Raw genomic sequence first — 72089 nt, 5'->3', positions numbered from 1 at the left:
TGCTTTACCTGACACTATCGGTTAGGTTTAGGTTGAAGGTTTAGGGTAGGGTAGGGCGGGTCGGTTTTGTTATAGAGCAACCCTTAAAAACTTCAACTATTTGGGAGACAATGTAAGTCACTTTTAGCGCCACATTGCGGAAATTTCCCCTCGGAACTGCTGTGATACGTGTCATGAACCACATAATATCATTTTTAATATCAACTATAAGCTATTGAGATTATTTCATTTCACATGAATTTGCTTCTCAGTGTAAATTTGAAACGTTATGCCAGCGACTGTCTCAATAAAAGCGTGAGTCAAACGACTTACCAAATGACTGGTTCCTTATGAATATGTAAATGATGGCTGATTTGAAACTTAAACCCCATAGATGCAAAACATCTGACTGTGTACACTTTAATCTCATTAATGCAGGCCAGATGCCTTAAAATTGCCTTTCACCACCTAAAGAAACTGAATCGGTTGCAAACATTTGCAGCGAACACAAAATAAGTCTGTTGGTACAGTCCTACATGCTAAAGGCCATGTTTTTATATACAGTTTTAGGAATAAAGAAATATATTATATAAATGTCAGTCAAATGCAGATTTGTCAGCATGTTCATATGCTTCATGCACGAATGGTCTTTTCAAAATAACCATCTGACCATTTATAGAAGGAAAGCCATTTCTCCTTACAATGAGAGAAAATGGTTGTGGCATTTAGTAGTATGTGCTCAGCATTACAACAGGTTCAGTCTGAATGATGTCATTACAGTGAATCCTCCAGGGAGCTCCAGTAGATGGCAACAGAAACAGACGAGAAACATGAAGTCTTTTGTTTGGAGATGTGAGAGGAAATGAGAGTGTTAAAGGACACGTGTGGCTTCTTGCTTTGTTTACATGTGCAATAGATATTTATGTTATACTGTTTTTACTGTCAGTAGTATCTTGGGGATTATGCAATAACATGTACATTATGTAAATATATATGTATATTGTTATAATACACTATAGCCAATTTGCAGACACCTGTACATGGGTTTCGTTTTCACTCTTTGTTTTACTATGTCTAAATGAATATTCTTGTAATATTTCGGTAATACTATAAATAGCATATTTAGTGTATATAGGGTATTATTTTACAGCATTTATTGATCTTTGTAAATGCTTGTTAATAAAAAATATTATTAGTTCATAGTGCATTGTCTTTCTTTTCTGTCTGTCTATCTTGTCTGTCTGTCTGTCTGTCTGTCTTTCTATATCTGTCTGTCTGTTTATCTATATCTGTCTGTCTGACTGTCTTTTTCTGTCTGTCTGTCTGTCTATCTATATCTGTCTGTCTTTCTATATCTGTCTGTCTGTTTGTCTGACTATCTATATCTGTCTGTCTGTCTGTCTATCTATATCTGTCTGTCTGTCTGTCTATCTATCTATATCTGTCTGTCTGTCTATCTATATCTGTCTGTCTGTCTATCAATATCTATCTGTCTGTCTATCTATATCTGTCTGTCTGTCTATCTATATCTATCTGTCTGTCTGTCTATCTATCTATATCTGTCTGTCTGTCTATCTATCTATATCTGTCTGTCTGTCTGTCTGTCTATCTATCTATATCTGTCTGTCTGTTTGTCTATCTATATCTGTCTGTCTGTCTATCTATCTATATCTGTCTGTCTGTCTGTCTGTCTATCTATATCTGTCTGTCTGTCTATCTATCTATATCTGTCTGTCTCTCTGTCTATCTATATCTGTCTGCCTGTCTTTCTATCTATATCTATCTGTCTGTCTGTCTATCTATATCTGTCTGTCTGTCTATCTATATCTATCTGTCTGTCTGTCTGTCTATCTATCTATATCTGTCTGTCTGTCTATCTATCTATATCTGTCTGTCTGTCTGTCTGTCTATCTATATCTGTCTGTCTGTCTATCTATATCTGTCTGTCTGTCTATCTATCTATATCTGTCTGTCTCTCTGTCTATCTATATCTATCTGTCTGTCTGTCTGTCTATCTATATCTGTCTGTGTGTCTATATATCTATATCTGTCTGTCTGTCTGTCTATCTATATCTATCTGTCTGTCTGTCTATCTATCTATATCTGTCTGTGTGTCTATATATCTATATCTGTCTGTCTGTCTGTTTATCTATATCTGTCTGTTTTTCTGTCTGTCTGTCTATCTATCTATATCTGTCTGTGTGTCTATATATCTATATCTGTCTGTCTGTCTAGCTATCTATATCTTTCTGTGTGTCTATATATCTATATCTGTCTGTCTGTCTGTTTATCTATATCTGTCTGTCTGTCTGTCTATCTATATCTATCTCTCTGTCTGTCTGTCTATCTATGTATATCTGTCTGTGTGTCTATATATCTACATCTATCTGTCTGTCTGTCTATCTATATCTGTCTGTGTGTCTATATATCTATATCTGTCTGTCTATCTATATCTATCTGTCTGTCTGTCTGTCTGTCTATCTATCTATATCTGTCTGTCTATCTATATATCTGTCTGTCTGTCTATCTATATATATCTGTCTGTCTGTCTATCTATGTATATCTGTCTGTCTGTCTATATCTATCTGTCTGTCTGTCTATCTATCTATATCTGTCTGTGTGTCTATATATCTATATCTGTCTGTCTATCTATATCTATCTGTCTGTCTGTCTGTCTGTCTGTCTATCTATCTATATCTGTCTGTCTATCTATATATATCTGTCTGTCTGTCTATCTCTATATATCTGTCTGTCTGTCTATCTATGTATATCTGTCTGTCTGTCTATATCTATCTGTCTGTCTGTCTGTCTGTCTATCTATCTATATCTGTCTGTCTATCTATATATATCTGTCTGTCTGTCTATCTATATATCTGTCTGTCTGTCTATCTATATATATCTGTCTGTCTGTCTATCTATGTATATCTGTCTGTGCGTCTACCTGTCTGTATATCTATCTATGTCTGTGTGTCTACCTGTCTGTCCGTCCGTCCGTCTGTCTATTTGTCTGTCTGTTCATTTATCCATATATTTATTTTTTGTCTGTCTGTCTTTATAACTGTCTGTCTGTCTGTCTGTCTGTCTCTCTATCTAATTGTTTATATATCTGGCTGCCAATCTGTCTGTCTTTCCCAGCTATTTGTTTTGTTGCACTTTAACTCACTTTTTCACATGCATGACTCCTTGAATGTCAAATTATTAACATTGTATGATCTAGCCAGTTACACACAATCAAGAAATCTATATCTTTATTCAGATTTCTCATGTCCAAATGCATCTCTGAAGAAGTCGGTCTTCATATACGGTGTATCTGTGGCTCAAATGAGGTCAGAGCTAGAAATGCAAGGTCACAGTTTCGATACCCAGAGACTGGTGAATGATTAAATGTGTAGCTTGAATGCACTATAAGTCCTTGAGAGAAAACGCCTGCCAAATGTATTAAAATGTCTCCTACTTTGAGCGCAGACCATATAAATATGATGGTTTACAGTTGAGAGGATCAGTCCATAACTGAAGTCAGCGCTGGCATTGAAAAGATTTGCATGTGAAATTAATTGTAACAGACTGAATGCTCTTACATGCCCCTTTGTGTCTTCCCTCATCTTGGCCCATTTCTGCTGTGATTTGATTTGGAAATTACAGAGATATTTCCACACATCATGTCACAACTCTCATGACATGATGGGACTGTTTTGGTGGAAGGCATTGGAGTAGCAAGAGAGAAGTGTCAAGGCAAATGTTTCATTTCCACATCAGATTGTGAACAACAGTTGGAATAAAGATACATCCCCCCTCCATAATCAGAGGCATCATGACAGCGTTGCACCCCAGAGCGCTCGCCCAGCTGTCGCCCACATTTCTCCATGGGAATGAAGCACATAACTCATCATCAAAGAGATTTTATTTATCCTGCTTGGCTCTTTAGAGAGAAATAAGGCTGAACTCTCTCAATGCTCTGAAGAAAGTGTTAGATGAAACCGGGCTTTACACAAACTTCCGTTCAAAATCCTCCCGTGGTGTTAGACCTGAAGGATGCGTACTTCCACGTCTCCATCTTGCCTCAACACTGACCCTTCCACAAAGTCCTCCCCCTCGTCCTGTCCCTGTCCCCTCGCGTCTTCACGAAGGTCGCAGAGGCAGCTCTTGCCCCGTTATGGGAAGTGGGCATCCGCATACTCAACTACCTCGACGACTGGCTCACTCTTAAGAGTTACTATGCGTATACTATTACTATTACTATGCGGATGTGGTCTCCGCAGGGTCTTTTCCCCCTGAAAGAATAGGATCGGGAAAGATCGCCTTCCCCAACACATTCATTTCTTTGCACTCTATGCGAGAAACATAGAGAGAGAAAAGGCCACGGCTGGCTGGCTTGCTCTCATGATGGTTTTGTAGCGCCTGTTCCCAGTGCTGGGAACCTATAGTCTGTATATGACACCCTTTTCTGGGAGCACTGAGGAAGGGTTACGTGTGGCCGATACAGTTGCTTCTAGCATGCAGCAGCCTGCTTGCACCTGTGTCAGCAGTTCACGTAACACGGTCTAGTGCATGACGCTTTAAAATGGGAACCCTTGTGTCTCTACATTCGACACAACGTCGAGTGAGTGACAGAAGGGGAACGTCATGGTCACTGTCGTAGACTGGAAATGTTGTGTCCCCTTTGCCTTTACCTTATTCTCGGCTCCTCAATGAAAAAACCTGACTGACAGACACACGCCCACTTCCCTTTATACCCGTATGTCCGGGGGCGGAACATGCAAATTCTGTCTGCCAATTTCTCAATGGCCTTTTCTCTAGTTCAGAGGTACACGAGGCTCTCAAGAAAGAACCCTTGTGTCACTACATTCGACTCAATGTCTGATTCCCTCCGTCAGGGAATGGAGGTTACAACAGTAACCATGACGTTTTCAGTGTACCTCTCTTTGCGTTTCTGTGACAGCTGAAGGGTTAACAACAATGAACAAGGTGAAAATATAGACATTTCTTTGAATTAATTGAGCATATAAACAAAATCCCTTCTGTGTAGTGTTCTAGAAAATAACTTAAAATCTAAGTAATTAGTAATGGGATTACTATTTCATGAAGTAATCAGTAAAGATAATAAGTAACTATTTGTAGTGGATTACTAGTTTTGAGTAACTTGTGCAACACTGTCTATAAACAGTTCAGACGTTTACATCCAGTAAGAATTCAGTCACAATATGACCAGTTATCACCAGTATAGTTTCAATCGAATCCAAAGCAGGATCAACAGTTTTGGTTCCATTTCAGTTGGGATGCTGCATTATTAGGGAGCTGTCTATGAAGGCAGTACACAGCGGTGCATTTCAAAAGGTTTTGGAACAGAGTCTGTATGTTTCTAATGTGAGTTTGTCTCTATAATTCAGCTTCTTTCCATCATAACTTTGACCTGTGCAGTCAGAAAGGTGAAGTTGTCAACAGGCGAGAACGGAAGATGTTGCTTGGTCAAGCCTCATCAGTTGCCTTGTCACTTTCTGTCTCTAGTTTCCTCTTTATTTTTTATCTCTTTCATTCATATTTCACTATGTAACACAATTTTGGTTCCTGGGTAGTAAGTGTTATTTCCTAATTGCTGATGCCTCAAAAGTATAGAAAATGGCTATTATTCCCCACAAACATTGCTCTTGTGACCAGGACAGTGATATTTTGAAACGTACCTATTCCCATTGAGAAAACGGGTGAATTTGTGTCTTTTCGTTCACATAAAGTAAAAACAAAGCAAGGTATGAATCCAAATTAACATATATTTATACCAAAGTAATACAAAAGATTTAGGAGTAGTTTTTTGAGATTTACGGTTATACTGTAAATCACTTTCACGAATCAGCCCCCAAATGTACTCATCGTACTTCAAGGCATCCAGGAAGGTCTTTATGCTGTTGTAATCCTCTTTGAGGTGCACCGAGTGAGCCAGGGGAAGAGACGGGTACTTGTTACCAATATGGAGCAGCACGGCTTTGAGGCACCTGGATGAGCTGTCAATGAAGAGGCGCCACTCATTCTGGTTACAGGCGATTCCGATTGCCTCAAACGGACTGGTCACATTGTGGCAGAAGCAGAGCCCACCTTGACAGGGTAAGAAGCTGGAAAAAGGATGGTGACGTGTCCTCTGATCTGCAACTTGCACACTTTCATCCAACAAGTTCAACTTACTTGAGCCTAGACATCAAAAGCTCGGCATTGGACTTGGTAAGACCAAGATCTCTAATCAAGTCGTTGAGGTCTTTTTGGTTGGGGTAGTGTGGGTTTCTATCCTCAGCTCCACCTCTGAAATTGTCATCTGAATCTACAACGTCTCCCTCGCTATATGACTTGCTGCTCTCTTCAGTGGATATGAGTGGGAACGGGGAGTTCATGGCAGTGTGGCACCGGGGCGATGGATGAAGGAAGGTCCGGATACGTGATAGCAGGTGCATTCTTGCCAGTTCGACGTTTGGAAGGGTCCACCATGCAGAAGTAGCAGTTGCTTGAGTAGTCAGTGGGTTCCCGCCAAATTCTTGGGATAGCGAACTTCATGGCTCTCTTTACCCCTCTGTACCATCCTACAAAAAGACATATATTTCACCCATGACTGATGTGTAAGAGAGTATATTTTTTCAATAACATGGAATTTTTTTTACTTTTACGGTGAAATGAGGTGCCCAGGGTTTGTCTTGATCCCTGACAGGCATTCCGAAATATGCTTGTATGCCTCACACATTTACATTTATATTTACATTTATGCATTTGGCAGACGCTTTTATCCAAAGCGACTTACAGAGCCCTTATTACAGGGACAATCCCCCCGGAGCAACCTGGAGTTAAGTGCCTTGCTCAAGGACACAATGGTGGTGGCTGTGGGGATTGAACCAGTGACCTTCTGATTACCAGTTATGTGCTTTAGTCCACTACGCCACCACCACTCGTCTTAGCAAATGCTTCCACGCAGGGACAGATTACCCACCTGGCCAATGGGGCCAGTGCCCAGGGGCCCTTGACTACCAGGGGGTCTTTGACTCCCCGGGGGTGCCCTAGTTTGGTGATCCCCCGCTTGATATCCCTTTTGGGCATGAACAATGAACACCCTACTCCTCACCCTACTGCTATTGGGCAGTAAAACGAAACCCCCAAAACAAAAATTGGAGGGGGACCCTTGGAGATACTTGGCCCCAGTGCCTTTGCAATTCATAATCCGTCCCTGCTTCCACGGAGTACTTTTTTCGCTCTTGTCTTGATGAATTGGCCGCAGACATAGCAAAATGCGTCTACTGGATGCTTGCAGCCTCTTGATGCCGTCTCAGAAAAATGCAGATATGTATCCACTGAGACAGCTGGAACTAATCTGATCTGGTGGGCTTGAGGCCCCTGTATTTATACTACTATTTATATTACTGGAAAGTTCTAGAAGTCACTCCAAGTTTACTCAGCACTGAATCTATCTGGAATGTTCTGGAAAATAGGTCCATTTCAAAATATCACTGTCCTGGTCACAAAAGCAAAGTTTGTGGGAAATTATAACCATTTTCTATATGTTTTGAGGCATTAGCCATTAAGAAATAACACTTACTACCCAGGAACCAAAAAAATACATAAATAATTGTTACACAATGTTTTCAATCTAGCTGAACTCTGAGCGTGAGCGCTGTGGTCATCTTCAGGGTGAGAGCTGAACAAAAGCCTTTTGTCTGATATTCATGCCTCCAATTTATAATCTCAGCAGCTCTCTCTATACAGTAAAGTCGCAGGTTAGTAGAGACATTTTAAAATCATTCAAGCTGTACAAATGCACAGTTACACATGCACATAGAAATCCATAATTCTGCAATCATTTGCATTTAAGGATTGCCTTGCAGATCTGTACTATAATTTGATATGTTGTCAGGGGGTATTTACACATGGTGACTTCATGCATTTTTACTGACAAGATGCTAGTGGATCAAGTGGACCTTCTAAGTAGCATTCAAGGGGAAAGCAATCCATTACCATATGTGACAGATGTGTAAATGCATCTGTTTGTTCAGGCCACATACATTAACTCTGAATCCCCTGCAATCTACACGTGAACGCACAATCATGGATGAGACACATGCAGAACAAAGAATAACGAGTTGTCTGCGGTGGGTTGTTCAAGAGTGAATGCCCTTGCGTGCTGTTCCTCGTAATTTTATCATTTTATAAATGAAAACGTAACATCATATTTTACATTCAATGCATATTTTGCAACCTGGTGTCATAGAATCACATTACTATACCTACATTTTAGCTAAATGTTTTTTTTACATGGCTCGTTGGATGTTTCGCGGCAGTTTCCTGGGGAAATGAACACTAGAGGCGCTACAACAACCATGACTTTTATTCATTTTCCCACAAGTCACGAGTAAAATGGCAGATTATCAGTTCATAAACACTTACTTTTCACCCTGTTCCTCACACAATGCTGCCTTATGACTAGGGATGGGATGATATGTCGAATTTCGATATATCATGAACCAAATAAATAAAAAACCATATTGAGGCAAAACTCGATATTTCGAAATTTGCAACTTTGCTTTTATATCCATGTGCTCATACAAATGAAATGACACGTCATACATCATAATCTCTGTGTTTTATTTTTTTACGCTGTTTACAGGGTTCACACAAGGTCCTTGACGTGCTCATAGTGCTTGAATTTAGCTTTTAGAAACGTACGAACAGAAAAAGTGGAAAATCGTCTTGTTTTGTTGAAAAGTGCTTGAGATTAAAGAGAACATTCATTCGTGAAAGGTCGAAATCCATGCACTCTACTTACATGCTATAAATAATGTGTCTTTAATATCCTTTCTGTTCTTTACAATCAGATAAAGAAGTAAAAAGAAACATTATTTTTATCAAACATAGCACAAATGTGCAAACTGAGAGACTTCTCTCTTGTTTTTCTCCCCAATTTGGAATGGCCGATTTCCAAAGTCCTCATGGTGGCGTTGTGACTCGTCTCAATCCAGGTGGCGGACAGGGCTGTATTGGTAATCTGGTATACCGGGCATTTTCCCGGTGGGTCGACACACTTTGGGGCCGATCAGGAGTGGACAGGGAGAACTGGGACTAGGCTGAAATGAGTTGTTGCGTTATGCAGAACGGGCCACAAAACCGTGCTGCGATATGCCGAAGGGGGCAGCGATATACAGAAAAGGACAGCGACAAAATCCCGGGGCGATTTCTCTTCCCAGTCTTCCCCTGGTGGCGGAGGACGAATCTGAGTACACGTCTGAGATCGTCAATCCACGCATCTTATCACGTGGCTTGTTGAGCGCGTTACCATGGAGATGTAGCGCATGTGGAGGCTTCACGCTATTCTCCGCGGCATCCACGCACAATTCACCACACGCCCCACCGAGAGCGAAAACCACATTATAGCGATCACGAGGAGGTTACCCCATGTGACTCTACCCTCCCTAGCAACCGGACCAATTTGGTTGCTTAGGAGACCTGACTGGAGTCACTCAGCACGCCCTGGATTCAAACTCGCGACTCCAGGTGTGAGAGACTTCTCTCTTGTTAATAACTGGAACACTGAGATGCTTGTTGAACTATTAAAGTGACAGTACCATTTTAGTGCTTGTCACACAAAGAAATATAAACTAAATGTTTTTAATTGTAAATTATACACATTATTTCAAACCCTGATAGCTCATATCATTTATATACAATTTAATATTCATTGAAAGAATAATAGATAGAGTTTTTATAGTTTTGAAAAGTTAAAATGTGATTATAATAATAATAATATTAATATATATATTTTTTTAATAAATAATAAAATATACACATTCACGTAATTTTTGTAGTCCAGGTTCTGTTCAGTTCTGTATGTGATCAGCCTGAATGTAGCCCAGACACATTTTGTTCAAATATTTTTCATACTTTGTCATTTAAATTGTATTATATCGAATTGAGATTACAGCAATGCCTCGTATGCCTATTGATGACATCTAAACACTTTCACTGTAGCACTCGACTGAACGAGCGATGCACTTGTGAATGTAAAGGAGCGGGTTACGAGTCCTGAAGAGCACACGAGTCCATACGTGAACCCAAAGTGTCATAGAAGCAGCACAAATGCCATTAATTGAGCATTTCATCTCACATTTGCTTTTTATGACACTATCGGTTAGGTTTAGGTTTAAGGTTTAGGGTAGGGAGGTCAGTTTTGTTGATTTAAAACTCGATAAATAATTTACATAACTCGCTTTAAGTGCCAAACAGTGGACATTTCACCTTGTAATGAACACCGTGATGTCATTTGGCAAAAATGTGGCCACAGCCACGTCATATTCATGAGATCACACTGATATTTTTTACATTCAATAACTTTGAAAGCTATACATATCAATTAGTAGTCTCTTAACAGAGGTAGAGACATGTCCTTACTGTCCATACCCAAATCTACACCCCTGCAGTGAAGTCCTAACATGAGAGAGCTTCTTCTGATGTGTTTCTCAGGCTTGAAATGGTCTGCAAAATATCCTGACTCTCAGCATCGCAGAAGCTGGTCTGTTTAGCTTTTTCCTGCACACACACACATTTGCAATAAAGGCTCAAATTATAGATCTTCATAGCCATTTCCTGGCCAATTTTCTTCGCTGGCACCTCTTTTCAAGCTTCAGAAGTCATTTTAAGCCCAGCGCATTGAAATCCTGCCTCTGCCTCTGTAATATACTCTGTTCGGCAAGCTTCTCTGCTCCTGGAGAGATTTCAAATAAATTCTTCATTGGACTGTCATTTTCCTTCTGAGCTGCCATCAGGACTGAGAAAGGGGCCTTAGTGATCCTCCATAAAATTGCTACGCCGCACGGAGCTGCCCCACGTTTCCGCTGCTTCCCCACCCACCCCCCACAGGTGCCGTGAACTGTGAATTCTTTATATGGACAGGCAAAGCCCAGAAGCAACCGGACGCCAAATTTACTGAAGAGCTGCGCTTCTTTGTACGTCTGAAACAGCTTGATGTTCACTGGTTTGGCATGTTTTCCTCCAATCTGCTTCAAGAACAGAACGAATCAACCAACGAAGAACTCACAGTCTAATATCCGGTCTGTTGGGTTCAACAAGCTTCGTGACATCACGGGACACTTACAGCACACTCAGCAAACAGAACCTGAATTTATCAATCACTTTATAGACAACCATATTTATTGCCTATAACGCTTATTTCTCAGTAGAAACTGGAAAAGGCCATTTGTGAATTAAATAAATATTCCGGGTTCAATGCAAGTTCAGCTCAATCGACCGCATTTGTGGCAGAATGTTTATTACCACAAAAATACGTTTGACTCGTCCCTCCATTCCTTTAAAAAAAGCAGAATTGGAGGTTCCAGTGAGGCACTTACAATGGAAGTGAATGGGGGCCAATTTTTGGAGGGTTCAAAGGCAGACATTTAACGCAATAGTTCTTTTTACGGTCGTTTTAGGGTTTAAGTGTTTACGGCTTTACGTCATGGCCAGGGCAGGATTGGTACTCTGGCATGCTGGGCAGTTTCCTGGTGGGCCGACACACTTTGGACAGATCAGGGGTGGACTGGCCATTGGGAGAACCGAGTGGGTCGGTGGTTCTGCGGCGAAACATGCTAAATGATACAAATGAGCCGTCACGCTATGTACAGTGGACCATAAATGGCGCTGCGATAGGCAGAAAAGGACAGCGAACACCCCACACACAACAACTTTTGACTAGTTTTGTGCCAGTTGCCAAGTACAATCCAGGGCTGATTTCTCTTCCCAGTCCAGCCCTGATCATTGTAAAAGTGGATATAACTAGACATGATGCTTCACAAAAATGTGATTAAGATGTGCCCTGGTACCTTCCTATCTCTGTATACAGCCTAGGAAGGCATAATTTTCAAGGTTTTAGATACAACCATTATTTAAGGCGGTGTAATGCAACATACATTTAACAAGGCACTTATATTAATCGCTAACTAAAGGGACAATATGTAACTTATGTAGCTAAATTCAGAGATGTAAACAGCATTGCTGCTCTTAGCTCATGGACCAATGGCAATCGCTCATTTGTTGTCCAGATCTATTAAGATATATAAATACAATTCACACAAAACCATGGCTTGAATACACCAATCAATATTTAAGATGGCAAAACTAAATAAATAAAAGTCCACAAGTCTTGCAAATAGAAGTATTGGCATTAGTAGTTTAAAATAATTCAAATAAAAACAACAAAGCAGTGATTTAAATGAAAGTATTATTAATATTAAGACCCTTGTGTCTTTGTGTGATGTTACATCGATATGCAAGTTTACTCGTAAATCGTTAAAGTCCCCGGTTACACAAGTCAGGCATATATGATATCATTTGAAAGCTTAGAATCTGAACTTTTCAGAGAACACCATCATTTCTTCATTTCTGTTACAGAAAATAACTAAATAAGGCCAGAAAACATTTGCATCGCAAATAAGCGCCACCTAAAGGTCATGTGGTAGATATATTAATATGAATATTAATGTATTTCGCATATCACTTAAATTGATCAGTCAAATATCAAATAAAAGCAAAGTGTTTTTGGTTGCCCTAATACATTGTCGCAAAGGCGAGGCTTTCGGCTTTCTAATGACACCTAGATCGAGCTTGTAGTCCACTCAGAGGCCGAGATATTCAATGAAATAATGAGGGTGTTGCTTGAACTGAACATTAGACTGAATGTCTATGGACGAGCACATCTGTGAGGGGTAAAATGTGTTAGAGCGCCCCCTACCTGTATACAGCGACCTGTATATCGTGATGGAAGGTGATAATGAAAAATAGTTTTTAACAAGATATATTTTTAAACTTTCTGTCCATCATAAAATTGTAAACTTATACAATATAAATTGTCTAGTAAAATAACTAAAATAATAGTAATAAAAATACTCCAATTATTCATAAATAAATAATTGGAGTATTTTTATGAATATATAAGCTTGACGGTTACACCACTTGACTTGACAAGTCAAGTTAAATAAATATTTGCGATTCATGAACATTTTAATTTCTATGAACTTCACACATGTTTTAAACTAGACGTGCAACTGTTGTTGCACCCCAGTTCACCCCTTAAAAATTAGGAAGATGTAGCAGGTCACTTCTCAGCCGAATGCCACTGGAGGTCTGTAGTGTCTGTATGCCCCAGCAGATGTGAACTCTGAACGGAAAGGGAAATGAAGAAACTAGGCACTTACTCAAGAATATGAAGGAAATATACTTGGCAAAACTACATCTATCTCCTCAGTTCATCAGCGGTATTGTGCGAGAGCCGTGTGTGTATGCGGTTTGTTTTCGTGGCCTGTAATTTGAATTCTTTTGAAAATCCCCGTTCCTAATGCTTGAATTGGGCTCTGAAACAGCCAATCAGGATGTGCGTCTGAATAATGCCAGCAATCTTGTGTCTGTCATTTCTGACACCCAGCAAATGTGCCTATTTTCTCCTCGAGCGAGAATGAGGCAATTTCCTTCCATCTTGCGCCAGGTCAATTAAATCCTGCACTGGCCACCATTTGCGCTCAAATTATCTGGCACATGGCGACTTTGAAATGCAAAATTGTTTGGATTAGTTTCAACATTTATTTTTGTCCCCTTTATTATTTCTGATTGTTATAGCGTTAAATTAGTGAGTCCATGAGTCCCAGAGGAATAGGAGACCATGGCTCTGTTCTAAAACCTAGTGAGCTGCCTAAATAGGCAACATTTCATGCATCATAGACACATAGTTATGCTGCCTTGAAAGATACATTAATTTGCACAGATTCTTATGCAGCATTAATGTATGTATTGTACATGGAAAAATGTAATTACAAATATAATTAATCTGATACCGAAATATATTGATAATAACTGTCCATTCTAATTAAAAATGGACTATTTTACCCAATCCTGTGTGCTACTTATTGTTATGCTTTATTCATGTCACTAGCTGAGCAAAACGCCAGCGGCAAACTCTGTTTAAATCAATTACGAATTAACGAGAGACGAGCTATTTGTATGATGTACATTTGTTGCTGGCTTTGATTCAGATTGGTTACTTACGAGGTTCCTTTTCAGTTAGGATGCTGCCTTAGAAGGTAGCTGCCTATTTAGGCACTATGATGCGCTCACTATAATTTCTCTGCTGAAAAGAAAGAGAAAAAACAACAACAACTTCTTAACCCTTTAAGCACGGATGGGCCCATGCAAGAACAAAATTGTCAAAATATGAATAACTACAGTCTTGACCAACACAAAATAAGTTTCTTTTGAAAGATTAGAAGCTCTACTTTACAATGCATGTAGACATTATGACCAAAACTGAACAAGTGCTTTAAAATCTGCAGATAAATCAGAAGTGTTCCATTTTGATAATTTATTAAAAAGCAAAATTGCAAAGAATTATGTACGCACGTACTGTATGTATTACTGCAATCAGTAAAAACATCAAACCGATCAAATATTCATGTGTCATATGTTGTTGGAAAGCTCTCAAAGAGTAGAAAACAACCAGCATATTTTTGTTACTCACAGATAAAAATAGAGTGAATAATAGCTAAATATATGTCTTTGACAATTATGTTGGTGTAGCTTATATGCTGCATTTTTTATTATAACTTCACAAAAAATAAACAGAACATTAAATATCACATATCATTATTTAGATGAGGTGATTATCTTTCAAACGAGTCCACACACAAGATAATCAGATGTATAGATCATTAGATAATCCACATGAAGCACAATGTTACATATGACCACCAGGAGATGGCGCCAAATACACGACACAGACTCAATGATGACTCAAATGACACAGAATGAAACTCATTCTGTGAAATCTCATGACTAAAATCATGTGTGCATGCTATGCAAACCTTTAGTCATTGTTGTGTTTGCATGTGTAATTAGTTCTTATGTACAGTTATTATCTTTTATTTGTTTGGAGATGTTTTTGGACACTATTATAAAATATAGTTGTAATGTTATAACTTTTGATTGCTTTGTCATATCAAGTGATGCCCGAGTCTCAGAATGTATCATAATCTACATCTTTAAAACAGTGAAAAGTTTTACAGTTTTTTTTAGTTATTAGCCTCTTATTTTGGGTATGCTACTGAAACAGGAAATCTTAAAAAACACCTTCAGAGCTTAAAGCGTTAAACCAGCCAAAAATAGTTTGGTTTGCTGGTCTTAGCTGGTCTCCCAAGCAGGCGTTCAGATTGTCAGCTGGCATGTCTCACTGGCTAACCAACTGAACAGTGCCGAAAACCCTCTAAAACCAGCAAACCAGACCAGGCTGTGAGACCAGCTGAGACTAGCAAACCATCTTAGGCTGGGTTTGTAGTTTGTGATGTTGTAATTTCAGTAATATCCCGATATATCTAAATGTTCACATGTGAGAAATAACCGGCAATGTCTCCATGTCACATCCTGCATAAAAAATCAGGGAGTTTGTATCTGACTCGCCTTTAAAGAGAAATGTCAAGGTGAATTAATGTTGGGCTGATTTTTATTGGATTTCACTGTTTACCACTTTGAATGTTAAAAAAGCCAAAGCAGCTAATTTATATTCTGCGTGTATGTTGTGCAGAATGATAAAGAGGCCTGTTTTCTTCCAGCATGCAAAAAGTATTAAAGAGGAAAATATAGTATTTGTCTCCATTTTTGTTCGTTTTGTTTTTTCCGTCAAGAGAGCCTAAGGCTTCTGTCTTTCATTAATATTCCCATGCGCCTTTGATGCATATTTAGAGTCATATTCATCCGCTGTCTGCTTTCTGATTATTAATCCATATTTAATCATTTCCTCTTACCTAGATTTGAGTTAACGCACCATGACTGATGTCAACCGTTTGAAATGGCAGCCTGCACTTTCCAATATGTTTTGGGAATCTTGACAGATAACACTGGGACTCGGTTTGATTTCCATAACCCCCTTTTCTTATGTTTTTCGCTCTCAGATCTGTCAGGAACAGTGAACAGATAGCATGAAATGTTTAATAGTGTAAGTGCGTGTCGGTGTGTTAGTGAAGCATAGAGTGAATGTCTAAAACACAGCGTGCTCCTGCTGTTCAAAGGTTTTGGGCAGAGCAAAAAGAAGGAAGAATTATGCTTTAGTCAGACAAAGCAAGAGCGTATCATGCATTGACATGCGCCTTGCCTCTTCTCTACGGCTTCATAGAATATCTCAGTCCTGATTAATGAAACCAGAGCGTCAGGGTTTGGCTGGCAGACAAAATGCATCTTTTTTTTATCAATGAAACTTTTATGTATGGGAATCAATATTATGCTACAAATGCTGTTTATTTAGGGTCGAGCTGGAACTTTCCATTAAACAAGATGTTTTGGTAGCGCCAGATTTTTTTAAATGGCTTGTCAAAACATGAAATGGACTTTTCCCCCCATCTGCCGCCTTTGACGTCACAGCTCAGGATAGGCACTTGGGAAGGGTTTGGGATTTGGGGCATTCTATTAGCCATTCAGCAATGCCAGAATGACTTATGGGGGGTATTAGGGTTAGGTTAGATTAGGCGCTTACCATTGAGATGACTGGGAAGGATAAAGGATCGCTCTCTCAATCCACCCAAGCAAGAAGTTCCTGTTAGAGAAAAGAAACAGAACTATTATAAAGATAGACGTCATGCTCTACTGACAGCATCCGAATAATTTCGACCTCATGAAAGTTTATAGTGATGCATGCACAATGGAGGTCTATGGGGCAAGTTTAACCTTCCTGTTACGTTGGGGTCATTTTTGACGTGATTAAGAGTTAAAAACGGTGAAAAATATATTTTGTTTTTGGTGGAAATGCTTTTGGATCCTAAAGAACAATTAATACATGAAAATGAATTAGATTTTCAGGGTATTTGTTTGTATTTATGCAATGTCAGGGTGTTTGGGTGGCTACTAGGTGATTGCTAGGGCATTACTAAATGGATGCTAGATGGTTGCTTACTAGCCCAAGTCCAAAGACACCATCCCTAAGTCTCTATATGACATCCTGATCACTAAATATGTGAGAGGACCTTTTCAATTGAAATCTATGGGTTGTGACCATAGACTGTAATAAAAGATGGCCGACTCCCCTTCGCTCTTTTCCATTGGTGAGAACTGAAGCCGCCAGTGTCCTGATATGGCGCTGACATCTTGGGACTTGCGATTTCGGGACCAGACCTGCGCAGTAGTGAGTGAAATCAAGGCCCTCACTCTCGCTGAATCAATCACAAGGACACACCCCTGCACTTTTGACTTTTGACTTATGACGGTGTGAAATAATTAATTATAGAAATGTAGATATTAAATTTAAAGCTCCAATCTCCTCAGTCCTCCGAAGATCCCGAAAAAAAATCAGTTGGTGCTTCAGTGACTACTTCACTCAGAGAACCTATCAATCACAGCTGTCAATCATGATGTCACAGCACAGTTTTTATAGCATCAAATAACTAAAAACAAACTTATTTTGAAAACAAACACTTGAAATGACATCAACGTGATAGAAACGACAGTAAATGACAGAAACTATCTTTGGAAAAAAGATATGTGAAGTGTAATTTAATAGATTAGTTGGCCTCACGTCCCGTTGAATAACATGGGGAGGCGGGACTTATGACCTATACTAGGACCAGTCACCGGGGGGCGATCGAGATGTTTTGGCTTCACTTTTGAGGGCTTGTGCGGCACGCTTGGTTGTGACTTGTGCCTCAGTAGACCTTCTGTCGGTTCGAACCAGGATAGCTTTGGTTGCCCTCGTGAATCGATGAGCCTTGGGCGCCCAACACCCGGTCGCCGGTTTGTCCCTCCTCGGATCACTGTCAGTAGGTTCTCACCACTGCTGACCGGGAGCACCCCAAAAGCCGTACCATTTCAGACATGCTCTGACCTAGTCGTCTGGCCATAACAATTTGGCCCTTGTCAAAGTCCCTCAGGTCTTTACTCTTGCCCATTTCTCCTGCATTCAACACGCTGACTATGAGAACTGATTGTTCGCTTACCATCTAACCTACCCTTTCTAGACCTTGACATGTGGCCATGTAAGGAGATGATCAACGTTATTCTCTTCACCTGTGATTGGTCATAATGTTTTGGCTCATCAGTGTATTCTACTGGGTCTTTTTTGACCCGAACAACGCCGAAAGGTTAAAAGAGTTCATTTCAAACTTAAGGGTGTGCAATGTGTTTCACGGGAGAGGAAACAGTGTCTGCTGTAATTAACAGTCCTTTTAAGGTCTTGACAATTCCTTAAAATCCCTGTTGAGGCCAGTATGCTCTGCATGTCCATGTATTTTATAATTCTGTTTAATATGCTTTGGCTTTTCACAAGCAAGTCTTAATTAAGCTGCGTCAGAATCCGTAGTGACAGAGTAAACCCCCTTTACTAGGACACCTTGTGGGATTGAAGAACAGAGGACTTAATAAAATATTCAGTATTTTTATTGTGTCCTAAACATCATCAGGCTGGTTTCTCTCAGGATTTAACCTGTGCGGGGGCTTTGAAACTTCCACACACAGATTTTTTTTCCTACACACCCAACAGAGGATTGAGGCACTTTGATGTTTCCTTTAATAAGCACACACTTCCATTGCAGCTTATGAAGAGGAAGAGTTTGACTCTTCACCCGAGACTGAAGCCCACCTGGGATTGGAGGAAGCTGAGAGGGAATGTTTTTGATAGACGTCTCCAATCGACACAGGAGATGTACTGTCGAGAATCAAGAATTCCTGAAGTTGGACTGAAAAGGCCCCTGCTGAGTGTGAAATCCTTGAACATCTATGAAAGGACTCCAAACTCTACATCAAACATATCATCTAGTTATTATCCAACATATTTCATCAGTGCAAATATTTATTCGGCATTATAAAACACATAGTTCTGACTCTTAATTCTGATTGGACTGTATTTTACTTTTATTATAACTGTATTATTTGGCAGAATAAATGTTTCTTCCAATTATTATTAATGCATTTAACTATTGATTTAACATTGGTTATATTGTCGTTATTGCCATTTTATAAAAGCTTAAAGGAATATTCTGGATTTGATACAAGTTCAGCTCAATCGACAGCATTTGAGGCATAATGTTGATTTATTTTGACTCGTCCCTCCTTTAAAAAAAGCAAAAATCGTGGTTATATTGAGGCACTTACAATGGAAGTCAGTGGGGCCAATAAAAGGGTTTAAAGGCAGAAATGATGCTTGTAATTTTATAAAAGGACTTGCATTAATGCTTCTGTTGAAATGTGTATTATTTTAGCTGTTTTCCACACACCCATCCATACATGTATCCCTCCATCCATCTACCCATTCATCCGTCCTTCAATCCATCCACCCACCCACCCATCCATCCATCCATCCATCCATCCACCCATCCATACATGCATCCATCCATCTACCCATTCATACATCCATCCATCCACCCACCCATCCAGCCACCCATCCAGCCATTCATCCATCCTTCCATCCATCCATCTATTATCCACCCATCTATCCATACAAACATCCATACATCCATCCACCCATCCATCCAGCCAGCCATCCATCCATCCATCCATCCATCCATCCATCCACCCTTCCATCCACCCATCCATCCATCCAGCCACCAACCCATCTATCCATACATACATACATACATCCATCCAGCCACCCACCCATCTATACATCCATCCATCCATCCATTCATCCATCCATCCAGCCAGCCATCCAGCCATTCATCCATCCATCCATCCAGCCATCCAGCCATCCAGCCATCCATCCAGCCACCAACCCATCTATCCATTCATCCATCCAGCCATTCATCCATCCAGCCACCAACCCATCTATCCATACATACATACATCCATACATACTGTGGATCAGGTGGTAGAGCGGGTCGGCTGCTAATCACAGGGTTGGTGGTTCAACGGCCCACATGACTCCACATGCCGAAGTGTCCTTGGGTAAGACACTGAACCCCAAGTTGCTCCCAATGGCAGGCTAGCACCTTATCATGACAGCTCTGCAGTCATTGGTGTGAATGGGTGAATGAGACGCAGTGTAAAGCAATCTGAATACTGCTAAGTTTAAAAAAAATAAGCGCTATGTAAGTGCAGACCATTTACCATTATTTGGGGGGATTAAAAAAAAAGAGCCTTTTTTGTAGAATTTTATGCAATTAATCGGGGTTAAAGTACATTCCAATTCATCAAACATAATGTTTTTAAAGAACAGTTCATAAAGCAAAAGTCATTTACTGATAACACTCCAACATTTGTCTTTCTGTCTTGTTTCTCAGTGTACTCATCAGAGCCCGAGTTAAAGACTGGCACAAACAGTTCTCCTAGGATTCTTCCCAAATATTGCAAATCTTAATGCAGTTCATAAAAGGCTCTGTGTCCCTGAGAGACAGACGTTCTGTCCAGGAGGAATCTTAGAAAAAGATCTCCGACCAGAACACTAATCAGGCGACTGGGGGCATTGGTGTCGTATAATTCGATTGCGATTCTAAACCTTTATGAGGCCCATTCTGAGCTTTATGTGTCGACTTCCGTGCCATTTCTTGAAGCGTGTCGAAGACGGGTATGATTAGCAAACTTGAAAATGCAAAAAGATATCCCCTGAAACCAAATGCATTTAGAATCCTATTAAAAATGGAATTATGTCTGTGAGCAGACTATAAATTTGGAGTCCCTATCTCCCCTCAAACAGTTGCACAGCATTTTTTTCCCTCACAAAAACCTCTTTCAGCTGCATGGATTCATTTGAAGGTGCAAAAGATTGCCCTGAACTTCCAAAGAAATGTAATTCCTTCTGTGAAATATCATCTGTGAAATATCAATGTTTGGAACATTTTTTACTGGAGATAGGTATGATGATAAACTCTAAATTCATGAAATATTTAGAAGCTCTTCACACAACAGTTTAACAATTGAGTAAAATGAGACCCAGCTTCTCTGTAAAATCCCAGCTTCAGTCTAGAGCCTTTTACCCAGTGGGAAAGATCTGGATTTAGATTAAAGATGAATAAATTATGGCTAATTTACAGTTGTGCTTTGTAGTGAGATCCATAATTAGGCCATGGATGGATTGATGGTGAGTGGATGGATGGATGGATGGATGGATGGGTGGATGGGTGGGTGGGTGGGTGTGGTTGGTTGGCTGGCTGGCTGGCTGGCTGGCTGGCTGGCTGGCTGGATGGATGGATGGATGGATGGATGGATGGATGGATGGATGGATGGATGGATGGATGGATGGATGGATGGATGGATGGATGGATGGATGGATGGATGGATGGATGGATGGGTGGTGTGTGTGGTTGGTTGGATGGATGGGTGGGTGGTTGGATGGATGGATGGATGGATGGATGGATGGATGGATGGATGGATGGATGGATGGGTGGTTGGTTGCATGGGTGGGTGGTTGGTTGGTTGGATGGGTGGGTGGGTGGTTGGATGGATGGATGGATGGGTGGGTGGGTTACCATTATTCTCTAAATCCTAAAGTTGTCATTAATTAAAAACATTTAAGTGGTCTTAAATGTCACATTTTGGAATCATAACTCAAAAATGTAAGTTCTTTAAACTTTTGCTTCGAGTACTACTAGCTCAAAATTATCAAGTACAAAAATGCTTCTAGCCTACTTCTGTATCCCACAGCTCATGATACACTGTACCTACTAATAGTTATTTCAATCTGTAAAAAATTTATAAAAAAAGTTTACTCAACTTTACGTTTTTACCATTCTTACTCGTTTTAATTAAGTTACCGATAATCTATAAACCCTAAAATTGTCATTAATAAAAAACATTTACAGAAAGTGATCCTAATTAAACAGTACTTGAAATGTCAAATTTTGGAATCATAACTGGAATGCATACGAAGTTCTGTTGAACCTCTGGTGAGATGTAAATATGGTGGTGTAAATGTTTATCTCCGAGGACAGTAAAATGACAGGTCATTCTAACACAATGTCAGATTTCTATTCAAACATGCATCAGAGCCTTGTGTCTGCTCACTAGACATTCATGTGAATTAGAAGTCTCGTTATTGGTGTCTGTCACGGGAGGGGGTGCAGAGAAGACTCTGCTCACGTAGAACAAGTGACTCGCGCTTCAGTTTTGAGAACCTGATGAGTAGCAAGACTAGAAACGACTCTCCAAGAACAACAGACGCGTCCGGTGCGCACAGGTCTTTTAGAAACGGCAAACGCTAAATATTAGTGCTGAAAATGGAGCAGGTACTTTTATTCGTACGGATACTTGGAATTACACTCATTTGCATTTCGCTTGTGTCAGAGGTTGTGTCCGAGGAACGAACGGTGAGATATAAAATATACGAGGAGGTCCGTCCGCCTACGGTCATTGGAACACTAGCCAGCAATGTCACCTGGACGCCGGAAAAAACGCGGAGAACGTTCCCGAGCATCAGGTTTAAGCTGATGAGCCCATCCACCGGCTCCTTTATCCGATTTAGAGAAAGCGACGGGAGGCTTACAGTCGAAGAACGCATTGACCGCGAGCGAATCTGCAAGCGCAACCCCCGGTGCCTAATCACTTTTGATGTCGCTTTCGTGTCCGCTGAGCAATTCGAGCTTTTTCACGTCGAGGTGGAAGTATTGGACGTGAACGACCACTCGCCGGAGTTTCCGCGCAGCGAGTGCACCATCGAGATCTCCGAGAGCGCGGCGCTGGGGACGCGCATCGCTCTGGACGCCGCTGAAGACGCCGACGTGGGCTCGAACTCTATCCAAACCTACCAAATCACTGAAAACACTCACTTTGGCATTGATGTCGCAACACGAGTGGATGGGGTTAAATATGCGGAGCTGGTGGTCATTAAAGAGCTGGACCGAGAAACGCGCGCGTTTTACGCACTAAAGCTCGTGGCGACTGACGGAGGACATCCTCCGAAAAGCGGGGCCACTAATGTCACCGTGAAAGTAAAGGACGCCAATGACAACAGTCCTGTTTTTGAACAAACCCACTACTCTGTCGAATTACCAGAGGACACCCCCGTTGAATCCTTGGTGTTGCATTTAAACGCCATTGATCCAGATGAGGGACTCAGTGGACAGGTTGTGTACGAATTGGCCAAACAGGTGACCACAAAGATGCGACAACTATTCAGACTGGAATACAACACAGGACGTTTGATTTTACAGAGCCATGTTGATTATGAGGACGAGACTACATATGAAATCAGTGCGCAGGCGACAGATTTAGGGCAAAATTCGGTCCCCTCAGTGTGCAAAATCATCATAAACATTATAGACGTGAACGACAATCCCCCTGAAATAATCATCACACCTATAACATCGGTAATAGATGGCGTTGCGCACGTCAATGAAGCTACAGGTCCAGATATCCTGGTCGCGTTAATCAGCATCAAGGACAAGGACACTGGTGCGAACGGGCAGGTGAGCTGCACTCTGAACGGTGGGCACGGCAACTTCAAACTCAAAGGGGCGTATGAAGGCAGTTACACAATAGTCACAATGGACCCCCTCGACAGAGAAAAGATCCCGGAGTATAATCTCACTGTGGTGGCTGAGGATTTCGGCGCGCCACCGTTACGCACGCTAACCCATTTTATGATACGGCTCACAGACGTCAACGACAATGCCCCGGTGTTCAGCGCAAAGATTTATGAGGGGTTCATAGAGGAAAACAAATTACCGGGAACCTACATTACAACTGTATTAGCCAGCGATCAGGATTCGGGGCTGAATGGAGAGATAACATATGAGCTTTTCGACACGGACACAAACAGCGTCTCCAAATTTGCCATTATGAATCAAGCGGGTAACGTTTACGCGCTCCAAAGTTTCAACTATGAGGTCACGAAAAGGCTCAATTTGCGCATCCAGGCCACTGATAGAGGATGGCCACAGCTTCATAACAATGCCATTCTCATAATCAATATAGTTGATCAGAATGACAACGCCCCCCGTATAACTCAGCCGCCCTTGAACAATGGTTCAGCCGACATACAGCTGCCCAGAGACGCGCCACCCGCTTATATCGTCACCCGAATCACGGCACAAGATTCGGACGCCGGATTGAACGCTGAACTCACATATAAACTTTACGACGGAGCTGATCTCGGCTTTGCAATCGATCCGAATACGGGAGAGATCTATATCAACAGCAAAATTGCTTACGATGCATATGATATATGGAAAGTATTAGTGACGGTCAACGACAACGGGCACCCGTCACTCACTTCAACAGCCACGATCCACTTCACAATAACCGAGTCTGCGCCTTCAAACGGCAATTTCTATGATGAAAGAGAGGAGGATGAACCTAAGCGATGGACTCTGATTTTAATCGTTGCGCTGACTAGTTCTTCAGTGCTTTTCTTGGCTATTTTATCCTACATATTATGCAAAAGTCGCAAAAAGAGACGTGCCGAGGAACTTCGTGACGCAGCGGATATTCCTTACGCTAAAGAGACCAACGCTGTCTCAATGATCTCCAACCAGACTGCCAATGTGTTCGATGCACACAACTTTCACTCCACAACTGTCATTAACACTCCTGAGAAACTACACAACAGTGTGCAGGCGACAGCTGAAGTTTTCAACGAAACCCCAATGACCTTCAAGAACAAATACAGGAATGTGGCGGGAGAAATAGATGTAAGTGCACATCACTTTGTTTTAAAAACTGGTGGGAACTGTTTGTGATGTCACAAAGTGGCGACTCATGAATATTAATTATGTGATTCTAAATGAGGATGCACCCAAAGTTGTTGACCTTGTGCCACCGCAGCCTCAAAGTTGTGGGGGGAGGGTGGTTCCGTGCCGCCCCCCTGCAAGATGTCGCCCTGGGTGACTGCCCATGTCGCCCATGCCTAAATCCGCCCCTGGTCTCAAGACACATTTCCTAAGAAGATTTGGTGCCTTTCACACCGAACGCATCCTTGTGCTATAAATATAAGTTAGACGCAGTGCAATGCAAAGCCTATAACAGAACGCAGGTGTCTCGAGTTGCGCTTTTAAAACACCTTGTGTACACCAAACGCATCCATTGAGGAGATGCAACTGCTTGAGGCTGTCTACAATGAAAGCATCGGCAAGAGAAAAGCCCATTAAATAACAATAATTCAATATATTATGATGAAATAATTATTAATAGATCAAATGCATTACGGTATTGTTGCAGAGCAGTTCAGCATTGATAAGACAAAACAAAAAGTGGCTTTAGAAGTCAATATATTGTTTATTTGTATATTATTGAACATCAGCCAATCATTGGCCTCCAGTTCATAGCAATACATTTTGCAATTGAATTCATCAATCAGTCCAAGATGTATTTATCATGAGGGCTTGTCTAAGGACCCGTCAATGTACACCTGCGTCAGACGGATGCTTGTCTCACTTTGGTTGCGTTGCGTCATAAACGTGCCATTTTAAAGTCGCTGTGTGAAGTTAAATGTAGTTTAATACTTGTCTGGAGATCCCTAAGTTTTGATTTGTGCTCCATCAAGCTGTGTTTGAATACAAGAACGTGTCCTCATGTTGTGCGGTCAGCTGAACGGTTGGTTTGTTCTCTGGATAAGCTGCACGTTGCCTATACAGCGAGTTGCGCTTACTGCCCCCTGATGAAAACAGCTGGTACTCAAAGCTTAAATTAATCAGGAATCTTCCTTATTACAGTCCCGGGGCATGATTGATTGCATAACATGTTATTTTGATGTAATATATCGCACTGAATTAATGCGTTAAATCGACAGCCCTAATTAATATCAAACTGCAAAAAGGTCTGATTGTAAACTCCCTCAATATCCGACAGATGAAAACATGTGGTGCTGTATCTCTGCCAGCTCATCTTAAAGGCATTAATTAAAGGCATACATTTAATTAATTTAAATAATAAATAACTAAATGATGATGTTTACTAAATTAAGTTGACCTCAGAGGAAAAACTGAATAATAGAATTTGTATGACATGACCCCTTTAGCTTTACACAGCATTTTAAAAATACACGCTCATGGCGCAAGATGCTAAAAAACAGCAAGATGCAATGCAATGCTCCGTATGACACGTGTATAAAGATGCACAGTTAAAGCAAATACTGCAATGAAAAGTAAAAATGTTTGAAAAGCCCTTGAGAGTGTATTGTGCCGTTTATGGTGTTTGTGGATTCTTGTGCATTACTTTTCAAACTTATAGAGCATTGCCGTTATGTTTTGGTACTCTTAATGTGTCCTTACACCTTTTAATCAAAGATCATTTCCCTATCCTTAAAACTATTGCATATAATGTTTTCTGTTTTCACAGGGATATTCCACTCTGCCTGGTTATGGCAAAGAGAACGCTCGACCAATCACCATATGGAAAGGCAACTCCATGATGACGATAGCAGTCAGAGACCCACAGATAAGCGGCAAGGACAGTGGGAAAGGTGACAGTGATGTCAATGACAGCGATTCTGATATCAGTGAAGGCATCAAAAAAGACTACACTTCATATAAAGGTTAGAATTAACTCATCTGATTCACCCTCTCATTAACCCTTTATGCTTGAATGGGCCCGCCAGTGGGCCACGTAATAAAAATATACAGACATTATGACCAAAACTGAAGAAGTTCTTTAAAATCTGCAGACAAATCAGAAGTAAATTTATAATTTATGTAAAAATGTATCAATCAGTTTATAAAGATATTATTGCAATCAGTAAAAACATCAAACTAATAATAAATAGCCATGTGACATATGTTGTTGGAAAGATCTCATGGAGTAGAATACAACTAGCCTATTTGTTTTACTCACGGACACAAATATAGCGAGTAATAGCTAAATATATGTCTTTAACAATTATGTTGGTGTTGCTTATACGCCGCATTTTTGCTTACAACTTCACGTAAAATAAACTGAAGATAACATAACGTTACATAGAGGAGGTGATTATCTTTCAATCGAGTCCACACACAAGATAATCAGATGTATAGATCATTAGATAATCCACATGAAGCACAATGTTACATATGACCACCAGGAGATGGCACCAAATACACGACACAGACTCAATGATGACTCAAATGACACAGAATGAAACTCATTCTGTGAAATCTCATGACTAAAATCATGTCTGCATGCTATGCAAACCTTTAGTCATTGTTGTGTTTGCATGTGTAATTAGTTCTTAAGTACAGTTATTATCTTTTATTTGTTTGGAGATGTTTTTGGACACTATGATCAATTATATTTGTAATGTTATAACTTTTGATTGCTTTGTCATATCAACATAATGTTTTTCTCAATTGACCTGATTGGGAACAAAACAAAAGCAGTTTTTTGGAGCCACCTTTACACCCAGATACATAATGTCAAATATGAAAAATAAGAACAAAAGACAATTTGTGGCTAAATGTTTTGTGAATTTTCAGCAGATTCTTAGGCTGAGAGACGCAGAATGTATCATAATCAATATCATTTAAACAGGAGAAAAGTTTTCTTTACAATGATAAACATTTGATACCAAACATTTGACCCTCTTTTTTTTTTTTTTTGTCGAGTTATATGCCTTTAATTTTGGCTATTCCACTGAAAACAGGAAATATAATAAAAAAAAACACACACACACACATTCAGACATTAAAGAGTTAATGGTTCATTAGCCATTTAACTTCATTTGAAGTTTTTTATTTGGAAGGAAAAGGAAAATCTCCTTTTTAGGAAAATATTAGATAGATCATGGAGTTGTATGCCACAAAAGTTGATCAAAGACTCTCATTAGTCCAGTATAAGTGTGCTGCAGGATATGCATAATATTTACAGTAAACTGAATGACATTTATATTATGATATTACTGTAAACATAAAAGTTTCAGAGGTTTGTAATGAAACTCAATGGCAATGAATGCTCAACAACAAACAATGGAATATGGCTGATGATAAAGATTACAGTAGATTACAGTATATCCATTTTTTCTTAGGTCATGAAGTATTTGTGAGAAAATCAATACATTTGTCTCACTTTATTAACAAAGACAATGACATCGGACCTGTGCTAGAAGTGAGCTGGTATGCATCATAAATTAACATGCAAATTACGTCACAGTACCGGCAGGTTTTCTTGCATGCTGGCAGCTATTAGCCCCAGTTCAATGTCCTTTACCAAACTGAAAAAGATGAAAAAGAGCCAAAATACAAAAATGAAACTTACTAGAGGTGTCCAGAATAGCACTACAAATCCTATACTTAAAACCCCTAAAATACAATCATGTCACCATTTACTCACCCTCATGTTGTTCCAGAATATTCTGTACAAGTTATTATTGAGTTTTCTGATGAAAACCTCCCTGCAGTGTTCTGGGAACATTAGTTTATGGTTATAAAAAAATAAAACCAAAACAGAACATTCCTAGAACGTTAGTTATTGCTTCCAGAAAAATAACCAAATGGGAACTGTTTGCTAATGTTACGGGAACGTTCTGTATCTTGCATTAGCATCTCATGGCTGTAATTTTGCTTAACTTTTTTGTTTATAATACTTAGAACCCAATAAATAAAATTCTGTCATCATGTACCCGCCCTCATGTTGTTCCAAACCTATTTGACTTTCTTTCTTCTGTAGAACACAAAAGGAGATGTTAAGCACACTCACACTCAGACACTTTGGTTAAAAAAATATACAAAAAGATGGCAGAATTCAAATCGCACACTTGCAACATAAAGCATGCATGTGCCAGCAGAGAAACTGCCATTGAGATGAATTGGAACGCAAACAGTAGGAGAACTCCAGGTATTATCGACTTCTTTGAAAGGGCTAGAAAAAGAAAGAATAATAATAGGAATAATATTAATAATGTTATTAATACAATAGTAAATAGTAGAGATATAGTAAGACTTGGCAAAATAAAACTGTTAAGGTAACACTGTTGCAGGTAGCAAGGCTTCTGTCATGCCGACATTTGTCAGGACAATTTTACATTACAGCCCCATCCTCATGTTGATGAGGTGTCACAAGCATTAGTCAAGCAAATGTTGAGTTTGCTTGTAGTTAAACTACAGAGGTGCTCACATTAATCAGCTGTTGATTGGGTTGGTTAACTTCAAGTTCAGTGTTCATTTATTTCCAGTCAAACCTTGTTAAACGCTAATAAATGAAAGCTCTCTTTGGGAAACAAGGGATCTGTGCAATCACATTCACCTTTAATAGACCTCAGTAGTGTTCATATCATGTATCATGCACATTAAAGACAGTAAAGACATTTGATTCAGGACTCTTTCAGGACATAATATCTCTGAGGATTCATTCTTACTAAATACAAATCTGATTACCTTTTCTAATCCAATCTTTGGGACTGACTGTCTACACAGTCCTGTGTAGTCCAACTCCCGAACAAATGACTCTTTTGAGTTGGTTCTTTGAATCTACAGTGGGAAAACACACAGTGCATACAGTGCAGTCTGATTCCTGAACAAATGACTCTTTTGAACATGTTTTTTAGAATCTGCAGCCAAAACACACAGTACCTCTAGTGTAGCCTGACACCCAAACAAATGACTCTTTTGAACCTGTTATTTAGAATCTACAGCACGAAACAGACTCCCAAACAAATGACTCTTTTGAGTTGGTTCTTTTGAATCTACAGTGTGAAACCACACAGTGCAGTCTGATTCCTGAACAAATGACTCTTTTGAACATGTTTTTTAGAATCTGCAGCTGAAACACACAGTACCTCCAGTGTAGTCCGACTCCTGAACAAATGACACTCTTGAGTTGGTTCTTTTGAATTTACAGCCAAAATACACAGCACAACACGTGTAGACCAATTCCCGTATGAATGACTCTTTTGAGCCAGTTCTTTTGAATCTAGAGCAGTGTTTCCCAACATTTGTTCTGCCACGGCACACTTTTTATGACTAAAAAATTCTATGGCACACCACTATCCCACATTGGCTAACCATCGTCGATAATTTTCCTTTTCAAGAACTTGTCCATTTTGTCTGTCCGTCTTAGTAGCGTGTTATATAACTCAATAAAAAAAAAAAGTCTCAATAACATCATTTTCCTTAATTAAAACTTGCATGGCTACAGATCTACAGACTTCAGTACAAGAATTATAAACACAAAGCAGATCTACGGTACCATTTTCCTACAGTAGCCTATTTAAACTGCTGAGCATGACTTTTATCAGAAAAGAGCACAATAATAAACAAATAATAATCATTTCGTTTCAATAATATCCTTTCATCATTGTAAAATGCATTTCACATGAGTTGAGTCGAGGCGTTAACGCTCTGTTCACTGCCAGCATCAAGCATCGCATCGCCGTCCACATGACAAGAGTTGCACAAAGCGTCTCAGAGGGGCGATTTACAAGTTTGCCACATAAAAAAGTGTGAGGTGTGCACAATAAACATTGAAAACATGTATTTGGAAGAGAGAAAAAACTTGCAGTTGCTTTGATAGCAGAAAGTAATAAAACGACTCGTTTATGTTAAGGTCTAAGCGTTTTCTTGGTGAATTTAAATTAGTTCAATAAATGTAAGCACAGCGTAGTTCTAGCTGGAAGACTAGCAGCTGTACATCATCGCACCATTAGCGGGGTAACCCCTAGCTATCCATTGCTTTATAAGTCTGCTCACAATCACATTTCTGTTTCAGTGTGCCAACATGGCAACCTCCACCACCCCACCACTACCTGTTGAGTCCCGTCCTGCATGGGGGTAGTATTCTGCAGCACTGACGCGAGTCATGTGATGACCCTTTACTCGTATAAATATCACTCACTTCATAGACTTCAATGTATTCTGCAGTGCTGGCGCGAGTCATGTGATGACCCTTTACTCGTATAAATATCCCTCACTTCATAGACTTCAATGTATTCTGCAGTGCTGACACGAGTCATGTGATGACCCTTTACTCGTATAAATATCCCTCACTTCATAGACTTCAATGTATTCTGCAGTGCTGGCGCGAGTCATGTGATGACCCTTTACTCGTATAAATATCACTCACTTCATAGACTTCAATGTATTCTGCAGCGCTGACATGAGTCATGTGATGACCCTTTACTCGTATAAATATCACTCTCTTCATAGACTTCAATGTATTCTGCAGCGCTGACGCGAGTCATGTGATGACCCTTTACACGTATAAATATCACTCACTTCATAGACTTCAATGTATTCTGCAGAGCTGACGCGAGTCATGTGATGACCCTTTACTCGTGATAAATATCACTCACTTCATAGACTTCAATGTATTCTGCAGAGCTGACGCGAGTCATGTGATGACCCTTTACTCGTGATAAATATCACTCACTTCATAGACTTCAATGTATTCTGCAGGCTGACGCGAGTCATGTGATGACCCTTTACTCGTATAAATATCACTCACTTCATAGACTTCAATGTATTCTGCAGTGCTGACGCGAGTCATGTGATGACCCTTTACTCGTGATAAATATCACTCACTTCATAGACTTCAATGTATTCTGCAGTGCTGACACGAGTCATGTGATGACCCTTTACTCGTGATAAATATCACTCACTTCATAGACTTCAATGTATTCTGCAGTGCTGGCTGAGTCATGTGATGACCCTTTACTCAGTATAAATATCACTCACTTCATAGACTTCAATGTATTCTGCAGAGCTGACATGAGTCATGTGATGACCCTTTACTCGTGATAAATATCACTCACTTCATAGACTTCAATGTATTCTGCAGAGCTGACACGAGTCATGTGATGACCCTTTACTCGTATAAATATCACTCACTTCATAGACTTCAATGTATTCTGCAGTGCTGACGCTGAGTCATGTGATGACCCTTTACTCGTATAAATATCACTCACTTCATAGACTTCAATGTATTCTGCAGGCTGACATGAGTCATGTGATGACCCTTTACTCGTGATAAATATCACTCACTTCATAGACTTCAATGTATTCTGCAGGCTGACATGAGTCATGTGATGACCCTTTACTCAGTATAAATATCACTCACTTCATAGACTTCAATGTATTCTGCAGCGCTGACATGAGTCATGTGATGACCCTTTACTCGTATAAATATCACTCACTTCATAGACTTCAATGTATTCTGCAGCTGACATGAGTCATGTGATGACCCTTTACTGTATAAATATCACTCACTTCATAGACTTCAATGTATTCTGCAGCGCTGACATGAGTCATGTGATGACCCTTTACACGTATAAATATCACTCACTTCATAGACTTCAATGTATTCTGCAGCACTGACACGAGTCATGTGATGACCCTTTACTCGTATAAATATCACTCACTTCATAGACTTCAGTGTGTTCTGCAGTGCTGATGTGAGTCATGTGATGACCCTTTACTCGTATAAATATCACTCACTTCATAGACTTCAATGTATTCTGCAGAGCTGATGCGAGTCATGTGATGACCCTTTACTCGTATAAATATCACTCACTTCATAGACTTCAGTGTGTTCTGCAGCGCAGAATATAGTGAATTAAAAACACTTACACTGTACATCAGTCTGAGGAGTGTTTACTGAATGGATTTTGCTGACGAGCAGTAATGATTTCCGTAATGCTCAAATCTAAATGGAATATGAACTGTTATTTTGTTATGTAATGTTGGACGTAAGGCATGTTAGATATATACTATATCTATCTGTCTGTCTGTATTACAAAACATAATATCTATTGTTATCCTTTTTTTTCCGAATTTGTCATTGTTTCCATCTGATCTGCCTGATATATGCCTGTATAGTTGCCAAACGTGCAGAGAAAGCTTTACAGCTATGTGATTTTTTGCAGGTCTGTGGGCCTGTACCAGCGAGTGCAGAATCCTCGGCCACTCAGACAGATGTTGGAGCCCATCTGTAAGCAGAACCAGTGGGAACAGTAATACCAGACATCTATTGACCTTCTCAAGGACACGGCCGTCCTCACAGGGCACGCTTCAGAGGAGCAGTTATGAGACCCACGCGGCCAGAACCGCAGCCTTGCAAAGCCTCACAGAGGATCAGCAGACTCAATACGATTACATTCACATCTGCTCGCCACAATCAGAGCGGAGACAAGACTCTGAAAATATCCATATCCAAGTGTTCACACATTCCACACAACCAATCACAACAAACAGTCCTGGGGGATTTACAGATGCCTGATACCTCAATGTGATTGGCATATTGTTATATAATGGTGTTGCTGTACATACTTTTATCTTCAACTGTATTGTATTGAGGGTTTTAATGTTTTTATATATGCAAAATATATTTTTAACAGTATTGTTTTTTGTTCATAGCATGTTTTTGATGATTATAATGTGTTTATGCTTGTAATTTGCTTGTAACTGTTTCGCACACATTAAATGGCATTTTCTTTTTTTTTTAATTATCACTTTTATGTCTGTGATAACCACATTTACTTGAACAAGCTTTTCTTTTTTTAAGGCATAAAACTATGAGAAATAAAACAAGTTACAGAAATATCGACTGTGTTTTGTATCTTTGATATACAATTTTGGACACACTAAATTAAATGTATGTTTTTCAGGATGTGGCTCCATGTTAGGGGTGGTGTCAGGCGGCCTGGGAGGAGGGTACAGGTAGGGGGGCGAGTTCAGGCGGCCTGGCAGAAGGGTACAGGTCAGGGAGGAAGTTTCAGGTAGCTGGTGTATGGCAGGTGCTGGTTACTGGGCTGAGCAACAGACTGGTAGATTGTGTCTGAGAAATTATTGGAAGGCTGGTCGACGATCACAGGGAATAGGACAGACTCGAAGGTAACTGGTGGCTGGACAGGATCGTCAACGGTCACAGGGGACTGGGTGGACTTGTCGACGGTCACAGGGAACTGGACAGGGTCGTCGACAGCCTCAGGGACCTGGACGGACTTGATGGCCACAGGGAAATGGACAGGCTGTGTGGCCTCCGTGACCGTGAATGCTGGTAGCGACTGGGAAACGGCTTCCATGGCCGGGAGCACTGGTAATGACTGGGGAACGTGTTCACAAAGAAAAATAAGACTAAATGGAAGCGTGTCTCATCTGCACATGCATTGTGTCTCCAACTTCATATCTTGTGAATAATAATAAACCTTATTGCTCATTAAACCTGGGGAAATATATACAAGCGGTTCATCTGTATCTGCATTTCTGCATTTGGTAAATACTTAAATAAGATCACTGTAACAGAGTCAAATGTCTGTCTTTTCATAATAAGAGTCTCTTGTGTTTTTTCGGACTTGTCTACGGTTAAAAGTCTAAAAGGGGTTTTGGTTGAACAATAAACTGCATGTGGGATGTCCAATATTTTCTTTTAATATAAGAAAACATCTGTGAACAAATTTTGTTATTCATTATGCAATAAAAAAGACTGATGCAATATACAGTGATTTCCCTCTTTAAACCTAACCATGATTTTGGGTTTGGGTATGATATTACACTTTAGGTTATGTTAGCTTTAGGTTTTGGTTATGGGTCAAACCTATAACTCTATATGTATCATATACACAAAGTTTGACGCTCCTGTATCACTCTCTGTTCAGGCTAACGAGCCAAACGACCTATAGCATGTAAGTTTCACATGTTTACGGCACCATCTAGTGGTTATTTGTGAAATAAATGTGGTTTCAATGTTTATATCGATCTATTTAAAATGGCTTGTGTGAAAAGTGACTCTTATGTTGGGATAAATGACAGATTATTTTAATAAAGTAAAAGTGACTAATGATTATATTGTTACTGATGTTTTAAAATGAGGATTTGCTGAATATAAGCAACTTGTGCTTGGTTCAAATGTTGTATATTATTATATTGAAAATCCCCTTTGAAATCCATGAATCAAATCTGATACAACAGACTTCTGAGGAATATCTCTCAATCATCATTATATTACATTCATGCACACTATAAAACTAATCAGAGCTTTGATCATTCTGACATAAACATTGTATAAGATATATTTAAAGTGTATTTTGCTCTGTCATTATAATGATCTCATTATTTGACATTATAAGCTATTATGACGTCATCTTACCATACGTTCATGAGACCCAGCGAAAACATTTTAACAATTTCCCTTTTTTTAAATGTCAATATCGTGTTTGGTGCATAAAATACATGTGATGAAAATTGTTTATTGAAAAAATTATATTTTATTCATATTGTATTTGATACTGTGATAAATATCAATGCATATTTATAGCCCAAGGAGAGGAAGTTGTCATGGCCAAACTCTCAAACATTTGATATCTCTGAAAATCCCAGAGAGTCCTCTGATAATACCCCAATATTTACCTCTGTAGAAAAACTCACATAACTACCTACATTAAATTAATTTCTGGCCTCATTAAGGTCAGCCTCATCTCAGTCCAGGTCATCCACCACAATCAAAAAGTCACAAGTAAAGTCTATCAGGAGGATTATGACCTTTAAAGCTTAATGTATCAAATATGATTCATAAAAAAAATCCTTTTTTTTTTTTTTTTTTTAACAATTTACTTTCATAGTTTGTCTAATGTTACTAAAATCTGTTTAATGTCGAAAAATACTTTTCTAGAATATGCCATATGTCATACTGTGTAATTGTTTCTTATGATGAATCGTCAGAGCATTCTTCAAAATCCAGATGTTTCTATTTCTGTCATTGTACACAACAGTAGAATCCAATTCTCTGAATTAACAAACTAGTTTTATTTATGAACAAACAATTTTGCCATCTTTTACTATTCTTACAACTTCTCATGAGACAGGGTTCTCAAAAGCTTCCCATTAGAAACAAGTAGAGTACATTTAGTTAAATTGGGCTGCTTTTTTCACACTGATATGTTAAAATGGACCAGATTTACCTGAAACCCCTACAATGTGTGGACTAGTATGAATGGAGCAGTCTAAGCAGTACCTCTATGTTTTCACAGGGCAAAGGAAATTCCATGGATTCCAATCTTGGCACTAGAGTTTAGTTTCACCGGGAACTTTTTTTTTTTTTTCGGACATTTTCCTCCTGTCACATGCATGCTAAAAACTGTTCAGAAGCTACAGAGAATCCAGAAGCATTTCTGGGAGAAGACCGAGAACACCATGATGGAGGAAACGTCAGAAAAGGTTCCTCTTGAGGTAAAGAAAAAATATTTTTCTTAATCAGTATTTTTGCCTTGTTTTCCAGTAAAAATATCTCAACTTCTTTAAAATAAGATGCATTTACTTAAGAAGCAAAATTGCACGTCAAGACTTGTTTTCAGAGAATATTAAATTAAAGTTTATTTTTCTGGCTTTTTCTTTTTACAAAATAAGTTATGTGTGGAGGGTTCAGCTTGAAACAAGACTAAAATAAATAAAAGGAAATGTATCTCCTTTTAAAGAGGTTTTTTCTGTAAAACAAAAGTCGGCAAAAGTCCCGATTAAGACCAAAAAAATTGTGCAGTGTTTAAAGATAGCACTGCAGGGAGAAAACATTACGCAACTTTACATTAGAAGTCTACTAGACTGACTTTACTGTATTTCTATATTGTAACAATACAGTATGTGTCCAATCAGGCTTACAGTGATATAATGTGTGTGAAGCCCCGAGGGTACAATCGACTCAAGAGGACAGCGATCGCAGCCTTCATCGCTGGAGCTGTACTGCTGCTGTTCGGAGGCATCGGAGCTTTTTACCTGTGGAAAGTCACAGAAAAAGAAGTATGTACCATCTCTTACACCAGCACAGTTGTCAAAGCTATTTTAGATCAAAATTAGTGCACCTGTTCAACAGTATGATGCAGTTTTCCCCAAACTACTATCTACACATAAATATCTCCCTTGGGACTGTCTATCAAATTCTGCACTAAAAATATGAACCCATTTAAATTGTAAAGTTGCATTGCTGCCTTTTTCAAAGTAAAATCAAAGTGCACTGCATTTTTTCCCACCACTTTGATTTTAATTACTGATGAAAAAAAAGGAAACCTTAGTAAGAAATCCTTGGATTTATATAATCCAACTTTGCCAATAACACTGTAAAAACTGAATTCTGATGCAATGCTGCAATACGTTAAAGCAAACATGCAAGACTTTCTATGCAGGGAAAATGTTTAAATTACAAAGTTGCAATGTTGGCATTTGCAGTCATCAGTCCGCATTGATTTCTAACACCTCGGGTGGAAAAAATTCCACCAGGTTAAAGACTGCAAACAAAGAGCTCTGTGTACTAAACTGCAACCATGCAGTGTTGACTCTGGAGTCACAGTCACTGCAAACAAACTAGCACGCGTCATTGCCAAAGAGCTACAAAAATGACCTCAAGAAAATATCTTCTGTACAGCAATTCCTCCAATGCAATATATAATGTAAAAACGATCATGCTGTGAAATGAATATGGATTAAAACAGTGGCTCTCAGTTGGTTTTGCTTCAGGACCAAGATTGAAGACCCAACACAGTCCCTAAAGTCATTCAAAAGCACATCAAAATGTCCTTAAACTCAAACATTGAGACATTTATTTTTTTATTCATTTAGACAACAATTCCCCAAAAGAAATACATTTTGGTCGGCAGAGGTGGGTAGTAATATGCTACATTTACTGTGTTACAGTTACTTGAGTAACTTTAAAAAAAAAAAAAAAGTATAATTACGAGCGGCCGTGGCTCAGGTGGTAGAGCGGGTCGGCCAATAATCGCAGGGTTGGCGGTTTGACTCCCGGCCCACATGACTCCACATGCCGAAATGTCCTTGGGCAAGACACTGAACCCCAAGTTGCTCCCAATGCCAGGCTAGCACCTTGCATGGCAGCTCTGCTGTCATTGGTGTGGGTGTGTGTGTGTGTGTGTGTGTGTGTGTGTGTGTGTGTGTGTGTGTGTGTGTGTGTGTGTGTGTGTGTGTGTGTGTGTGTGTGTGTGTGTGTGAATGGGTGAATAAAGCGCTTTGAATACCGCTAAGTAAAAAAAGGCGCTATATAAGTGCAGACCATTTACCATTTATAATTAAAGGTGGGTACTTTTCACTCTTAATTAAATTTATAATTAAAAAAATGTACTTTTACCTTGTTTTGATGGGTGACATTATTGTCATTACATTACTGATTTTAATTTAATAAGTGTTCATAAATGCGTAATCAGGGGGTCTGGGTATCTCAGTGAGTATTGACGCTGACTATCACACCTGGAGTCGCGAGTTCGAATTCAGGGCGTGCTGAGTGACTCCAGTCATGTCTCCTAAGCAACCAAATTGGCCCGGTTGCTAGGGAGGGTAGAGTCACATGGGTTAACCTCCTCGTGGTCGCTATAATGTGGTTCTCGCTCTCGGTGGGGCGTGTGGTGAGTTGTGCGTAGATGCCGCGGAGAATAGCGTGAAGCTTTCACACGCACTACGTCTCCGCGGTAACGCGCTCAACAAGCCACGTGATAAGATGCGCGTATTGGCGGTCTCAGACGCGGAGATTGAAGCGAGTCACTACACCACCATGAGGACTTGGAGCGCATTGGGAATTGGCTGTTCCAGATTGGGGAGAAAATAAAAAATCCATCAAAGGCAATAGGTGGATAAATACCAAGTGTGCTGCACAAGCCCTCAAAAGTGAAGCCAAAACGTCTCGATCGCCCCCCGGTGACTGGTCCTAGTATAGGTCATAAGCCCCGCCTCCCCATGTTATTCAACGGGACGTGAGACCAACTAAACAATTAAATTACACTTCACATATCTTTATTCCAAAGATAGTTTCTGTCATTTACTGTCGTTTCTATCACGTTGATGTCATTTCAAGTGTTTGTTTTCAAAATAAGTTTGTTTTTAGTTATTTGATGCTATAAAAACGGTGCTGTGACATCATGATTGACAGCTGTGATTGACAGGTTCTCTGAGCGAAGTAGTCACTGAAGCACCAACTGACTTTTTTTTCGGGATCTTCGGAGGACTGAGGAGATTGGAGCTTTAAATTTAATATCGAAATTTCTATAATTAATTATTTCACACCGTCATAAGTCAAAAGTGCAGGGGCGTGTCCTTGCGATTGATTCAGCGAGAGTGAGGGCGGGGCCTTGATTTCGCGGCTTTATTTCCCAAACACTACCGCGCAGGTCTGGTCCCGAAATCGCAACTGCGCAGACTCAAGTCCCAAGATGTCAGCGCCATATCGGGACACTGTCAGCTTCAGTTCTCACCAATGGAAAAGAGCGAAGGGGCGTCGGCCATCTTTTTTTACAGTCTATGATAAATACCAATAATAATAAAAAATCCTAAATACAATTGTAAATATAGTCTAAACATAATAATAATAATAATAATAATAATTGAAAAAATAAACCATGACCTCTACAAAGTTTACCACAAATCTCATTAATTTGTATACAACACACCCACAGACGGCGCATTACCCCCCTCCCATAAACCTGAGACCAGTTGAGAATTACTGGATTAAATCATGTGGGTGGCATGTATAAATCTGCATAAAGATGTACACATTTCATGTCAACAGGTGATCAGTGCTTACTACAGTAAAAACATAGATATAAAGATGATAGAAGATGATTCCTTTGAGATTAACTCCGAAAACAACCAGAAAATGATGGAAGTTCGTGACTTTAAAGCTGTGAGTACATGATAAACCTGTTTGTCTCATTTCAGAGCTTCTTGAGAAATATATTGCAATTAACTCTCGATTAACTCCGTTTAAAGGGCATTACAGCCGTAAAGTTTCCTGGAGGAGAGAAGTGCTACATCATGTCACCAGTCAGATACAAAGTTTCTGAGGTGAGGATGCCGTGAGAATAATCTATGATATATGATTGCCATAATCATTTTACCTTCACAGATTTTGCTCAAGCCAGATGCACCATTCTAATGAACACACTTAAGTATTGTTAATAAACTATGCATGCCATATGTTTCTCAGTGTAATGCATTTGCATGTACATCATGCTCCATATGTATTCATCTGAGTATACACAGTTCATTATCATTGTGCTTTTTATCAAGACAAATGTGATTGTGATTGTGTCCAGAAACTTCTCTGTTGAATGTGTGTGAAATCACAACTATGCTTTAATTATCAACATCAGGAGGAAGACATTATGACAGTAAAGCCTGATGTGGATTCTCTGAATCCATCTGAAGAACCTTTGAAGGACCAGAGTTTTCTAAGCCCTGAAATACTGCGATTCTGTGGAGATCTTCCGGTTTACTGGCAGCACCCTGCCACACCAAGGGGTATTTCATATTTCCATTAAATACACCTACATCACAAGATTAGATTATATAAATGCTACATCCTGAAGGAATACTAAAAGCAGTATGTTAATATGCTCAGTGTCTGTTAAGCGTGTTTAATGTCACATTATCTGTCTCTGCTGTTTTTGAAGCACTACGGAAGAGAAGACATGTGACACGGGTGAGACGACAGTCGGAAAGGGAATCAAACCAAAGACAGTCGAGACGCAAAAATAAGGCAAAACCAGTCAAAGAGGAGGAAGATGCGCCGACGGAGTCACCAGGACCCGCTTATAACCCCGAAAACCCTTATCACGTGAGGAATGCATTCAGTATTAAAGCAACAGTACATGCATTTGGTCTGGCCAATATATCGAATTATGACGATATATGCTTTGTGATTTTGCTGGCAATATTACAGTAAACAACATTGTGGATATCACAATGATATTAATGAGATTTATTTGGCCATCGAGTATACTGAAGACTCGTTTCATGATCCTTCCTTGTCTCGAGACTAGCGAGTAGGAGAGCGTTAAAGGAATATTCCATGTTCAAAACAGGTTAAAGATGGAGTATGTGTCTTTCAATATGCAGAGACGACTAAGTAAGCATTCATAGGTTCATTTTCTTGAAAACTGTAATCACTGTGTCTCTGTGGGGCTATAAAAATTCCTGTTCGTTTGGAGCGACCCGTTTAGGCCCGCCCCAACATCTTTTACACAGCCAATGGTGTGAGTTGGGGGTGGGGCTATCTGATGGTTTGAACAAAAAGGACGGACGAGTCGAAATTCGTTTTGTGGAATTTGTGGAAATCAACATTATGCCACAGATTCTGTTGATTTTTTTGCTGAGAATGATCCCCAAATAAAGATAATTCATATAAATAATGCACGATAATTCAAATATTTAGAAATATAATGTCTATAATAAATATATGATATGGTTTGTAATTCAGTTTGAATATAAATTGCATTATTGTGGCAGACGAATAAAGTTTTGATTAGGCAACACAAAAAGTGCATTAAGAACTCAATATTAAACTCAATTAATTGTTTGTTTATTTTCACATTGTAACCGGTCCTGCTCGACCCCCTCCAGGCGGGATTCAAACCGGGGTCTCCAGCATGGGAGGCAGGCGTGCTAATGTGGAGGCTAAAGCCCCTAGCGTCAGTCACTAGTGCGCCTCTTGAGGTCAGGGTAGTGAGGTTTACAGATACCGTACAGCCAGGGCTGGACTGGGGAGAGAAATCGGCCCGGGATTTTATATGACAACTGGCCCAACTGCTGACCAGGGGGTGTTCCCTGTCCTTCTCGCTGTGCTGTTTTGTGGCCAGTTCTGCATAACACGGCGGCTCATTGTTGCTTATCACGGCCGAACCACCGGCCCGCTCAGTTCTCCCAATGGCCATTCCACACCTGATCGGCCCAAAATTACATCGGCCCATCGGGAAAATGTCCGGTATGCCGGATTTCCAGCCCAGCCCTGTGCACAGCTATCACATACCAACTGACTCCTGTTACACTCCCCCCCTAAACCTCACTCCCATCTGTTGACCGTGTAAAGGGTCACGGCACCAATGTAACCGGTTCTGCTCGACCTGCTCCAAGCGGGATTGAAACCGGGGTCTCAAGCATGGGAGGCAGGCATGCTAATGAGGAGGCTAAAGGCTACAGCCCCTAGCGTCAGTCACTAGCGCACCTCTTGAGGTCAGGGGAGTGAAGTTAACACATACCGTTACACTATTATTGAACAAGCCTACAGTTGACAGCAATCTGTTTTGCATCGAGTTCATCAATGTGTCCAGTTCTTAAAGTACACCTAAACATTGTGAAAAGACTGAAATATATCACAAAGATTTATGAGCATATTCTAAAACTGGCAGTGCAACATTCTTGTTTACTTCAGTAGGTTCAGTTGTATCATGCCATGCCATCACAGATTGCACAGTGTGTGTAATGACCTTTTGTCTGTTTTCTCTCTCTCACCAGCAAAGTCAGGGGGGTGAGGAGGGCATGACCTTTGATCCCATGTTGGACCATCTTGGGATCTGCTGTTCAGAATGCCAGCGTAGTCATACCCACTGCCAGAGGGTTTGTGAACCACTCGGTGGTACTGGGCAGTGGCCTTACAACTATCAGGGCTGTCGGGTGGTCTGCAGGGTCATAATGCCCTGCCGCTGGTGGGCGGCTCGTACACTGCGTCTAGTGTAAAGGTCTTGTTTTCCATATGGCCCACTGTCTGCCAATAAATCAAAATTCACCCTATTTACTTTCTTAATGCATGTTCCTGGTGTTATAGTGCATGATTTTTCAGTCCTCATTATTCCAATTAAAAACAAATGTTATCTTCGTAATCTTTCATAAAAAAAAATATATAATAACTTTTCTCCATGTCTCCAATCCATCTTATTTTTCAACCCCTCGCCTCCAACCACGTGTCTTCATTCTTGTTTTGTGATCCAATCAGTTACAACACACATAACAATATTAGCTAGTCCAGTGTCATTGGGGCTATGCTATCTGTTTGGCCAAACAATGGAAGACAGATGTCGTGTTTGAAATGTGTTTTACATTTACATTTATGCATTTGGCACTTACAGAGCACTTATTACAGGGACAATCCCCCCGGAGCAACCTGGAGTTAAGTGTCTTGCTCAAGGACGCAATGGTGGTGGCTGTGGGGATCGAACCAGCAACCTTCTGATTACCAGTTATGTACTTTAGCCCACTACGCCACCACCACCCACATAGCTTTTCGAATACGCCCGCAAGTGTTTGAAAATTGGATATAAAAACAAAGATACAAGACTGTGTACTTACCGTCTTTTATGAGGGCACAAACTACAATCCCATGAAGCTTTGTGAATGATGTCATTGAATAAAAACCAATGGAAATGTGTAAAACTATTAATTTTAAGTATAGTCGCAAAATATTTTACGTTCATTGCAAAATATACAGATATGTACAAATATACACCGATCAGTCACAACATTAAAGCACCTGCCCAATATTGTGTAGATCCCCCTCGTGCCGCCAAAACAGCGCCAATTCTATTCTATTCTACAGAGTGGTTATCTGAGTTACCGCAGACTTTATCAGTTCAAAGTCTGGCCAAACCAGCCCGTCTGACACCAACAATCATCCATGCCATTATCTAATCAGCCAATCGTGTGGCAGAAGTGTATAAAATCATGCAGATACGGGTCAGGAGCTTCAGTTAATGTTCACATCAACCATCAGAATGGGGGAAAAAAAAACATTTATCTCAGTGATTTGGACCGTGACATGATTGTTGGTGCCAGACGGGCTGGTTTGAGTATTTCTGGGGTTTTCCGGCACAACAGTCTCTAGAATTTACTCCCAATGGTGCCAAAAACAAAAAACATCCAGTGAGCGGCAGTTCTGTGGACAGAAACGTCTTGTTGATGAGGTCAATGGAGAATGGCCAGACTGGTTCAAACTGACAAAGTCTACGGTATCTCAGATAACCCCTCTGTACAATTGTAGAGACATGAATAGTGTGTCTGAATTCTATTCTCAGACGCGGGTTGGCGCTGTTTTGGTGGCACGAGGGGGACCTACACAATATTGACCTATACAATGTTGTGGCTGATCGGAGTATAAGTAGTTTAAGAGTGAAGGGAACGGCTCAATTGCTGGGACACTTATGGTTTTTGTTTTTGGACGTTTTTGCAAATGTACATAAAATTGTTATAAACATACAATGACGTAATAAATGAATAATAATGCATTTTTACATACTCCTGGTAATTTACCAGTACTGTATTCAAAGTCTAAACTAGACTTTGAGTTTACAAAATCCTCTGCGTAGGCTTCATCTTAAGCTTGTTTTGGTAATAATAATTTAGTTAATCCATGAGTTAATCCTCTTAGATTTTAAAGGTCTGTATTACAAGATTTAAACTCGTCACTGCACCTAAAATGATTTTTTAAAAAAAGACATTTTGCCGCTCTTAAATCATTTGATCATTTTATTATTGTTATGCTCATAATTTTAAATTTGTAGAAAATATGCATTAAAATAAAAAAGTATGCAATATATCAGTATTTTCACTAGTGATCTCAGACTTGCAATGCACTGTATCTGACAGCTCTTAACTCTACGCGGCGTCTTCACGAGCTCAGAGCTACAGTTCCTGTAAAAAGTCATAACTGTAAATAAATTATGAAATTTCAAATCTAAAAAAGACCTTATCCACTTTAATAATTTGAAGGCTGTCTAGTCCACATCTTCATTTATTTATTTATTATTCATTATTTATTGTTTTTCCTCAAACAGTCAGGATGCACAGTTCCAAATGATTTAAATTTAATGATGCATCAACCGAACCTCATCGAATGCAATGCTGGAGCGTTTTGCACCTGTACCGCTGTTTTTACACAATCACACTAATGAGGTGGAATTCTCATCTCATGACGCTTATTAAAAAATGTTCCTGTGTGATAGCAGTCCATGTTTCAGTCACACCACTGTTTTCTCAGTGGGGAATCATGAGCAACTCTGTAGGAAATCAAATTGACTTTGGCATGAAGTGTCTGAGAATGTTCATGTCAGAGCTGAGCAAACTCACACTGCCTTGAGCAAATGTTCAGACTTTTTAGCATTATGATGAGAGAGCAGCTTTTCTCAAAGGCCTTGAGGATCATGGGTAGTTCGGTTTGTTTCAATGCAGTAACAACTATTTCAAGATGTGCATCGACTGTCTCTGTGCAAAAAATACATTGTTTAATGATCTATTCCAATTCATAACTATAGGCCGACCGATAATGGATTTTCAGTGACCAATGCTGATACCGATAATAACTAGAGAGCGATAGATGCATACAGCTACTTCACAATTTATGTTTACAAATATATTTAGTAAATTGCGTAAAACTTCTTTAAATGTTTTTTCTGTGTATAGGTGAAATTATGAATGCCTTAATAGAGCGGTTCAAATATAATGTCAGTTTAAAGGTGAAAACCCAGAAAAATATTAGGAATTTCCAATCAGTTTTTATAATGGCAATTTTTGTATTCTGAGTAAAATAAGATGTGTGGTTAAAATTGCTTGAAGAAACTTTTCATGTTTTGTTCTACAACATAAATTATACAGTCACACATCAAACAAGAAGTATGTTGCTAACAGGTTGCAAAATAAGGACACTTGGGGTAAAAGGCCACGCACTTGGGGTAAAAGGCCCACACACTTGGGGTAAAAGGCCCACACAATTGGGGTAAAAGTCCCACACAATTGGGGTAAAAGTCTCACACACTTGGGGTAAAAGGCCCACACACTTGGGGTAAAAGGCCATGCACTTAGGGTAAAAGGCCCACACAATTGGGGTAAAAGGCCCACACAATTGGGGTAAAAGTCTCACACAATTGGGGTAAAAGTCTCACACATTGGGGTAAAAGGCCCACAAACTTGGGGTAAAAGGCCCACACAATTGGGGTAAAAGTCTCACACACTTGGGGTAAAAGTCTCACACAATTGGGGTAAAAGTCTCACACAATTGAGGTAAAAGTCTCACACACTTGGGGTAAAAGGCCCACACATTGGGGTAAAAGGCCCACAAACTTGGGGTAAAAGGCCACACACTTGGGGTAAAAGGCACACACACCTGGGATAACATGCCCACACACATGGGGTAAAAGGCACACACACTTGGGGTAAAAGGCTCACACACTTGGGGCAAAAGGCACATACACTTGGGGTAAAAGGTCACACACTTGGGGTAAATGGCCAACACACTTGGGGTAAAAGTCCCACACACTTGGGATAAAAGACCCACACACTTGGGGTAAAAGGCACACACACTTGGGGTAAAAGGCCACACACTTGGGGTAAATGGCCAACACACTTGGGATAAAAGTCCCACACACTTGGGATAAAAGTCCCACACACTTGGGATAAAAAGGCACACACACTTGGGGTAAAAGGTCACACACTTGGGGTAAATGGCCAACACACTTGGTGTAAAAGACCTACACACTTGGGGTAAAAGGCCACACACTTGGGGTAAAAGGCCACACACTTGCGGCAAAAGGAAACACACTTGGGGTAAAAGGCCACCTTTAAAAATCTTTATATTTATAAAAAAAAGAAAGAAAAGAAAACACCAACAAATAAACAGCAAATGAATAGCCTAATAATTTTTTGTTGTAATAAATGCTAATGTCTGAAGAAAAAAGTATGAACACACTGAATGTCCCAGAACGAGGGCTGGACTGGTAATCTGGCATACTGGGCATTTTCCCAGTGGGAAAATTCAACCATGTTAGGGCTCGTAGCATAATGCTACATTTCCACTGGCGAGGAAGAAATCAGCTCAAGGCCGCTCACTACACCAGGGAACAGATTGCTCCGTGCCGCTGTCAATCCCACAAGGCACCTCGCAAGCGTGGCGGTCGGCTTCCATAGGAATTAATTGAAAATGCTCGCTCAGCTTCGCTCACAACAGTGGAAACATCTTTTCGGATGTGTTCGAACGGCAGCAAAACACCGCCTACTTTCTTGTCACTCAGCCACTGCTCTAAAACAAGAATTACGCACTTCTATAAGAGAACACAAACAATCTGCTAAGAAATCGTTCTTCAAAACATCTCCTTTTGTGTTCAGTGGAAGTGAACAATTCCTTTCATGGATTATAAGACCTTCAGAATTGTCAATGGAAATATCTGAAGTCACACAGTTAGGGAAAGGTCACAAGAACACGATAAGCAAAGCCTTGGTTTGGCTGTCTGTCTCTATCTTTTGTGGCTCTGATTTCTTGAGTGAATGGATGCATGGGCTCTAGCCGCTCAGGAGGTCCACTGGTTCAGGCTTCTGGCTGGCATCTTTCTGGGCCATGGGCTTCTTATCATGAGTGTCCAGCTTTATTTTCAGTGCCTACATTCATTTTCAGATTCTGCTGGTGTTCTCCAAAAAACATTTGTAGAAGCAAAGACCAATGCAGGAAAAAACCAAAATACTAGCTATTGTTCAGTAGTGCTCTATGGAGGGTTTTATGATTTAGTCTTTGTGTGTAAAGGTAAAGCGAAATCACACTGCATACATTGATTTTCACATAAATTATTGATAGATAAAGAACTTGTTATATTTAAAGAACATTGCAATTAAAGAACAGTTCTTTAAACAGTGAATTGATTTATTAATAATAAGAATAAGAAATATAGCTGCAAGCAGCAAATACGGGGCCAAACATAACAGCTGCCGATATGTTGCAAGACAAATGTATAAGGACATGGCATCCCCAGTGTTTTATTTATTTATTTACAAAAAGTGGTTTAAAAAACGTAATTATAACATAACACCTTTGCTTATCCCTGTTAAGCAATAGGTGGCACTGTCACCAAACTGATTTGGCTCGGCATGGTTACAATGACGCTCATTAGGTTTCATGCGAGTACCCCAAAGCATTCTTTATTTACTCAAACTCACGTTACTCCAAACCCAATATGAATTTACCTTTGTGTAAAAATATAATTTTTAGGAATATATTAATGCAGCTCTTTTCCATAAAACAAAAGTTCATGGTGACTACATCTAAAAATAATAATAATAATAATAATAATAATAATAATAACAAAAGCATCATAAAAGTAGTTCATACAATGTGTGCGCTATATTTCAAGTATTCTGAAGTCACACGATAGCTTTTGTTCAAATGTATGTCAATTTTATTTGTATAGCGCTTTTCACAACACACATCGTTTCAAAGCAGCTTTTAGTCATTGTGTGTCATTATTCACTGATTATCTTCCCATCTGCTGAAGAGCACATCTAGCGTCACATTCACATTTCAATTTAGAAATTAAACAAAATGCTTTTGGTCACTGCATAAACCAGTGGTCCATTACAGTGACACACTATTTTTGAATCAGGACACAAAAGTGGGGCTAGACATGAGCTTCGGATGAGGGGAAGATTATCGCTAAATAACAACTTAAAATTCTGTCTGCTCCTCAGACAAAGTGGGATGGAGGGATTCGCATACCAGTAAACAAAAAAATCAAACCATACATAGTTTGTGGCCACAACATATTGGATCACTGAAGTTTAGGAACAAAATTTCACAGTGATTCTGGTTCATTTTGAAGTTTATTTAGTCATTTCATCTCTACATATCTCCCTTGAACAGGGGGTGCTGAAAACATCCAACAAGGAAAAGCCTGTTTAACAAAATATCTTTATAAGCAACACAACAACCGGTAAACACAGAGGGGAGAAAATCCCTGCCTGCAGCCTCAAACTTTTCTGGTTCCTCTGGCTCGGCAGATTAAATAAAAAAGCCTTCCCTGTATAGGTGCAATGCGGGTGTAGGGGAGATACAGAATCTTGCTTGTGTGGCTCAGGGGAGCCAGTTGTACCCAGAGAACTCTGCGGGCCAGGGAACAGACAGTACTTTGTGCTGTGCGATGACTCGCTGGGCCTGCCAATCAGACGGAAAAGCAACACTCCAGTGCTAATGGGCAACCACAGACTCAGATTCCTATGCTGCACAGCCAGAGGTAGCTATCTTCCCTCCTCTCCACCTGGGCTTTCATCCACCTTGGCATTCATCAGTAGTGTGGAGGGTCTGGTGCCGCAGCTGCACAATTTGTTTGCGCTTTGAAACCATGTATGGGGGGAAATTATATTTCCAGAAGAATGCAACAGAATTTTCTAGCCTTTGTATATATGCTGTTATCTGCTATATGCTGGGGGTATATGGTATCAATCCCTGCCTCTTAGAACAACAGGGTATATAGTGAATGCATATTCAATATTCAGTAATCATTTTAATATAATATGTAAAGGATAATGTACTGTCGCCTGATCATGGTTGAAAAATAAACCCAGACACAAAACTGAGGTTTATTTTGCAATATTGACATTACTATTTAGATGATTATATATCTACTTGCTAAACAATTAAACAAATGTGCTTTAAATATAAATTTGAGTGTAAATTATTATATTATGTGAGAAGAAAGTGTGACATGAAACAAGCACTGCCATGTATGAAATTTCTAGTCAATTATGCAATTTTAGCGCTCATTATAAAATCAAATAAAAAAATCACTAGAATACAGAGCCACAACCACAAAGTATATTTTTGCTTTTATAAATGGCGACAAAATCAAAATGATAAAAAACACCAATGTTTAAAAAAAGTGAATTGATTTATTAAGAATAAGAATAAGAAATACACTCACCTAAAGGATTATTAGGAACACATACTAATACTGTGTTTGACCCCCTTTCACCTTCAGAACTGCCTTAATTCTACGTGGCATTGATTCAACAAGGTGCTGAAAGCATTCTTTAGAAATGTTGGCCCATATTGATAGGATAGCATCTTGCAGTTGATGGAGATTTGTGGGATGCACATCCAGGGCACGAAGCTCCCGTTCCACCACATCCCAAAGATGCTCTATTGGGTTGAGATCTGGTGACTGTGGGGGCCATTTTAGTACAGTGAACTTCATTGTCATGTTCAAGAAACCAATTTGAAATGATTCGAGCTTTGTGACATGGTGCATTATCCTGCTGGAAGTAGCCATCAGAGGATGGGTACATGGTGGCCATAAAGGGATGGACATGGTCAGAAACAATGCTCAGGTAGACCGTGGCATTTAAACGATGCCCAATTGGCACTAAGGGGCCTAAAGTGTGCCAAGAAAACATCCCCCACACCATTACACCACCACCACCAGCCTGCACAGTGGTAACAAGGCATGATGGATCCATGTTCTCATTCTGTTTACGCCAAATTCTGACTCTACCATCTGAATGTCTCAACAGAAATCACTGAGACTCATCAGACCAGGCAACATTTTTCCAGTCTTCAACTGTCCAATTTTGGTGAGCTCTTGCAAATTGTAGACTCTTTTTCCTATTTGTAGTGGAGATGAGTGGTACCCGGTGGGGTCTTCTGCTGGTGTAGCCCATCCGCCTCAAGGTTGTGCGTGTTGTGGCTTCACAAATGCTTTGCTGCATACCTCGGTTGTAACGAGTGGTTATTTCAGGCAAAGTTGCTCTTCTATCAGCTTGAATCAGTCGGCCCATTCTCCTCTGACCTCTAGCATCAACAAGGCATTTTCGCCCACAGGACTGCCGCATACTGGATGTTTTTCCCTTTTCACACCATTCTTTGTAAACCCTAGAAATGGTTGTGCGTGAAAATCCCAGTAACTGAGCAGATTGTGAAATACTCAGACCGGCCCGTCTGGCACCAACAACCATGCCACGCTCAAAATTGCTTAAATCACCTTTCTTTCCCATTCTGACATTCAGTTTGGAGTTCAGGAGATTGTCTTGACCAGGACCACACCCCTAAATGCATTGAAGCAACTGCCATGTGATTGGTTGATTAGATAATTGCATTAATGAGAAATTGAACAGGTGTTCCTAATAATCCTTTAGGTGAGTGTATAGCTGCAAGCAGCAAATACGGGGCCAAACATAACAGCTGCAGATATGTTGCAAGACAAATGTATAAGGACATGGCATCCCCAGTGTTTTATTTATTTATTTACAAAAAGTGGTTTAAAAAACGTAATTATAACATAAAACCATTGCTTATCCCTTTTAAGCAATAGGTGGCACTGCCACCAACTGATTTGGCTTTGTCAAGGCATGGTTACAATGGCGCTCATTAGGTTTCATGTGAGTACCCCAAAGCGTTTCTGAAATATTGTCTCAGATGCTTTTTGATGTCTTGCTGTCAAATTTGTAAATGAGTTGCATGAGATCGGCTTTTGATAACTTTCTGTCAGCATAGTCTGAAGATGATCTGAGACAAATTTGGTTAAAAAGTAAGTTTCTAAATTAATTTAAAAATAACGGACAGGAACTATTGGCATAAAATTGATATCACTTTACTCGGCATGACCCAAGGTATGTAAAGAGACCAGTCTCAGGACAATAGGCAATCGCATTTCTTGAGCACAAGGTAGCGCTGTCCCCAAAATGTTTGAGTTGCTTCGGGGCATCTTTCGAAAACTACACTGCAAAGTGTTTTAAATGTTCAAAAAGCCATAACTTTTTGTCAACTGTGTCAGAAGATGATCTAAGCCAAATTAATTTGAAAATGTTCGGGAAAATGGCGGAATGTGGCGGAAAATGACAATGCATTCGACTCGACAAGAACCAAGGAAAAATCATCTTGTTTCTTGGCCATTCGGTTTAAATGTTATTTGCATAAGCATAAGTACAACTTTGTTGCTTTTGTCCCTTGTACTAAACATTAGTTTTTAGGTATGGGCGGGTCTTACTGTTGTTTTTTAAAAAGACTTTTCCGCCATCGTTCCGTCACTAACCGATCTCCTTCGTGCAGATAGAAAATTGGTGTCTGTCATATTAATATGCAGAGGCAGTACATATCCCTGACAAGCCCCTAATTTACATTACGCCCCAAGTTTGGGACTAATATAAGAAGCTGTCAAAAGTAAAAAAAAAAAAGGGTCACAATCAAGGGTTTGAAATAAAAAGAAATACAAATAAATAGAAAACTAGATGTGTACATTTTCTGAAGAAAATCTGAGTGGTGCTTGCCATAACAAATTGATCATCATCACAATGTCCCACCAAGTGCATCAGTACACTGTTGTAAGTCAAAAGATCCCACCTTTCGGTGTTCTGGTACCGGGTTGCCTTTGGGTGTTCCTCGACGGTTTCTAGAGTGTTCCACCTGATTGCTAGGAAGTTACCATGGTGATATTAAAAAAGCCATCTGCCAGCCCAAGACAAAACTGCCCACCCACCATCTCTCCAGGATGTTCTGGTGCCAAGATATGGATGTTGCTATACGGTTGCTAGGGTGTTCCTTCTGGTTGCTAGGCAGTTACCAAAGTGATAATAAAAAAGCCATTTGTCAGCCCGATACAAAATAGCCCATCCCCATGTCTCTACGATATTCTGGTCCGAAGAAATGGGTGATGCTATACGGTTGTTAGGGTGCACTGGATAGTTGCTATGGTTACCAGGGAGATTCTTAATGGCTGCTTACTAGCCTGAGTGAAACGAGCCAATTCCCATGTCTCTTTTACATTCTTATCCCACTGATCCCTTGTCAATGAGATAATTCTCCCACCAAACATCATACACCAGATCACTTATAGAAGTCATAGCAACTATCTCCTCAGTAAGCTGGACGATTTGACACATCATTCATGGGTGTATGACAAACATTCCGGAATGAGTTAGATGCTGAAATTTGCAGGGAAGAAGAAGAATTGGTTAGGGGTTTAGGGATTTTGAAAAAATAAGGCTGGGCATAGAAATGCATCAATTCTTTTTCTGTAAATGTAAGTTCTGTTATCTGTTTTGTGTGCAGTTGTGTTCTGTTGTCACTGTTTTTAGATAAACAAAATTAGTTTTCTCTTGAACGCCCCAATGTCGTGAGGGGTGCATGAACTTTTGCTCTCGTGTCCTATCATGAACACACACAGGAGATCAACGGTCAGTGAACATTTACACTAAATAACACATTATATTTCAGTTTCTCATCAAATCTTATCGTATACTTTCATAACAATCATGAGTCTCATGAATAATTAATTAGACTTCTGAATGATACTTTTGTGTTCTTTTGAAGCTTGAAGAGGTGTCACCATAAACTGCCATTGTATGACATCACTGAGCACAACATAGAACAACACAGGGGTGAGTAAATAATGACTTTGCCTTTAAGCGAGCACCACTGACTTACAGATAAAATATTAAATAAATGTTAAATAAATATATTTTAAGTGTAATATGAAGTAGAAATTGGTTCAGGCTCAACATGTGCAGTTGTTGGAAGTCATAACAACTCAAAGTAGTTCTTGATATCAGTGTAACTACCCACTCGGGTGAGGCGCTGTCAAAAGACGATTGTCACAAAAAAATTTTGGCATTATGGAACCACATGTTTTTTTATTTCGCAATTTCATACGTTAAACATCACATTAGCCGCTAAAATGCGAGTGAAACACTGGAGACCGGAAAATGCAAACAGGCTTCCGTTAAGAGTCCAATATGTGGTGAGAAAAAATTATCTCTGACTAATCTGAAATTCTCACATGGTCTGGGCAAAATGATCGATATCCTGGAGGCTCCAAGACTCACACAAGAGAGAGACAGAGAGAGAGAGAGAGGGCAAGAGAGAGGGGGGGGGGGGCGAGAGAGGGGGGGGGTGAGAGAGGGAGAGAGGAAGAGAGAGAGAGAGACGAGAGAGAGAGAGAGAGAGAGAGGGCAAGAGGGGGGGCGAGAGAGAGGGGGGGTGAGAGAGGGAGAGACGGAGAGAGAGAGAGAGAGAGGGCAAGAGAGAATATTTACCTTCTCTAAACCCTGCCTTTCCACTTGGAAAGAAATTATTTAACAAATGAACACCAGTTTTTAAGTTCAGACCAGAATGCCAAAATGCCACAAAAAAAAATGACATAGATGTTTCCATTAACATCTACAGTGTGTTAACTATATCGACCAGGCCTTATGAGAAGCATTTAAAAAAAATACTGTATATTGACATATTCAGTGTAGAATGGTGTTTCTTGAATTTAAGGCACTTTAAGCACTGCTGTGATTTTTAATGTGACCTTAATATAACTTAATATAAATTCTGTTCATTTGAATACAAATCCACAGCTGTGACATGAGAGTGCCTGAAGTCGAAGAAACACCAGCAGATATGTCATTAAAGAAAAGAAGTTGCATGCACACGTCCTCTGTACTTCAGGTGCTCCATTTACTGTCCTGCTGACATTTCCAAAAGCGCATGTGTCCTACGTGTTAAGTGCTCATGTGGTACAGAGCAAAATTGCCCTTACAGTTTACACCTTGTGATTGCACCAGCTTAAGTGTTCTGTGGACAAGAGCAGCACTTCAGAAAGCCTTCTGCTGAAAGTCAGTTCTCCCCTGTGCCAGATTAACAACATGTGATACTTGAGAAGCTGAAGAAGAACTGATGATCCACTCGCCCTCCAACCAGTATCACCCTGGGCAGGTTTGTCACTGGTCATGTGTGTCACACCAGTAATTGACCCTCACTATTTGACATACAGGAACTAAACGAGAGAGATCGGGGAGGGGGCATTGTAATGTATCTCTACTATAACTGGTTTAGCTACATGAAATGTATTAATATTAGCATAAACTTCCTAGGCCCAACAATATTTAAAATGATTAACATGGCAAGTGCTGAAAAATGTAAAAATGACTGTGGTTCTATCAATGGCTTCATGCTCTTGGCCATATTTCTCCACAGTGTTCGTGAACCCGTATTTTCGTCAACCTGGTCTCATAAAATCGCGTTACTATACCAAAATTTTGCACACACTGATTTTTAAGTGGCTCGTTGGATGTTTCGCAGAAGTTTCCTGGTGAAACGAACACTAGAGGCGCTACAACAACAATTACTTTTATTCACTTTCTCTCAAATCACGGGTAAAACGGCAGATTATCAGTTCATAAACACTTAATTTTTGATCTATACCTCACATTATGCTATTTTATAACCAATTGTAACACAGTTAAAAGATGGGCAAGGAGGAGGCGAGAACCGGCTTGTCAATATAAATGATAATTTAATTAAACTCAAACCAAACATAAACACACACACATGACGGACATGCCCGTAATTGTCTCTCTCTCGAACCATCGTCACCGGCCGCCTTTATCCCTCGCGCGCCTCATCAGGCCGATTGGGGACTGGGCGCGCAATATTCCGCCCCGGCCCCGCCCCCCCTCCGCTCCACACTCCTCCCGGCGTTATCGCAAGCCAGGGTGCCACCTATCCCTGGGGCGGGGTGTATCTTGCGTCCCGTGTGGTCATCCCCGCCTTCCTCGCCCTGGGAGGAGACAGGAGGGGAAGACGACAACAAAGAAAACAAAATAGATGAGGGAAAAGGCCAACACGGTGCGAAAGAGAGAGAGAGGAGAGAGAGAAAAAGCTCACTCACCGGTTCTCGGATGTACCGTCGCGTGGTCCTCGAACACTCCTCCACACTCAGGCGGACGACAGCCGCTCCAACCCCGGGTGAACCGGAGTCAAACCTCCGACCCCCAGCGGGCAGAACACCCCTCCGCTTTTCTGGCAGCAAATGGGGACACTCCTCCGCCCCTGGCAGCGGCCCTACCGCTCCGGGCGGTCGGGGAGTTTCTTCCCTCCTCCCCTCGCGGACGGCGGTGTTCCTCGACCCCTCCGCATCTCTGGGGACAGCAGGGCACTCCTCCGCCCCCGGCAGCGGCTCCCTCGCTCCAGGCGGTCAGGGTATCCAGTCCCCACTTGCCCTGTGGACGGCGGCCGTTCTCCGCATCTGGGCGGTCGGGCTACTCCGTCACCCGGCAGATGGCAGCGGCCCTCCCCTGGGTGGACGGCAGTGTCGAGGACTCTGCAACGGGCATCCCTCCTCCTTCCCGGGCTTTCAGCACCAATGTAACACAGTTAAATGATGGGCAAGGAGGAGGCGAGAAACGGCTTGTCAATATAAATGATAATTTAATTAAATTCAAACCAAAAGCACAAACACAAACACACATGACGGACATGCCTCTAATTTTCTCTCTCTTGAACCATCGTCACCGGCCACCTTTATCCCTCGCGCGCCTCATCAGGCCGATTGGGGACCGGGCGCGTGATATTCTGACCTGGCCCCGCCCCCCTCCGCTCCACACCAATGTTGGGTATGTTGCAAAAAAAGTAATCCACTACAAATTACTAACTACTTTGCTAAAATTATAATCAGATTATTTTAATGATTACTTCATTGAAAAAGAAATCACATCGCTAATTACTTTACACTTCAGCTACTTTCTAAAACACGTGTCACGTTTGTTTTTCCACTCAACGTATTCAAAATAGTCAATTTTCTTCTTGTTCATAGTCGCACACACTTCAGCTGTCACAGAAATGCAAACAGACGTACATATACACATAGGAATTCACATTTGACCTGTATTACACATAAAATGTATTTGTAACCCAAGTAATGTACTTAAAAGTAATAACTTTCATAGAAGTCAGTAACTGTATTCTGATTAAAATAATTTAAAATGTAACATGTTACACTGCTTTTTGTGTATAAAAGTAATTAAATTACAGTAACTAATTACTTTGTAGTCCGATTACACTCAACACTGCTTATGACATCTAAATACTTGTATTATAGTGCATTACTCATTTTAACGTTTGCATTACATAATCAACTACATTTACAAGCTTGTTCGAGTGTGATTAAATTGCGCGGCTCGACTGATCGAGTGAAGGAGCGGGATACGAGTCCTGAAGAGCACACGAGTCCACACGTGAACCCAAAGTGTCATAGAAGCACCACAAATGACATTAATTGTGTTTTTCATCTCACGTTTGCTTTTTATGACACTATCGGTTTGGTGTAGGGTAGGGTGGTCGGTTTGGGATGATGTTGGCATATCACATAACCTGTTCATGTTGACATCTTGTAAATTGATACATTTTAACATTTGCACTAGGGCTGTCAATTTAACGCGTTAATTCGGTGAGATTAATTATACAAAAAATAACGCGTTAAACAAATGAACATGCTTAATCATGTACCCGAAACTCATTCAAGCTTGTAGTAACACCTTTTTCCTCTAGGGGGCAAACACAGATCCGAAGGCAAGTATCTCAAGACGTGTTTTTTAAGTTTCAAAGTTAAACTTGACACAGTGACATATATGACGCAACGCAACCGAGACGGTCCAATAGCATCCATCAGAAGCGGGTGTATTTGACACGTCCTTAGACAAGCCCATATAATAAATCGAATAAATCATGACAGGCTTATGTTCAATAATATGGAAATAAACAAAATATTGCATTCCAAAGCCACTTTTTGTATTGACTTTTTTAATGCTTTCATTAATGTGCAAAAATAATGTAATGCATTTTAATTATCTATCTATCTATCTATCTATCTATCTATCTATCTATCTATCTATCTATCTATATATATATATATATATATATTATTTATAATTATGTAAATATAACTATAATTATTTAATCATTATATATTGAATTATTGTTATTTGAGGGGATTTCTCAGCAAATATTTATTTGTGCAATTAATTGCGATAAATTGTATTAATTAATCGGCATACCATGTGTAAAGGGATTAATGGAAAGGAGGAGGCGAGAACCGGCTTGAGAATATAAATAATATTTTAATAAAAAAACGTAAACAAAAAGAACATAGCTTGGTCCTCGGCCACTCCTCCACCCTCTAATGGACGACAGCCGCACCTCCCCGGACGGATCGGAGGCAGACCTTCGGCCCCTGGCAGATGGAACTCCCCGCCGCATTTTTGGTGGACGGTAGGGGTCTCCCCCGCCCCTGGCAGCGGTAACCGCTCCAGGCGGTTGGTTGGGATACCTCCTGCTTCCCGGATTTTGGCACTAGTGTAAAGGGGTTAATGGAAAGGAAGAGGCGGGAACCGGCTTGACAATATAAATAATAATTGAATGAAGAACTGAACCAAAAGACAAACACACACAGGTGTCGGACAGCTGTCCGTAAATCTCTCTCTGTCCCACTGCCGTCTCCAGTCGGCCTTATCCCTCTCTGAGCCTTGATTAGCCTGATTAGGGGCCGTGTGTGTGGAATCATGACCCGGCACTGCCCTCCACCCTGCCACACCATGTAATTCATTTGTTTAAAAATTGTAATTGATTGACAGCCCTAATTTGCACATAACCCCTAAAATAATATTGAGCGTTCATGGCAAATTTACCACTCATTATTTTCACACGCAAATGAGCTCGTTATTCAGAAGTTTGCAGCCCTTCGCCGGCATTGGTGAACCTCCAGTAAACCTTTGGCAACATTTTGCCAGCAAGTTTGCCACAAAGCTCATTTGCCCGTGAAATTAATCAGTGGCGAATCTGCAGCAAATTTGCATTAAATCACAATTTTTGTAAGGGACTTGTTCGAATGAGGTCAAATTGCACAGTAGCTCAAAAGAGAGATAGCTAGTTTGGCTAGCTTCTACCAAGTGACATGAATTTGTGCTAAACTACAGTAAAATATTGTTTTATTTGATGCACGGCCTTTTACAGCAAAAGATACGTTAAGCGTTTTCTCCTCCATTTGAAATGTTCATAAGCCTGTTTATTTAGCTAATAATGTTCATGTGATTAGCATGTACCTGGTTAGCAGGCTAGCATGTAGCATGTGGTAAGTTTTTCGTTTTACTGATTAATTCAGACCTGCAACCCACCAGTTGACAACGACTGTACTAGACATGACATAGGCAACCTTCGACTACAGCACGTTTGATTGCATGAGAAAAGCACTGCAGTCTCTGAACAGTTTTGCAATATAGTACTTCCACTGTGGTCGTGTCAGCTCTTTTTTGCACCTATTTTTTGGTTTGCTAATTTATGAAAGCTATGATGTGGTACTCAGGTTTAATGCATTTTAATCTCATGGTTCGCTGACCACTGCCATCTGAGCACGCTGCTGTGATTCGTCCTGCTGTTTGAAGGTTTATCCACAGTTCTTCGTGCCCTGCGGCGAGAGAGAGCTGCGGTCCACAGTCCCTGCCAGTCCATTAACCTAAAGCATCGTGACTCCTGCTGAAATCATGTTCACTTTAATCACTTTTTTGAGGACTTTGAGGAACTAAGAAGCTGCTACCACCAACGTAATAATATTATGCTCTAGATATTCAGTCAAGCATGTTTATGACTTCCTTTTTATCAATGTATGATGTTAAAGCAACTCACCTATAAATGAAAACATCTACTTTAGTAAGAGCCCTTCAAGGAATATTCCTAGTTAAGCTCAGTCGACAGCATTGTGGCATAATGTTGATTACCACAAAAATGTATTTCTACTCGTCTTTCCTTTAAAAAAACAAAGCAAAAATGTGTGTTCCAGTGAGACACTTACAATGGAAGTCAATGGGGCCAATCCGTAAACATTAACATTTTAAAAAGTTATAAAAAGTTTTAAAATTATAGCCACGAGACATAATCAATATGTGTGTTAACATGATGTGATAAAATCACTGACAAACCATTTCTGCATAAAGTTATATACAATTTTACAACTTGGTTGCCATGACGATGTATCACTGAACAGCAAACCGCCACAAAAATAATGATTTAAACAACGTAATAGCTCAAATAATTCAAACATTTTAACATGAGTGCTTTTATAAGATTATAAACGTTACATTTCTGCCTTTAAACCCTCCAAAAATTGGCCCCCATTGACTTCCACTATAAGTGTATAAATGTAACCTCGATTTCTGCTTCTTTTTTTTTTTTTTTTAAGGAGGGACAAGTAAAAATTTATTTTTGTAGTAATCAACATTATGCCACAAATGCTTTTAAATGATCTTCACTTGTACCGAACCCGGAATATTCCTTTAAAGACCACATGACCTCATAAAAAATTGCATTTTGTGTATACTTATGGTATGTGCTTCTTAAGGTTCACAAAGTGTACTTCAACCAAATAGAAATAATGAAAATTGACAGTCTTTTTCTTACGGGCAGAATTAACCAAAGATATTGTTGACTCGTCTTGCACTCAGAAATGCACTAAGACATTTTGTCCTGTAAAATACGAGTTCATCATTATACAAAGTTGTTTTTAACCACGTGTGACCCTGCGTCCACTTGCGTGGACATTGTATTTTGGCTTTGCTATATGCAAAGCATAATTGAAATGAATAAAAACCATCTGAATACTGTTCACAAGACTCTAGACGGTCATTTAAGTGTTAAACTTCTGCTGCACCGAGTCACGTGAAACAACAGCATGCCGTCGATTTCCTTGATGCGGTCCGAAGGACGCAGTGCCAATAAATGTGCCTCTGGTAAGAAATCTCTTAAAGTTTTTTCATTGAAATCTGTTTGGTTGTAAAGAGGAGAGTTTCTAGTTTCATTTGATATGCTGCTTTAAAAAAACACATACATTTTTTGCGTGTCAGTGCGCTGATAAACATGACGTCCACATATGTGGATTTTGGGACAGTATTCCCTCAAAAGTTGATTTTAGTTATTTTAAAAAACTTTCAACTCTTAACACATCTGTGGGTCATTTCACCTCATTTTAATATACATTTTGTTATATTTTATATTGTTATCACTGTACAATATGGGTTCTATTCATTAACATTATTAAATTCATTATAATATTCACTGTTATTATCAGATTCAGAATTACTGGGTTCATCCAAAAGCTGGAAAATGTGTCTTTCAGAGGCTTTATATGGAGTTATGATGAAAATAAGGTGCATTTCAAACTGTTCTGAGATCAGTGCAGACAGACAGCACACTGGAGGTTAAGTCATGCACTAAATAGGGAGCAAGGGAGCATCCTATAACTCTCCTATAACTGTTCTGAGACCAGTGCAGACAGACAGCACACTGGAGGTGAAGTCATGCACTAAATAGGGAGCAAGGGAGCATCCTATAGCTCTCCTATAACTGTTCTGAGACCAGTGCAGACAGACAGCACACTGGAGGTTAAGTCGTTCACTAAATAGGGAGCAAGGGAGCATCCTATAGCTCTCCTATAACTGTTCTGAGACCAGTGCAGACAGACAGCACACTGGAGGTTAAGTCGTTCACTAAATAGGGAGCAAGGGAGCATCTTATAGCTCTCCTATAACTGTTCTGAGACCAGTGCAGACAGACAGCACACTGGAGGTGAAGTCATGCACTAAATAGGGAGCAAGGGAGCATCCTATAGCTCTCTAGTTAAGTGCGTTCACTCCTAAAATCGGATCAAAAGTTCAGTTTCAGGCTGCAGATGATGTTTGGATCACTCAACATGTTTGACACACATGGGACGATGATCATCAGTACATAGATTCACCATTTATAATGGATCATTTTATTTGAACATGGTTGACCGTGATTGGATGATGCTGGACGTTACTTAGAATCTGAATTAATTATGCTAATTTCTGATGTAATGTCTGTAACGTCTCATAGACATGAATAATCAACACTCCTGCAAACATAATCAACAATTTGATTAAATAAATCTGGCTTTCTATAGCTTGGTGTTATTTAAAATTTCACAGCATAGTCCCGCTGTCCACATATGAGGACAAGAATTATTAGGAAAACAATTTTTTTTATTAGATGTAACTAGTTAAAAATCAAAAAGAGAAATGGAAAATGCACACAGCAGTCACAATTGGGATTTTACAAAGTTTGGCTCAGTGGTTAAAAATGTCACCTCACGGCAAGAAGGTCCTGGGTTCGAGTCCTGCCTTTCTGTGTGGAGTTTGCATGTTCTTCCCGTGTTTGAATGGGTTTCCTTCACAAGTCCAAAAACATGCAGGTTAAGTGAATTGGATAATCTATTGGTGCTTTTCCACAGCACGGTACAACTCGACTCGACTCTGCTCGCTTTTTGGGGTTTTCCACTGTGGATAGTACCTGGTACCTTGTTTAGTACCACTTTGGTCGAGGTTCCAAGTGAGTCGAGCCGATACTAAATGTGACGTCAAAATCCTGCTGATCACTGATTGGCCAGAGAGAATCGTCACTACCGGTGTCACTGGATTTGCGACACGGGACATCAACCCGCTAGTTTTAAAGTTAGCAACAGTGATAACAGTATCATTTGTTCACGTGACTTTTGACTTGTAAAAAGAAACGACTGTGCGCATAACCATGCGGTGGTCAATAAATGAGGTGCAGACGGTCCACTCATTAGCGAAGAACGAAACGAAAAAGTCTATCAGGAAGTGTCTCAGATGTTGGCCGCACACGGCTACCACCGGACCGACCAACAGTGAAGGGAAAAGTTACAAAAAAACGTAAAAGTTACTACAGAACGATCAAGGAAAAGTGGAAGTGGTTTGCCGAAATGGACGCTATCTAGACCAGCGAGCAATGGGAGGGAGAGTGCCCTGAACTCGGTCACAGTGTTGTTGGAGTCCATGATAGAGGATGGGACTTTTTGTTATATTAACTCTATATTCTGCTTGAAAGCTTCACTTTATTTAGTTGATCAGCTACTGGAAGCTTCTGAAACAACCAGACCAATTTAACTGTTACACTTGTGTAAAATCACCATGCAACAACTGCTTCATGCAGCACAATGAGCTAACAGCTAACAGCTAGCGCTCGTGTTATAGTTATTGATTTGTGTCACGTCTAAGATGATGTCACGGCAGTAGAGGCGGCGCAACTATGCCGATCAGCTTATAATCCCGCCCACATTGAGGCGGCAATAAACTGCAGTGGAAATGCAAGCTCAGAAAAGTAAAGCGAGTCGAGATGATCCGTAACGTGCAGCGGAAAAGTGCCATAAATTGCCCCATAGGTGTGAGTGAGAGTCCCCCAGCCACTGGCAGTTGTTTCAGAAAGGGCATCTGGCGTAAAACCTGTGCCAACACAAATATGTGGATCATGGATGGTCTGCTGTAGAGCCCCCTAATGGGAGCAGCTGAAAGAAGAAGTGGAATCAAAATGCGTTTTCATTTGAAACTAGAACAGCGTTTTCCTCAACCAAAATTGGAGGTTTCAAACTTCAACGGATCAGTGTGGACGTGGATGTGTTGTTTGAGACTTTCTAAATCATGTCTCCTTTTGTGTTGGATGGAAGAGAGAACGTCAAACGGGTTGAGAAAATAATGGCAGAATTAAATTCTTCGGTCAACTATCCCTTAAAAGAAAGTGGAAGGAGAAAAGCCTTCACTCAGTTTGAGCATCTCAACTTAGAAATAAAGAGGGCTCAGACATAAAAGAGCAGCTGTCGTGTCCTGACAAAGTATATCAAGGAAAGTAAATGTGTTTTTAAATCCACAACAACAACCGAGAGCGCAACGGCTGTGAAGTGTAAACCCTGAGGACAGGATTTGTACTTAAGGCTTAAACCTATCTCATTATCTTTCACTCCACACACATCAGATACGAGCAGCCAATTGTCACGGGCAGATCTCTCCCGCGTCTGCCAGCAGGCATCTCACCAACACTTCTACAACACTGCTGTACATAATTGCCACATGGACACAGTTTTGAGCCAGACCGGAGACTAAAAACCCTGTCGGGCAAAATCCCCAAATAGTTAAATGAATTCTTTATCTCATGCCCATCTCATTTGCAGCAAATCATTACACAGAACATTTCTAATTAATTTACAGGACAGACTTGATTTTGATAACAAGGGAAATCATTTCCGCACCTCTTTTTGTGGAAGAGCGTACTATAAAAATATACACTGGCAAATGACTCCTGTCACCATGTATAAAACACCCATTTACCACGTTTGAGTATGGAGAATTCGCAATACCCTTGTGAACAATGTTTAATTAACACGACACTGTTTAATTAACACATGTAATAACAGTCAAAGCTGCATGAGGGACATACTGTATTATATGTGTATTAAAATGTTTCGTTAAAGTGTTTCAGGCAACTAATATTAACGTCTTTTCCCGACCAGACCAGCCTAAGATAGCAACATTGTCTCAACAAATGGCATTCGTTTGGGGAGGGACACTCTGTTTGTCATACAGTAACATTTCAGGAGAGCTGTCATTATTTTTGAGATTCTGTTTGAGTAGCACAGAAATTACACACTTCACCTTTAAAGGTCTGAATCTTCAGAACAGAGAAATGTGATTTGATTTTAAATGCCAATTGCAGCCGTACCTCTACCTCTTGGAAACGAGCCACTATAAGGAACTCTCCTCTAAGACTGCAAGGGCCGGTGTGACATCATGTCCTCAACATTGAGTTAAGTGGCTCACTGGCAGTAGCTCAGGACCATTAACAGAAGATCCAGCATCAATTCCCACCTGGTGAAATTATCTGACCGCTGCTGCTGTGCCCTTCAGCGAGAACTTAACTCTTCAGCAGCTCCAGGCGGCCTGTTTTCTGTTTTTTTTATGTTTAGATTTATAGGGACATGAGACATGAAAACAATACTGTTTAAAATTCTGTATTGACCACAACAAATAAACAGAAAATGGTAAACCCTTTGTTGAAGTGTGAATAAGTAATGCTTTGAAGAAGTATTTACTCAAATGTTACTCATTGCAAATGTCTGGATTTATCAAATGTATTTGCATATATTGACAAATTTTTTCCTATTGTTATTAACCTGATATCGTCGCTGTGTGTATGGTGACAAATTTGGTGATATCACTCTTGCCCCTATATTTACAATATAATGTATATACCGAAAAGTGTTGTCCATTCTATTGCCCCTATATCTATACAGTATAGTGACAAATATTGTCCTTTCACTATTGCCCCCATATCTACTATATACAGTATAGTGACAAATATTGTCCTTTCACTATTGCCCCCATATCTACTATATACAGTATAGTGACAAATATTGTCCTTTCACTATTGCCCCCATATCTACTATATAGTGACAAATATTGTCCTTTCACTATTGCCCCCATATCTACTATATAGTGACAAATATTGTCCTTTCACTATTGCCCCTATATCTACTATATACAGTATAGTGACAAATATTGTCCTTTCACTATTGCCCCTATATCTACTATATACAGTATAGTGACAAATATTGTCCTTTCACTATTGCCCCCATATCTACTATATACAGTATAGTGACAAATATTGTCCTTTCACTATTGCCCCTATATCTACTATATACAGTATAGTGACAAATATTGTCCTTTCACTATTGCCCCCATATCTACTATATACAGTATAGTGACAAATATTGTCCTTTCACTATTGCCCCTATATCTACTATATACAGTATAGTGACAAATATTGTCCTTTCACTATTGCCCCTATATCTACTATATACAGTATAGTGACAAATATTGTCCTTTCACTATTGCCCCCATATCTACTATATACAGTATAGTGACAAATATTGTCCTTTCACTATTGCCCCTATATCTACTATATACAGTATAGTGACAAATATTGTCCTTTCACTATTGCCCCTATATCTACTATATACAGTATAGTGACAAATATTGTCCTTTCACTATTGCCCCTATATCTACTATATACAGTATAGTGACAAATATTGTCCTTTCACTATTGCCCCCATATCTACTATATATAGTGACAAATATTGTCCTTTCACTATTGCCCCTATATCTACTATATACAGTATAGTGACAAATATTGTCCTTTCACTATTGCCCCTATATCTACTATATACAGTATAGTGACAAATATTGTCCTTTCACTATTGCCCCCATATCTACTATATATATAGTGACAAATATTGTCCTTTCACTATTGCCCCTATATCTACTATATACAGTATAGTGACAAATATTGTCCTTTCACTATTGCCCCTATATCTACTATATACAGTATAGTGACAAATATTGTCCTTTCACTATTGCCCCTATATCTACTATATACAGTATAGTGACAAATATTGTCCTTTCACTATTGCCCCTATATCTACTATATACAGTATAGTGACAAATATTGTCCTTTCACTATTGCCCCCATATCTACTATATACAGTATAGTGACAAATATTGTCCTTTCACTATTGCCCCCATATCTACTATATACAGTATAGTGACAAATATTGTCCTTTCACTATTGCCCCTATATCTACTATATACAGTATAGTGACAAATATTGTCCTTTCACTATTGCCCCTATATCTACTATATACAGTATAGTGACAAATATTGTCCTTTCACTATTGCCCCTATATCTACTATATACAGTATAGTGACAAATATTGTCCTTTCACTATTGCCCCCATATCTACTATATAGTATAGTGACAAATATTGTCCTTTCACTATTGCCCCTATATCTACTATATATAGTGACAAATATTGTCCTTTCACTATTGCCCCCATATCTACTATATACAGTATAGTGACAAATATTGTCCTTTCACTATTGCCCCATATCTACTATATACAGTATAGTGACAAATATTGTCCTTTCACTATTGCCCCCATATCTACTATATACAGTATAGTGACAAATATTGTCCTTTCACTATTGCCCCCATATCTACTATACAGTATAGTGACAAATATTGTCCTTTCACTATTGCCCCCATATCTACTATATATAGTGACAAATATTGTCCTTTCACTATTGCCCCTATATCTACTATATACAGTATAGTGACAAATATTGTCCTTTCACTATTGCCCCTATATCTACTATATACAGTATAGTGACAAATATTGTCCTTTCACTATTGCCCCCATATCTACTACATACAGTATAGTGACAAATATTGTCCTTTCACTATTGCCCCTATATCTACTACATATAGTGACAAATATTGTCCTTTCACTATTGCCCCTATATCTACTATACAGTATAGTGACAAATATTGTCCTTTCACTATTGCCCCTATATCTACTATATACAGTATAGTGACAAATATTGTCCTTTCACTATTGCCCCTATATCTACTATATACAGTATAGTGACAAATATTGTCCTTTCACTATTGCCCCTATATCTACTATATACAGTATAGTGACAAATATTGTCCTTTCACTATTGCCCCTATATCTACTATACAGTATAGTGACAAATATTGTCCTTTCACTATTGCCCCTATATCTACTATATACAGTATAGTGACAAATATTGTCCTTTCACTATTGCCCCCATATCTACTATATACAGTATAGTGACAAATATTGTCCTTTCACTATTGCCCCCATATCTACTATATACAGTATAGTGACAAATATTGTCCTTTCACTATTGCCCCTATATCTACTATATACAGTATAGTGACAAATATTGTCCTTTCACTATTGCCCCTATATCTACTATATACAGTATAGTGACAAATATTGTCCTTTCACTATTGCCCCTATATCTACTATATACAGTATAGTGACAAATATTGTCCTTTCACTATTGCCCTTTCACGTAAAAAAGTATCATTCAGAATTCTTTTAGAATACATATTTATAAAGGCACAATTGGAAGAATTATGTGTAATATTTTATTATTATCTAATCTGAACCGCTACATCTCCACTGTTTACATCTAAGTGAGTCTAAACAGCAACCTAGCTATTTGTCAGCACATTTCATGAACTTACAACACTACCTTGAGAAGTTTCTTTAAATTAGAGTTGGATGCTGATGTTTTTCTGTATGGAAGGCAGAAGGCAAATAGAAGGCAATTTGTCAACTACAAAATCTTGTCCACTTTCCAACATATAAGAAAAATAGTCTGGTATCTTCAAGACTCAAAAGCCCCTATAGCTGTGACATTGTAGGTACCAAGCAGGGTTGTCAAAGATGAATGCATTTTGGAAAATCTTAAATGTATATTTTCGAGATGATAACTGGATACCACTTGCAGAAATTAATCATTCAACATAATGAGGTCATTTAACAACAATGGAGTATATGATTTTGACTAGACTTGTTTCAATAATATATATATATAACTATTGACCCTCTATGTAGCTATACCTACAAAATATATAGTGACACATATTGCCCTATCACTATCACCCTCAGACCTGCACTCTATCTGACATATAAATTGGGACAAATGTTAGCTATCGATCACTATCACCCCTATATCTACATTTTATGTACAATATACTGTAGTGACAAATATTGTCCAATCACCCCTGATAACTACACTATACCTTTCACCTCAAGGGGTCTTTATGTATCCTGAGGTTACCACTTAGTGAAAACAGCGTGGGAAAACATGCCTTGATTACTGGGTGGGATTTTACATGCATGTTTTAAGCATCTTGACCAATAGCAGCTCAAAAATATTCATATTAATAATAGGATGCTGATAAAAGCCAGCCGTTACATGACCACTTGTATACATGCAAACAGAACAGAGGCAGATTGAGCTGACAGTATTTGCCAAACTGATGGTAATATTTGAGAGACATGTGGGTCAAAGCCAGACAGGGTTTGGAAATATTCCAATCTCAGCTTGTCTTGTGCTTTTGACAGGCCTATCAGGTGATTTCACCATTCCTCCTCCTCCTCTCCCTGACCTCATTCTGTCAGCGCTCTGTCTTTCTCCTGCTTAAGTCTACCATAAAGTGTCCCAATGCACAACACATGTAAAAATGCATTATAAATAGATCAGTCATCAGTCACTCAGTGGTGTGAGGACAAACCCACCAGTGTCGCCAATTTACTGCATTTCTGTTGTTGATAGATGGAGATGGATGTGGCACCGATATGAAAGGTGGGAGAGCTCCAGCGAGGTGGATTTGGGGTTAAATCATTTCCGTCATGCTTTTGGCATACAGTGGCTAATAGGACTGGCCGATATAGCTTAAAAACATATACGTCTTCCAGGCTTTTGATGATATTCAGTATAAATCTCATTTTGCTGTATGTATTTGCTCTAAAATGGTTAATACTTTCTTTGAAGTCCATATTTATAACGCACTGTAAAGGCATTATAATGCATCTGTAATGTCTCATAATACACATTATAATATGTTATAACTTCTCATTATTGTAACTGCAATTATAATATATTACAATAATGACCTCTTTATAGTTATACCTTAGAATATAATGCATTAACACACCCAAGAATAAATCAAATCAAACTTATTGTACTTTTGACTCTATTCAATAAACTTTCATGTTTGTGCATCTTATTTTATAAATAACGTTCATTATGTAAGTTTGACTTGTGATGTTAACAGGGCCGGCCCGTGGCATAGGCGGAATAGGCAAACGCTAGGGGCGCCGCCCACCCCTTGGGGCGCCTGAGCGTCCAAAGGAGTTTTTAATTTTTTTTTTTATTTTTAATTTTTTTTTAAACAATACAACTTTAATACTACAGATTAAAATATATATATATATATAAAAGCGATCATCTCACAAAAACATAACTACATTGCTTTCCCGATCCACCCCGGTCCGAAAGTGACGTATCAATCCCCCCATTATAGATATCTGAATTTGTATGTATTATTTAGTGTAAATGTTCACTGACCGTTGATCTCCTGTGTGCGTTCATGATAGGACACGAGAGCAACAGTTCACGCACCCCTCACGACATGGGGGCATTCAAGAGAAAACTCGTTTTGTTTATCTACAAACAGCGATAGTGACAACAGAACACAACTGCACACAAAACAGAGAACAGAACTTACTAAACATGTCTGAAGAGTTTATAGTCCAAGAATTGATGCATTTCTATGCCCAGCCTTATTTTTTTTTTACAGAGTATTCGTAAATCAAACAGAAACACAGAGGAGCTACAGGATGCCACAGTCACACCGTGTCCAAACCTGACGGCAAACAACATACTATAAAATGTATATTTTCTGTGATAATCAGAGTTTTTGTCCTAACCAGCCGTGACGAGCGACGGTCCATTCTATCGATCGATTGTTTTCTGTTTTCAGTATTGCACGAGTAACTCTGGTGTGAGTTTGCTGTGAACTAAAAACTTTCAAAAAAATAAGGCTGAGCATAGAAATGCATCAATTCTTTGACGACAAAATCTTCAGACATGTTTAGTAAGTTCTGTTCTCTGTTTTGTGTGCAGTTGTGTTCTGTTGTCACTATCATTGTTTTTAGATAAACAAAACGAGTTTTCGCTTGAACGGCCCAATGTCGTGAGGGGTGCGTGAACTGTTGCTCTCATGTCCTATCATGAACACACACAGGAGATCAACGGTCAGTGAACATTTACACTAAATAACACATTATATTTCAGTTTCTCATCAAATCTTATCGTATACTTTCATAACAATCATGAGTCTCATGAATAATTAATTAGACTTCTGAATGATACTTTTGTGTTCTTTTGAAGCTTGAAGAGGTGTCACCATAAACTGCCATTGTATGACATCACTGAGCACAACATTTATTCACAGTTTCTCCCTTTGTGTTCAGAACAAGACAGAAAGTCATATAGTGTTAGAACAACACACGGGTGAGTAAAGAATGACTGAATTTACATTTAATTGAATTTTTACAAAGTATTTTTTTAAACATTTTAGTATATTTTTAAGATTTAAGCATTTACAACATACAACAACATTCCATTGTATTGAGTAATCTTTAATAAATTCAAATAATTATATATATATATATAAATGTTTATTAATTACATTTTTTAAAACATTACAAATATTTATTTTGACTGAATTTTGTTATGAAACTGAAATGCGTAAATCATTAAAATAAAATAGGCTAAAATAATGTTATAGTGTACATATTATTGATATGAGGAATGGACTTTTGCACTAGTAATGTAATTATTGTTATAAAAATATTGTTTCTACTAATATGTTGCTCATATGTGAAATTGGACATTCAACTAGTAAAAACGTAATTATAGATATCTGTAATTGCGTTTTAAAAAGGAGTGAGTTACAGATATCAATAGTTGTGGTTTCTACTAGTTCAAATGACATTTTTGATATCAAGAATTAGCATTTTAACGAATTAAAATCTACAATTCATATCCTGCATGTGATTAAATGTCAACTATTTATGTAGGGCAAATAACAATATGATAATACCATAATTTCTACAATCAAATACTTATTTCATTTCTATTAAACACGTAAACAATTGTTTATTTTCTACTTCTATTTGACATTTAAGATCAAGCAAAAACAGTGATGTGTATCGAGTGATCAGGACACCGGAAGCTTCTCTAAGACAAGCACAGTTTGGAAGAAAAGTGCCGCGATATTTTCTCATTGTTACTAGACGACGACTCTTGTTTGATGGAGTTACTGTTGTCAGAGGGGGGCTCTGTGACCTTTGACCTCATGAAGTTTTGCCTTTCTTCCTGAACAAGAACAGGGCTGGAGGAACGACAACAAGAGCCGAGAGACGCCTGTAACCAGAGAGCACGTGTTAACCGGGACTTTTCACTGGATTATGGTAAAATATAAAAGCTATTAACATGAGCTGTAATAGAAACAGACAAAATCAATGCAGACGTGCTTATCTGCTGTGAGAGCCAGCCAAACGTGAAACACAGTTCTCACTAAAAGTTATGCAAATGATATGCCTGAGCAGATTAACATGAGGCATAATACATGATTTATGTAAATGTTGTGCACAAGGTCACTTTTATGTAAAGTCAAGTTCAAACTTTTCACTCTGTCAGACAGAATAAAGTGAATCCACAGTTCACCTGCTGCCACATCCAATATCCTGAGATACATAATACATATCCATAATTCATTTGTAAACAAAGTGTGCACGAAATATCTGCCTCAACTAATCTAAAGACATGGTCCATGTTTAATCGCTTTCAGTGCTGTGTTTACAACTGACACCAATAAAAATGCAAATGAATTCTCTTTTATGCATCATGACTAGGAATACATTTGATTTACCTGTACAAACTAACAGGCTGTGTAACCGGATTGATATTTATTGAGCACAATATGTCTTGTAAAGCTTGGCCTTGGTTTCAGAATATGTACTTTGAGAAATGATTAATAAACATAATACAGGATCTTAAACAAGTGGTGTCCAGAAGTCTGAGCACTAGTAAAAATGCTTCTGTTTTGCAACACTTTCAATTCATATTTCTATTATCAGCACAATTCTTTGACTTTGGGTGTATTGTATTTAAATCAAACCAGATTGTGATTGCAGAAATACTCCAGAGAATAAATCTTACCTTGAAGTAGCTGTTGAATCTTTTGCTGACCAGATACAGAGCAATGGGGTTGATGCAAGAGTTCACCGAGGCCATATTGAGACCAAAGTAGTCAAGAATGAGAAAAGTGCTGCAACATCAAAATGAGAAAAGTGTATATTTATTACAATCACTGCAAACACAAGTATAATGAATGAATAAATAAATATCTATCTATCTATCTATCTATCTATCTATCTATCTATCTATCTATCTATCTATCTATCTATCTATCTATCTATCTATCTATCTATCTATCTAACTGTCTATCTAACTGACTGTCTGTATGTCTGTCTGTCTATCTGTCTGTCTATCTGTCTATCTCTCTGTCTGTCTATCTGTCTGTCTATCTCTCTCTCTGTCTGTCTATCTGTCTGTCTATCTGTCTATCTCTCTGTCTGTCTATCTGTCTGTCTATCTCTCTCTCTGTCT

The 72089-nt window shown here is 39.5% G+C and overlaps 3 protein-coding genes across 3 annotated transcripts in view; 2 read left to right on the top strand and 1 right to left on the bottom strand.

Moving 5' to 3' along the window:
• Positions 1–22166: 22166 nt before the first annotated feature.
• Positions 22167–33101, top strand: LOC127654624 (protocadherin-8-like). Its single transcript, XM_052141851.1, has 3 exons — positions 22167–24578; positions 26224–26419; positions 32711–33101. The coding sequence occupies exons 1-3, from the start codon at positions 22167–22169 to the stop codon at positions 33061–33063; spliced, it is 2961 nt and encodes a 986-aa protein (XP_051997811.1). The 3' UTR covers positions 33064–33101.
• Positions 33102–35858: 2757 nt separating this feature from the next.
• Positions 35859–42465, top strand: cnmd (chondromodulin). The gene is made up of 7 exons (XM_052143210.1): positions 35859–36011; positions 36432–36575; positions 39346–39459; positions 39546–39620; positions 39929–40076; positions 40229–40392; positions 42069–42465. The coding sequence occupies exons 1-7, from the start codon at positions 35910–35912 to the stop codon at positions 42288–42290; spliced, it is 969 nt and encodes a 322-aa protein (XP_051999170.1). The 5' UTR covers positions 35859–35909; the 3' UTR covers positions 42291–42465.
• A 28184-nt stretch (positions 42466–70649) lies between these two features.
• Positions 70650–72089, bottom strand: part of ednrbb (endothelin receptor type Bb) — a 14097-nt gene continuing 12657 nt past the window's right edge. The window contains exons 7-8 of the mRNA XM_052141849.1: positions 71640–71748; positions 70650–70841 (exon numbers count right to left, since the gene is read on the bottom strand). Coding sequence (XP_051997809.1) covers positions 70656–70841; positions 71640–71748 — 295 coding nt within the window. The 3' untranslated portion in view covers positions 70650–70655. The remainder of the gene's footprint in view (positions 70842–71639; positions 71749–72089) is intronic.

The sequence above is a fragment of the Xyrauchen texanus genome, chromosome 14 (assembly GCF_025860055.1).
Source record: "Xyrauchen texanus isolate HMW12.3.18 chromosome 14, RBS_HiC_50CHRs, whole genome shotgun sequence".
NCBI classification, from domain to species: Eukaryota; Metazoa; Chordata; class Actinopteri; order Cypriniformes; family Catostomidae; genus Xyrauchen; species Xyrauchen texanus.
This window is presented reverse-complemented; position numbering and strand designations above follow the sequence as displayed.

Excerpts from the sequence above, each read along its gene's own strand:
- cnmd (XM_052143210.1), top strand. The coding sequence starts at position 35,910 with ATGCTAAAAACTGTTCAGAAGCTACAGAGAATCCAGAAGCATTTCTGG. Across the intron at positions 36,576-39,345 it reads GGAAAGTCACAGAAAAAGAA|GTGATCAGTGCTTACTACAG; the intron begins GTATGTACCATC and ends TCATGTCAACAG. Across the intron at positions 39,460-39,545 it reads AAGTTCGTGACTTTAAAGCT|GGCATTACAGCCGTAAAGTT; the intron begins GTGAGTACATGA and ends CTCCGTTTAAAG.
- LOC127654624 (XM_052141851.1), top strand. The coding sequence starts at position 22,167 with ATGGAGCAGGTACTTTTATTCGTACGGATACTTGGAATTACACTCATT. Across the intron at positions 24,579-26,223 it reads ATGTGGCGGGAGAAATAGAT|GGATATTCCACTCTGCCTGG; the intron begins GTAAGTGCACAT and ends CTGTTTTCACAG. Across the intron at positions 26,420-32,710 it reads AGACTACACTTCATATAAAG|GTCTGTGGGCCTGTACCAGC; the intron begins GTTAGAATTAAC and ends GATTTTTTGCAG.